The sequence below is a fragment of the Cornus florida genome, unplaced genomic scaffold (genome assembly GCF_030987335.1).
Source record: "Cornus florida cultivar Cherokee Brave unplaced genomic scaffold, ASM3098733v1 CherokeeBrave_3.0.0_Hap2_Chr05, whole genome shotgun sequence".
In the NCBI taxonomy this organism is placed as follows: Eukaryota; Viridiplantae; Streptophyta; class Magnoliopsida; order Cornales; family Cornaceae; genus Cornus; species Cornus florida.
In genome coordinates, this window is record NW_026775575.1 from 105957949 (window position 1) to 106025132 (window position 67184).

Below are 67184 nucleotides of genomic sequence, written 5' to 3' on the forward strand. Positions count from 1 at the left end.
GCTGCTGCATGTTACAAAATCAATAGGAAGGTTTCATTTACAAAGTCATTTCTCACTATATTTATTTTATAATGTGATTGTCTTTATTTTCATCGACAATAGTCATGTAGGCTGAGGCTGTAATGTTTCTTGTTTTCTTTAAATTATTTCAGTTGTATTCTGTTGGCCTAGTTAGACGTCGATGTTTCTTCTAATAAAAATCTTATTTATCAAAAAAAGACAAAGTCATCTTCCAATATATTTTATTTTATGTGAATATCTTTATTTCCTAGGCAAAGTACTTAAGCACATGCTCTGATTCTAAGAGCAGTGATTAGCAACTATGTTTAATTTTGTCTAGACAATCTGATTTTATTTTATTTATTATTTGGCCTTTTATGTGATGGCACTTTCATAGTTACATAATAAAATTGTTGTAATATATAATAATATATATATAGTTATATGGTGTCAATCATTGAAGGAGAAATGTCACCTTACCAAAATGATATTAAATCAAAGCCCATTAAGGGGTTAATCCCACTAAATCTGTCTGTATATATATGCATATTATAGAGGGGGCTCTTTTTTCATTTTTAAATTGTGGAATATTAGGGAATGGTTGTGCAAGTGAAGACTAAAAATGTTGGAACTAGTTGAATGACCTACCCTACAGATTATTATATATATTTAAAAAATTTGTCATGATTCTTTTGTTTTCTGGTAAATTAATATTTTTTTTTCATATTTAAAAGATTGACGTTCGACAGAGTTCTTTTATTGACATATTCAATGAATGGAGAGAGCGAGATGAATTAATTGAATTAATTAGGACTTTGATTATTACATGTTAACCACCAGGGTTATTTATATGTGGGAAATTCTATTTATAATGAAATTCTATATAATATCTTATAATGACCTCATTCGGAATCTATCAATTCAAAAGAAATGACATATTAATATTCCTTGTAATTTAAAAAAAAAAAAATGTATATTCGAATTCTGTTTTAGTTATTGTGTATTACATTTTCCTCCTATTGTAATACTGTAACGAAACCATAACCACCAAAGCCCGTTAAAAAACAACTGAAAATGCTAGTCTCTCCCAATAGGCCCAAAAGTGACGAACATAAGGCCCAATAGAATCATCATAAGCTTCTTATTTGTCAGCTGTATTTTAGCCCATAAATCCTAGACCCGAGGTGTTTTTTTAAGGAGTTTGCCCAAATAAGGCTCAATTTTATTAGTTTGTCTTAGGAACTTTATGGGCTCAACAAAATATATGAACTCCAAAGTCAATTTAGTTCCAAATCAAAGCCGAGTTCAGTACATCCACAAAACTCACAAATTTCAATGTTTGGACATGCAATAGTTGCTGAAACTAGAAGTTTAGTGCATAAAATGTGAATAACTTGCATGATATTAATTTTTTCAAAGGAAATTTGGAAGGAAAATGGCATTGCTATTTTCAAATTGGTATATGAAAACCTTGTTTAGTGCACTGTTTTTTGGTATTTCTTAATTTTTCCATATTCCCCAATCAAAGTTGAGTTTTCAAATCCAACATCTATATATATGTATATATATATAATTAAAATCATGTCCTACGGGACTGGTTTCATCCCCCTCTAGTTTCTAATATGCATCACTAACTGAAAGGATCATGTCTGCTGTTTCGATCTATCTTAAAGGAAGATATCACGAATTAAAATAAAATTGATGATGCAATATGATCCCGCTATCCTTAATTTAAATAATTACTATCCTAAATTTGGATATTCAGATTTTTAATTACCACGAGGCTTAGAAGCTCAAGGACCAAGCAGGATCAATATTTTTACATGTCCAAATTTTTGGTCATATTTACACTATACACATTACCTTACACTTCCTGAAAATTCAATACATTCAATTTATAATTATATAATTTAACTTGGTTAGAAAATACTTTGATGTTATTTTTGAGAGTGTTGAATCAGAACTTTAAATTTGAAATTAAAAGAAATATAATTCAAAATTTAATCAGAAATGCCAAGTAAGAGCACAATAACAATTACACAAGATCATCCATATAATGAAATGAATCTTATACAACACTAATTGCTCGACTACATTAAGACAGGTAGGAGTATATATATATATAAAGTATTCTATTTTTATATTTTAGTATAATGGCTAGACGTGTGTCTATTTATTCAAAAGTTTAAACTGTTAGATAGTGTTGCATACCCTCCTATTTATACTAAGATTCGATATGAGACAAATGACCTTTATTACATATAATCACCAACAGGCAAACCGCATGGTCCCATTAACAGTTCAACGAATTGTGATTTTTACTGAAATTTTTTTTATTTACAAAAATATTTATAAATTTTATATAAATCTTAAAAAAAATTCTTACTTTATTCATAAATATCTCAAAAATATCTTCACTCAATTTCTAATGGCATCCAAACCTTTCGTCGAGATTAATTTTATGACCGATACCAAAGTTTCGACTGATATTCAAGTTTCTTTCTGCTAATGATTCATTATACATTATTGGTGTTTAAGTCACCCCTACTCGTACAACTCTCTAAATTCCTCACCGTCACTGGCCCACCACGAAGACTAAGTAAATATGCACGTGTTTGACGATTAGCCTTTCGGTGTATCTTTTTCCCAAATTTGGAAGGAGATAATATCCCAAAGGGAACAGAATAGCTGATACACATGATGTGGTTGTAATGAAGCAAGGCCGCGTGTCCATGCGTCATTCATATATAAATTGTTAATTAAGAACAAACCAAAAGTGTTTTAATTTTAAAATTTCAAAAGAATTTGTCTGGTTTTAGGGAGTCTTGATTGCCTAAATATGGGAAGATCTTCATAGAAATTTACACTTTTCCAGAGGAAGATTTTGGTGCTTGCTCCAAAGACTTCCAGCGAATAGTGATGCGAAGTCTCAAAGTCCCCACCCACATCACCTGTAAAGCTAGTCTAACATCCAATACGAGGAAGGGGCGTGTTAGAAATGAATTGGAAGTTTCTCATATTCATGCATTTATCAGTGTCATTTTATTGACCACACAATATATATATATATATAGTTTGTTGGATCATCAATATAATAACATCTAAACTAAGGTCTCTAGGTTGGTCGGTGACCAGCAAAAGTGTGGCACCAAACAAATTAAAATGCCCGAGAAAGGACTCAGTTTACCAGTGTGTAAATCTTTTTTACGAGTGTGGGGAACATCTTTATTTTGGGAGTCACACTTAGTTTTTAAAAATGTGCTGTTACATTTATACGGTTAGAAGACCTTCACACATGAAATTGTTAATAACGTATTTCGAGTGCAAAATGATGTAAGTAGTCAGATTGGCAAGATCAGTTCTGTATCACATACACATGTAGGTGCAGACATATGTATATATCTATAGAGAGAGAAAGAGAGAGAGGGAGAGACGTGTTTGAAGAGTATATGACTTGGTGATGTACCGGCCATGGCCCATGGGACATCAAGGTCTTGTTCTTGCAGCTTGATTGAGAAATTCATTCTAGTGTGGGGGCATTCCTTACCACTACATTTATTCGGGTGGTTGAAATATCTTATAGTAGATTGTTCAGTGTGATCGATCTCATGAACTTTAGTAATCATATGTAATAATGAACTTCGAGAGTTGAAAAAGAAAAGAACAAAATTGAACCGTAACACAGCAGTCCCCATCAAGTTGTATAATTCATTATCACGTTGTATATTTCATTAAAATTGAAACATGTCTATATATCTTCAGCATTCATGTTATATTATTGTTCAATTGAAAAGAAAAAAAGAAAAAAAAAAACTGGAACTTCACATGAAATTCAAATCAATTGTGTATTACATATTTTTTTCATAGAATATGAAATAGTGAGTCCATATATTGGCACTCATTATATGGTGGATTTTGATCATTTTTTTTTCTTTCACGAAGGCATATTTACATGACGACCTTTCAATTCAATTAAAATTTGTAATGTACTTGGACAGGGACTGCATTTTATGTTTTGTTTAAACTATTGAAACTACGGACTTAATTATTTTCTTGAATCTTTTTTCTAATAATTAAGAACACAAACCCAAATACCTACTTGATTCTCTTTCTAGAGGAGCACACAGAAAGACAAAAAAAAAAAAAAAAAATCATGGAGACCATCAGTACAAGTGTACATACATACGTGTACGTCTCATCACCATATTTGTCTTCATTGATAACACTAATTTTTGTCTGTAGAATGCGAGGCATGCCTAGTTAGGTAAGGTTCTCTAATAATTTTATACATAAATACAAACAATTCTTAGCCTCACGTGCCACACCATACTGAGAAAATTCACATTAGGTTTAGCACCCAAAATTCTAAGACAGGTCTAACCATCATATATAGCTTATAAATATCCACTCCTTGGATGAGTTTCTTTTTACTTTGAAAAAAAATTTCTAGAGAGAGAGATGATTCTCTTCTTCAAATCTATATCAAATTCAAGAAAAGTTCATGAACAGCATCAAGAGCATGAACACAAGCTTGATGATACTTTCACATCACTAACAGTCTGGAGAAAATCACTTGTTATTAGTTGCAACGGGTTCACGGTGATCGACTCCAATGGTAACTTGGCATTTAGGGTTGACAATTACACTGGACATCCAGAGGAACTCATTCTCATGGACGGCTCAGGCAAGACTGTCCTCACCATGTGTCGTCACAAGGTACATATATATATATATATAATCAATATCAATACAATACATGTTTTATACTAGCTTGTTCTCTATAATTAATATGATATGGCATTTTATGTTACATGATTCTATATAATATATATGATAATGAAGTCGTCTAAGTTTGTTCATGAAAATGATATATCTTTGATGAGCAGAGGCTAGGACTAGTAGATAATTGGCGAGTCTATGAAGGAGAAGTCGGTGAGCAGTCGTCGTCAAAGAAGCCGATTTTCTGTGTGAGGAAACACAAAAACATTTTACAACCGAATATGAATGTACTTGCACGTGTATATGATGACGATGGGACGTCCGGTAAGAGATGTGTGTATGTGATTGAAGGATCCTATACGCAGAGATTTTGCCGAGTGTTGGATGAGTCAAGGAGAGTGGTGGCTGAGATCAAGAGGAAGGAGGCTATGGTTGTAGGGGTTTCTTTTGGGTTAGAGGTTTTTCTTCTGATCGTACGCCCGGAATTCGATCCTGGATTTGCAATGGCTATTGTTTTGCTTCTGGATCAAATGTTTTCCTAAATTTTCTTCTTTCTTCTTTTCCTTTGATTTTTGATGTATAATATGTTCATGTGTGTGTATATATATATATATGTTGGTGAGTTGTGATCAGTTAAAAGCAACTTTGTTTAGCAAAAAGTTGGGGAGAAGATAGAACCCAATCTGAGAGAAAATGCAAGAGAAACAATTGAATTGGATAATATATTAGATAGTATTTGCACATAAAAATTTGGGAGGAAAGAAAAGATGAAACGGAAACTGAAAAGAAGTATATATATATAACTCTAGCTGCTATGAGAAAAAATGGAAAGAATGGAGATGCGGGGTATCGATCCCCGTACCTCTCGCATGCTAAGCGAGCGCTCTACCATCTGAGCTACATCCCCATGACATTTTTATTGTTCAAAATATAGATATTCAAATTATTGAAGAAGATTAAACAGACATTTGTCCTCCTGATACTGGTCTCAAACCTATATGGTGCAATACCTCTGTAGTTACTACTCTTTTTTTGCAATTTCTCATCACAAAACAGCCATTTTACTAGCATTTTGATATGAATTTTCAGATAATAAAATGCATTTTCTCTAATATACATTTAATTGCAAGTCAATAAAAAAATGCACCTCTCAGGAAAATTAAGTAACTAGCTAGTATTACCATGAGTATGGATTTAGAGTCCACTTCTAACTAAGACTACCTTTTTATTTTTAACCATCTAGCATGTGCTCCTTCTTGTAGACAATTTATTAGGGGTCATTTTTTCGTCAACTCGGATCCTTTATGGGGCACTGGACGGTCCGGGAGTCGTGAACTAGGATTCTCTCCGAGACACTGGATGGTCCGGGAGATAGAAAACCCCCCAGTGCATAGAATTTACATTGGGCCTAAGAAGCATAATGTTTTTGAATTGTTTTTTGCTTTAAGGCTGAAGCTGAACTGCTCGGCCCGTAAAAAAAGATTGTGGTTGCCACATTCTATCCAGTAACAGATATATGAACAAAGTGTTGCCAATTGATTAATCTGTTTGGGTGGGTATTTTGAGAGGTGGGAAGGGTTGAGTTGGTTTGGTTCAATGGGTGGATTTGGCCCCAAGTAAACGTGTACCATAGTTAAAAATATGGCCTCAAGGACATAGTGAAATGTTTTAACAAGTCAACCATGAAAAATATTTTAACTTTTAATAATAATAATCGATTTATTTAAGAATGTTAATTACCGTTGCATAGATCAAATTATAAAATTTTTATCTTCAATTAATATATCAATTTCTATTCAAAAATTTCACCGCAAGTCAAAGTAGCATTTTCATCTTCAAACATTTCTTTTAGAAAACCTAGTAGTAGAAGGAGATTGAGATAAAAAAGTGTTCGTGTATCTATTTTTACCCCTTTCCTTTTGATTTGTGATTTGATTAATGTAGGTATTTGGTTTAATTGTTTTATTCCCCTTATCTATGCCAAATCAAACTTTCATTCATTCACAATTTTACACAAGGTTAGTACAATATCCTTGTTCACTCCATCAAATATTATTCTGCAAAGAGTGAATGATATTGATATTTGTAGTAGTTCCTTGTGCATACACGGTCATATGCATTTACCGAGTTTACCTGTTAACTTTCTTTAATTTAATACATGTGTCATTTTTATTTATTAAGATCAGGTTCTTTGATTATGTTACTATGTTCACAACTAATTTCTTTAAAAATTTTATTTATAAACGTGTATGTGATTTACCTAAAATAAAATAAAATAAAATTTTTACAATTTTTACTTTGAGTATTTAAAGTGAAAATGAATTATTTATTTATTATTTTTGGGAAAGGTAAAAGTGGAAATGAAGTTGGTTGGATTATTCAACTATGTTTCAGCTAAATATTTTTTCGAAAAGGTCAAAGTGGAAATGAAATTGGTTGGATTATTCAAATATGTTTTAGCCCGCCCTGCCCCGCCCAGCCCAGCCCATATACCCTTGTCCGAATTTCAAGTCTTAACGAATTGAACCAACGGGTGCGAATCCTCTGAAGTGGATTCTCATGCGATATCTTACAGTGAGCTTTTAAGTGGTCTATATTTGGCCGCTTTCTTTTTCATTTAATAGTTCTTGAAACCGAGTTTGGCAATTACACCACTATTTATAAGTAATATCATAGGAGTCTAAAAAGTAATATCACCATTTATAAGAGGGTAACATCACCACTTAAAAAGTAAAGGTTGTTGACAGCCAAATACTTCATAATCCCTTTCAAAATCTTCTTTAAATAAACATATGACTATTTTTTTAGATGTTCTATTCTTTATGATAAAATTTAACTTAAAAAATATATAAATAATAGGGTAAAGTGCAATAAACCCCCTCCAACTATGCCCCAATTAGCAAAAAACCCCCTTGAAATTCTAAAGTGGCAAAAAAAACCCCCTAAACTTGGGTGTTTGGTTGCAAATTACCCATTCCGGTCACCGGCCTTTCATTTTTAAGTGTGTGCCTGCACGTCGAAGGAAATATTTATTTAAAAGACCATAATGCCCTTGGCTGATGGTTGGACCTAATCCCTACCAAACATGCCCTAACGTCAGTAACAATGGTAAAAATATAACTCATTCTCCATCTTCATCTTCATCTTCATCTTCATACATCAATCTAATGAAGACACCGATTTCTTCTCCACCACCACGCTGATGAAGACGCCAATTTCCTCTCCACCACCACACTGAATTAAAGATCAACTCCAACATCACCTACAGTTTAAGACCCAAAATCACAATTAGGACAAAAATTTAATGACCATCACTTGCAATTTTTAGTGTCGTTCTGCATTTTTACCCAACCAAGCAAGAACACATACAAATCTCCATGAGTCCATGACCGCCACCTGCAACAACCTAACACCATCTCAACAGTAAAATATATCCCTCTCTCACATGCGCATATCTGTAATTCACTACCTTTCCCCTTTTATCACTAGCTAGAGATTCGATTAGTCGGTGATATCATCAGCTGCCAAAGAACAAGAGCACAGAGAAAGAGCATTATATATATATAGCACATTTGATGCTCGTGACCGACCCTCCGACATCATAATTGCAACTATCCGAGTAGTTGAAGGGGTTTCCACCGAGATTGTCATCGCCTACCTAGCAACGGCGACATCATCCAACCGATGAGTGAAGAACAACGATTAAATCGTAAAAGCATTTGTACCTAATTGTCAGCTTCACATTGGCAGAGTAGAGAGAAAGGAATCTGAACCCTAAATTATTCGATTGGGGCTTTGGATGATGTCGGCTGGTGGAGAGGATGAAGATGGCTCGGCGATTTTGGCTTTGGGTGATATCAGTTGTGATGGACGGAGGGTGGTGCAGCGGCGGTGACAGACCGGCCAGGGCATCGACCGACGACATGCTCGGTCTTCTCATCGACTGACGATGTGCCTAGTCGAACCACACACCACAAGTCGTCAAACCCTCCACCACCGTCAATCTCAGATCGGAAATAAAGAAGATGATGTTCGCATCGCCCGATTACGTACTCGGTCAAACCCGATATAACCTTTGGAAATAATTCATACCCAACCTGTGATACCCCTCAGATTCGAGACACGGGTTGATCAGGCCCAGGTCCAAAACCCGAGGGATATCAAACAATTAATATGTAACCGAACACATAATACAAGATAAAATAAGAATTAAAAATAATAAGCTGAAAGAATCTAGAAATAAAATACTTTATAATTAAATACTTAAAATCTGATAATCCAAAACTCCATAAGTTTACAACTCGGGAATCCATCCATTGGACCCCTTATTAAAATTCTCCAAAAGATACTGAAAAACAAATAAAAATAAAATCCAAAACTAACATAGAGAAGATTCCTACATAATCGAAGGAATGAATAGCTGTATCTGCTTTGCACGTCCAAACTCTAACCTTGGAACTGACGAGCACCTGAAAAATAAAGAAGTGGGTCAGGCCCACATGCAAGTCCTGATCTATTACAATCCAAATAGTAATTCGATACGCAAATACATCCTAGGAAGACTCAACAATATCTAGAATAGTCCATATATGTATATAGTACACACTATAGGACGCTCACTAGTCCAAAAAGGATTGTCTCAGCCTGAATAGAGATACCATGCAAATCGTACATACTGTGGTCATGTGTATCTAGACCTACCAGGGAACAACACCTCTGTCCAGCTATCCATCCTAGGCGATATACGCACCCTAACCATGGTCATGAGACTCAAGCTCATACCACGGTACCATATAATATATATATAAAGTCCGTACTCCTCCTAATACAAAATACCATCCATCTGTGTAGTGGTCTGATATCTGTATAACTAAGCCATCCTAAAACCAAAGTAGGTCATTCAATTCTCAATTGATATGACACAAGTAGGTGATGGACTTAACCTATATGATTAATTCATACCTTAATCCATGTTGGATAGGACTTAGTATTTAATCTAGTCCACATCTAGTATGTCACCGTCCCATACCGGTACATACCATCCTCCAGTTAATACAGTTGATAATACAGTATTAAATAGTCATCAACCAATCCCAAAGCAAGCACAAATATAGTTTAACATATATATAACCAATTTATGCATCCAATATAAGAATTTGAATCCCAATTACAGTCCATTAGTATGGCAAAGTAAAACTATACACTTAACTCCTCACTAAGCATGCATATTATTAAACAACAGTATGCTTATAACACAGCTACAAAACATGATTTATAATTCCAAGACATGCAGAGAAACCAACTTACTAAAACAATGAGTAATTACCAATTTATGTTTAACCTTACTCCATACAGGTTTACTTTGAAACCTAGGCTAATTCCATCCCAAATTCCTGGTTATAAGCTTGCTTCTCAATTCATATATAAGTCTTAAGCAGTGTATTACATCATTCAGTAGCCTTGAAACAGTTTCAGAAACTCAGTCTCAGCTAAACAGTCCATTCAAACTCAGTATGCGCAAAAACAAAAGAGAGAGAAGGCTCTGAAACTTGGAGAGCCTTCTCCATTAAAGGGGAGCTGGCTCCCCACCCTTGGGAGCCGGCTTTAGGCTGTTGAGAGCCGACTCTCAACCCTAGAGAGCCGGCTCTAGCTTTGTGGAAGGCGGCTCCCTCCTTTTGGGAGCCGTCTCTCACACCCTTAAGAGCCGTTTCCCCTTGTACTGCTTTTCTTCTCTGACCCCGGTGGTTTCCAGACACTGAATACAGTTTTAATATATGTATTAAGGTTCCATCCTCGTCCCAGATTGATCACAAGGCAGAATTATACAACTTAGAATTGAATTAAACATCAACTTTTAAAGCAACGATAACAAGGTTCAATACTGAACTGTTAAAACAATTGAAACCGGATTTATTCAATGCTTCAATATTCTGATTAAACATGTTTAAAAGATGTAATTACAACTTAGAATTGAATTAAACATCAACTTTTAAAGCAACGATAACAAGATTCAATACTGAACTGTTAAAACAATTGAAACCGGATTTATTTAATGCTTCAATATTCTGATTAAACATGTTTAAAAGATGTAATTACAACTTAGTTTAATCCCTGGAGTCTTCCTAAGCATGCACATAACACAATTTAAAGGGATAGAGAAGAACAGAGACTTGCCTTAAGTTTCAAAGTTGAAACATTGAATCCACGTCTCTGTGTTTTAGTTTTCCTTGCTCTGCCTTCTTAAGCCCTCTCTGTAAATTACTCACTCTCTGTTTCTCTGCCCTCACAACCCTCTGTATCGCTGTATACGTGACTATGGTGAATAGGGTTTACAAACAACCCTTAGCAGATGTAAACATATGTATTTATAGGCTTAAGTTGAAACCTTAACCTTAATCCTAAACCACCTACAGGTCGGCTCAGAATAAAACACGATGAAATTAACAAAACCCTAATAATTTAAAATAGTTAAGTTGCCTCTAAAATAATTAAACTAATTACAAATAAATCAATTAAAAATCAACAAAATTAAATAAAACAATTAAAGCAGTATTAACAGTTAAACAGATAATAAACCCAGTCACAAAAAAAATGCAGCACTTAATGTAAGTTAAATAAGTCTAAGAATTCAACAATTTGTTAAATCAAAGAAAACAAGTAAACCAAATAATTAATTCAAATAATACAAATAAGTCAAATAATTAAAAAGTCAATTAAAACATAAATTAAATAGCAGGACTATCCTTTTGAAATTAGGGGTATTATACAACCTCACCACATGCCATCAAACCCAATTGAAACCACAAACCCACTGCCCACTCCCACCACCACCATCATCGCCTCCTCCTCACATATATATTCTTGAACCCAACAAGCCCGATGCCTTTCCTCCGGTGCTGCCGTTGGTGTACCTTTTCTCTCTCTTTGGTCCCTTCTTTCTCTCTCTCTCTCTCTCTCTATGTCTCTACTTTGTGGTTTGGTGAAAGGTAAAATGGACTTTTTCCAATTTCTGGTGATAGTAGATGACTGTAATAACCTTCTAAGACTACACCAAGACCATAGTTGAAGGGGGTTATTTGTAATTGAGGAGGGTTAGTTGCACTTAGAGTATAGTTGAAGGGGGTTTATTACACTTTACCCTAAATAATATGTTAAATTGAGTTAGATTTATGTGTGATTATTAGTTTTTCAGCACTATGTGAATACATTTTTTTGATGGTGAAGGTGGTGAGTGTAGCAAATTAATATTAAACTTTGTCAAAAAAAATTTCAAAAAAATGTTAAATAATTTATACCTAAGGGTATGTTTTTTTAATATTTGGAAGAAAAAAAAAAAAAAAAAAGAAGAAAGATATAACTCTTTTCAAGTACGTTATCCTCTTTAAGTTTGTTGTCTAAAGTTAATTAAAGTGATTTTAATTTTGGTTTAAATTTTTTAAGTTAACATGTTAAATAAAGAAGGACGTGGCCAAATATAGATCACTTAAAACTCACTATAAGGAACTGCATGTGAATCTCACTTCAGAGGATTCGCCCTTGAACCAATAAGATCAAGCCATTGTTCGCACTTCCTCGGTTGTTCGTTCAGAGAATTAAACCAATACCCACAGACCTTTATTCCCAAAGAAAAAAGAAACAATTTAACCAATACACTGTCGTTCGGTTTCGGCTTGTAAGGCGAATGAGTTCCCATCTCTCTCTAACCGTCGAATCCTGTTTCTCTCTCTAGATTGACGCAGTTGAACCATCATCGATCTCTGGGCTCAACTAGACTTTAGACTGGTTCGTCGATGAAGTGTCAACCCGTGGCATGTATATGGTCAGGCTCTCCACCTGTTCACCGAGTCACCGCCACCGCCGTCCTTAATCAGCCTCCCACTCTCTATACCGGCGGATCCGATGGCTCCATCGTCTCCTGGAACCTCTCCGCCAATGACGACTCCACTCAGGTAACTCACCTCCATGTGCTTTCTTTCACTCATCAACCATTGCTCTCTATCTGTTTGTTAATATTCTTAAACCACAATTGTGGTCTATATATGTGTGTTTGTGTGTGTTCTTATAACGTTTTGGTTTGGGAAGAAGAAGTTTTTTTTTTTTTTTGGGTGATCGAGCTATGTTTTTCACTTTATAAAGGAGTGAAGAGTGTTTATTTGGTTATTGACATTTTCTTTTTGTGGTAGACAAAATTGTTCTGAACAAGAATCTGTTACTTCAAGTAGGTTATTGTTTCTTTCACAATGTCTTTCATGTTTTTACTATTATTTCTGCTGTCTGTTTGGAAGTTGAGAAAATATAGTAAAAGTTAAGAAAATAAGATTTTGAATTGTGTTGTTAGTTGAATATGTGCCTAACGAAGCTATGATGCCAGTTGTAGTCTTGTTGGGCATTATAAACCACATCTGCATCGAGATCTAGGCAAAATTAGTTATGGTACACTAATGAACACAATACTTAATGGGTTTGGCAAACCTTGCCTATATTTACATATGTGAGAGAATGATCTACCATAAGCATAGAGTAATTAAATATGGTAGAGAATAAGCAATACCTAAAATTGACACTAAGCTTATGGTGTTTTTTCCTCTATCCCTCACATCTCTACAAATCTTAAGAAACCTCAAAGACCATGTCTTTATAAGCTTCGTTTAATAATTCCTTATTTATAGATTCCTGAATCCATATCTTATGTATTAGCTTTAAAGTATTTGTTTTTTAGAAATGAAGAAAACTAAGGAAGATTTCTGAGTTGTACTGATATTTTATTCAGCTTATTGTTTATATCAAAATGCTTAACCCCTCACCTTTATGTTGTTTGGTTGCCAAAAATTAAGAGTAAAGAAAACAGAACTCCGAGTCAGAAGTTTTATCTTTAGTTGTCTGTGTAAAAGAGACATGATATTCAAACTCCACTCTCATTCCAATTTACTTTTAATTTATAAAAATACAAGATTACCCCTCAAAACTAGAGTTTATGAGTATTTTTTTGAAAAAACTGTGGAGCGTGAGTGAGTGTGATTTTGAAGGGCAATTTTATTTTTTTATTTAGAAAAATGCAAGTGGTGTGCAAATGGAGAAAATGGAATGTTAATATAATTTCCTTCAGAAAATGAGAAATGAAATGAGTTTATAAATTGTTATGTTATCCGACTTAAGTCTATTCGAGGGGAGTCTCGTGCATTGGACTTGCCCTTTTTAGTTCTTTCTACAATAAAAGAAATGCTTTATGAATCTAAATAATTGTTTCTCAATTTTGTGTCAGTCTAATGATTCATAATATGCCAGGAAATTAAACCAATTGCTATGTTGTGTGGGCATGCTGCACCCATAGCGGACCTCAGCATTTGTGTTCCTGTCGTAGTTACCAGAGATGGAGAGAGAGAAAAGTCAAGTAATGTGGTGCTGAACTCTAAGTCATCTGATTATGGTGCTCTAATAAGTGCATGTACTGATGGTGTGTTGTGCATTTGGAGCAGAGGCACTGGACATTGCAGGCGCAGAAGGAAAATGCCACCTTGGGTGGGGAGTCCATCCATGGTACGGCCACTACCTGAAAACCCTAGATATGTTTGCATTGCCTGTTGTTTCATTGATGCCGTTCATTTGTCTGACAATCAGTCACTTGATTCCTCAGAAGGGAGTGAGGCTTTAATGAATAGAGACTCACAATATAGAAAACCCTCTAATTGTTCAATTGTAATTGTTGATTCATATACCCTTACTATCCTCCAAACTATTTTTCATGGGAATTTATCCCTTGGGCCACTTAAATTTATGGTTGTGGTTCCATCTGTTGAGGATATTGAAAAGCAATCGGTACTTATGGTAGATTCATTTGGTAAGCTACAATGTTTTCCCATATTGAAGGACTCCAACCCAGATGGGAAATATGAGACATCCTTGCAGAAAGATTCTTCTTGTTTGGAAAGGACTGACTGGGAAGATGGGTTAGGTGAGAGGGGACAGGTTGTGACATTTGCAATCTGCAGGCAGATTTTAGTTCTTATATATAAAACCTACTGTATATTTAGGCTAATGAGTAGTGGTACTGCAATTGGAGAGATATCTTTCATTGACAAACACCTTAGTCTTGATGGCTATGTCACTCAATCACAGATTATAGGGGGCATGTTTCTTGATAATGATAATGTTAGGAAGACAGTGAATACCTTGGACTCCCCAGATACATTTGCAGAAGATTTTGCCGTTTGGAATAGTAGTGGTTCTGCGACTGTGTACAGAATATCATATTCAGACAACATATTCAATTTTGAGCCCGTGTGTGTGATACCTGCCGCTGCTCATCCAGTTGATGTGAGGTTATCCATTAGTTTTATTCAATTGAAATCTTTTCTTCTCCGTATTGAATCAATTTGCTTTCAAGTTGAAGAACCTTTGCTGTGGAAACCTCATGTCACAATCTGGTTAGTGCCTCAGCAACATGATAACAACACTAAGTCTTGTCAAGAATGCAGAATGCTTGGGGAAGGCAGTTTTTTGGTTGACTGGATTACGAGCTCAATATCTCGTAGAATTGAGGAACCCAACCACAATGATAACATAGAACCAACTGGCATAACTACTGAGATAACTTCCCTGCAAAAGTCTGTTCCATGTCAAAAAGTGGATAATACATACGCAGACAATGCAAACTATGGTTTTCCTCAAAAGGAACGGCTTGTAACTACTTCAATGGTTATTTCTAGAAACTATGATATTCCTTATGCTGTTGTATATGGCTACTATACTGGCGAAATAGAAGTTGTACAGTTTGATATCTTATTTGGCAGACCGGATTCTCACGGTAGAAGTACACATCACAAAGTGGATTCAAATGTATCCAAACAAATTTTTTCTGGCCACATGGGTGCTGTACTATGTTTGGCAGCACATCAGATGGTGGGTACCGCTAAAGGATGGAGTTTTAAACAGGTTTTAGTGTCAGGGAGCATGGACTGCACAGTCCGTATGTGGGATCTTGATTCCGGCAATCTCATTGCAGTAATGCACCAACATGTAGCTCCCGTCCGCCAAATAATTCTTCCTCCTCCTCAAACTGACCGTCCATGGAGCGATTGCTTTCTATCCGTTGGGCAGGACTTCTGTGTCGCTCTTACCTCTCTCTCGACTTTGCGGGTGGAGAGAATGTTTCCTGGTCACCCATACTATCCTGCAAAAGTTGTATGGGATGGAACAAGGGGCTATGTAGCATGTCTCTGCCAGAACCATTCAAGAACATCTGACGCAATCGATGTTTTGTGCATTTGGGACATAAAGACAGGTGCTCGTGAGCGGATTCTCCGTGGGACAGCTTCTCATTCAATGTTTGATTATTTTTGTAAAGCCATCAATATAAATTCCCTTTCTGGCAATATATTGAATGGAAATACTTCTGCTTCCTCATTACTTCTTTCAATGACTGAAGATGCAAATTTTTCAAAAACTCATTTAAAAAATTCAGAGAAGGGGATCTCTTCGTCAAATATATCCCCAAGTATGACTAAAATGACACAGCCAAATGCTTCTCAAGTTCATGCTAGTAAGCAAGCCTCTGTAACATTCCCTCAAAGCAACAAGCATCCTGTCAAATGCTCTTGCCCATTCACTGGGATTGCAATGCTGAGTTTTGATCTTGCATCACTGATGTCCCCTTGTCAGAAGCATGTGATCTTCAAAGATGCTGGTAATAAGCAAGAGAATGCCCACATGAGACAGGGAGCTGAGACACCCAAAGCTGGTGTTGGTAAGAGAGTGAACAACATTTTAAAGGAACAGGGAGCTGTGACGTCAACATCCCACCACGTTACTGCAGATATGACCTTAGATGATGGTTCTGATTTTCATGGGACCTTAAATGATACTGCAGTAGACGATGACCAGGATCAGTCACTTGAAAGATGTTTACTTCAATTCAGCTTGTCCTTTCTGCACATGTGGAATGTGGACTATGAGCTTGACAAATTGTTAATCACTGACATGAAGCTGAAGATACCGGAAAATTTCATTGTAGCTTCTGGTTTGCAAGGAGACCGAGGATCTCTGACATTGGCATTTCCTAATTTGAGTGCTACTGTTGAGGTAGTATATATTAATTGTATAAGACATTAGAACCTGTTCTCTTGGCTTCTTTCATTATATCCTGAGACATTAAAATTACTATTTCAGCTTTGGAAATCGTCGTCAGAATTCTGTGCATTAAGATCATTAACAATGATTTCACTTGCCCAGCGCATGATTAGTTTATCTCATTCCTGCTCAGCTGCCAGCAGGTAACTAAAAGATTTTGCCTTAAAGAGTACTCTTTGAAAATATTTTATTTTAATTGGTGTCCTTTTACTTGCTTGGTGCAGTGGTAAAAGTTTCACCTAGCAAATGTGTGAATGTGGGATAGAATATGAGGCAGTCACTTTGCAGAAATGATGCCAATAGATAAATTTGTACCCAAGCGAACCCCTCCTACCATCCTCAGTCAATGGAAACCAACACTGGTTAAAAGAAATAAAAAATCTCCATCTAATGAATCCTAGTTGAGACTTTGAGTTCTTATATTGGCATCAGTTTTGAGAAAATATTTCTCCAACTATTTGAAGTTGGCTTGTGGCTCCTCATTAAGATAAATTTGGATGAGTTTTGTCTAGGAAATGTTTTCATGCCTCCAATAATGCAAAATGATTAACAGTCAAAAGAAAATAATCAACACATTTCTTCTCAAAAGTTTTATCAGAATCTTGAACGCTTGTCTTGATTCCCAATGAGTGAGTGTGAGCACATGTACATGATTTTTTTCTTTTTCTTTACTACTATATTCTATATCGTATGTGTATGCAGTCATTTTGTTGACACAATTTATTTTTGTCTCCATTAAACTTATTGAAATAGATACTGACTACTGTTCCATTCAAGGACACTGAGCTCTTCAGCTTGATCCGCTCCTACCATTCAGGATACTGAGCTCTTCAGCTTGATCCACTTCTACCAGGCACCTATTATATGTTTAGTACATGTTTTTTTTTTTTTTTTGACCAGCTCCTATGAGGCACCTATATTATGTATGTTTTCCTAATTCTTCAACATAATATGTTAAATTATAAGATCAGGACCCTTTTATGAAGATGTAGATATTTTCCTGCTTTTTTTTTTTTTTCTTTCATTTTTAAAAGCCATCTGCATTTTTATATTTTAACTCTGCACCTTCTTACGTGATGTGTCCTTTTGCAGTGCTTTAGCAGCATTCTATACTCGCAATTTTGCAGAGAAAATTCCTGACATCAAGCCACCTTCGCTTCAGGTAACATTTTATTTTAATTCTTTTCGTAGTCTGAATCTCTGGTGATAATTTTTTAATTGGGTGCAATTGGTTGGGTTTCAATTTTATGAAATAATATTCTGTTTACAAAGAATTCAAAAAAAAAAAAAAAAACAATATTTGATTTATTGTGCTTAACAATTTTATGAAAACTTTTATTTGAAAATAGAGTTAAAAAAAAAAAACCAATTTCAGATACAGGGAACTTGTGGAGTTTAAGAAAAATGATGCATTTGATGTACATCACCTTGATCACTTTTACAATTATTGTATTATGTGTGACATAAAGATAGGTAATTCTTATCAAAACATACAATATTAACGTATCTTATATGCAACAACTAGTCAAAGAATGAGAAAAGGAAAAGGAAAGATGTACCTCTGGGCTGACCTCATATCTAAAAACTACTCGGATATATTTACCATGCTGAGATAATTGTATAGGAAGTTGAATATTCAGTAACTGTTTCTCCCCATGTCACACAAACACACACATATAACTTACTAGCTTAATTTGATTTTCATATCTTATTCACTGTACTGCCTACATTGTGTTCCACAAAAGGGTAGAAAACTGGCAATATCTTTGAAGCTTTCATAGGTATAAAATTTTATAAAGAAAATTTTCATATGTGGTGGGTGAAAAGTTACTTTAACATGTAATATATTGTACTGAAGCTTCTAAAAGTTAAATGTAATATTTAATAATCTCACCTTTACTTATCAAAAATAATAATAATAATAATAATAATCTCACCTTCAAATAAGGGGTTCTTCTCTATCCCTCTGAGGGAAAGATCTTTTCTTGCCCAAAGCTGCCAGTAATGAAACATGTATTCTTCCCTGTCTATGTATTCTACTGAATCCGTTTGGATGTTGCTTGTTGTTCTTCATTAAGAATTAAAATTACGACCCTGGATTCCTTTTTTGTTATGTTTTTGGCAACTGCCATGGAGTGACAAGCTAACATGCTTACTTAAAACCGTAAGATGTAAAGTATTCTTAAACTAAGTACCATATCAATCAAAATATATGTTTTTAAGAAATACATGCGGTGTACAGGTTGTTTTTTGAAGACTTGGGTCACAATTTTCCCTCTTATCAATAAACATTGTTGACTTCTAAAGATGAGGCTGATTAGAGATGTTAAAGGGTGGTTCATTTTTTCTCATTTTATTTTTCATCTTTCGGGTTCTCAAGTGCAAGGCCTTTTCTTTTCTGGTACAAACATGAGTTCTGAATCAGAAAATAGAGAATGTACTTATAAGTGCCACAAACTTATTTGTTGTTTGGAAAGTACTTAGTTTTATAGTTGAGGAATCTTGTTAACTTATTTGTTTTCTGGTTTATTTTATGTGCTTGGTTGTCTGGTTTTTCTGTTTTGCAGCTACTTGTAAGTCTTTGGCAAGATGAAAGTGAACATGTACGAATGGCTGCACGCTCATTATTCCACTGCGCTGCTTCACGGGCTATTCCACTTCCCTTGTGCAATCATAAACCAAATGACCATGCAAACCTTCTGAACTCTTCAAATGGAATGGTAGAAAATTATCTTGAAAATTCAAACATAGAAGAAACATCCACAAACAAGCTGAAGTCTGACAAAAGGCTAGAAGAAGAAGGAATTTCTCAGGCTGAGGAATCTGAAATACTTGTATGGCTAGAGTCATTTGAAGTACAAGACTGGATTTCTTGTGTTGGAGGAACAAGTCAAGATGCAATGACATCACATATTATTGTTGCTGCCGCACTAGCCATTTGGTACCCTAGCCTTGTGAAACCAAGTCTTGCGATGCTGGCTGTTCATCCATTAATGAAATTGGTTATGGCCATGAATGAAAAATATAGTTCCACAGCAGCAGAACTTCTGGCAGAAGGTATGGAGAGTACATGGAAGGCATGTATTGGTTCTGAAATTCCTCGTCTCATTGGAGATATATTCTTCCAAATAGAGTGTGTTAGTGGTGCATCTGCTAACTCAGCAGCGCAAAGTCCAGCTGTACCTCTTAACATTCTGGAAACTTTGGTTGGGATTCTTCTTCCGAGTTTAGCAATGGCTGATATTCTGGGGTTTCTAAATGTGATTGAAAGTCAAATTTGGTCTACTGCATCTGATTCCCCTGTTCATGTAGTTGCCCTCATGACTCTTATCAGGGTCGTACGTGGTTCTCCGAGAAACTTAGCTCAATACATTGATAAGGTATGTAGAGCCAATATTTTTATAGGCAAGGAGTACTTTCCATCTTCATTTTAAAGAATTAAAAGTAGTAGCACTTGCAATTTAAATTCCTATGCTGTGAACTGTGGGGCCACATGGTTTAGACCATTCAACATTTATTTTATCATATTCATTAATAATGAATGATAGAAGTACTATTGATAGTTTGATACACTGCTTTATCGTATGCCAATTTTCTATTTGCATTACAAATATAGTCATGATAAGTGATTTTTTTATATATTGGGTCAATTGTGTATACCATATATCAGAATCTTTGTTATAATCATGATATATGATTTTTTTAAATTTTAAATTTTATTTTTTATTTTTTGGTAAGCCACGATATGTGAATTTAAATAAGTTTAAAAATTACATTATTTTGTTAGTGTTGGATTCAGATACCGTACACTCGAATTATGGTTTCCAGATTATCATTGCTATCACGATGCTACATATCTACCATACTTGGTACTCAAACAAAATTTTCCTTTAAAAGGTTGGGTCTTATTTTCCAATAATTTAAGAGAGTGAATACAGTCTGAAAATAAATAGAGCGGAGAGAGAGAGAAGTGTACTTTGGGGGTTTTGTTTGAACTTCTAAAACAAAACAAAGTTATTATTATTCATTAAATCTGCAGAAATTGGACTTAAGATAGCTTGTGACATTTTTAGTAATCAACGTTTTCCATCCTCGGTTAGAAAATTTCTAAAGACATAGATGGGTCCTGCTGACTTAAGTATTCATTATATAAAATGTGTAATGTTTTTGCACAAATTTTTTTGTCAGTATTTTTAGTTAGATGGTCATTTTTATTGAGATATATATATATATATATATATATATATATTATATTGGTGACCGTTCACCCCTTTTAAATTATATAAAGTTATATTCTTTTATCATTTTCTTCTTTGATTATTCATCATGCTACGGTTACTTGCTGTTTTTACTAGCCATCTAGGTTTTGTTCCGGCTCACCAAATTTTGACCTTTCCTACTTCTTTATATTCTTAATGAACAATTTTCTGTCAGTAACAGTTAATTATGGTGCTGAATAAATAAATATTTTAAATGCATTCTATTGCTAAGAATTGAAGTGTTTGGGCACTTGAGTGTTAATATCTAACATTTGGACAGATTTGCAGGTAGTTAACTTCATTTTACAGACTATGGACCCTGGCAACTCAGTCATGCGCAAAACATGCCGTCAGAGTTCAATGACAGCATTGAAGGAAATCGTACGTGTATATCCTATGGTAGCCCTGAATGACATGTCAACGCGATTAGCTGTTGGGGATGCCATTGGAGAGATTAACAATGCCAGTATTCGGGTATATGACATGCAAAGGTAATAAAAGATGTTAGACACTTTTTTTTCCCCTGGGAATGAGGGTTGTGCATATCTTTTGTTACTTTGTCTAATCAAATAAATGTGCAAGTATTATTCATCTTGTGGGTTGCCTTTTTCTTTTTTAATATATTCTCAAGAAGACTTGAATCCCACTTTGCCATATCACTCTGTATAGAGCCATAATTTGATACAATTTTTTTTGGTTGTATTTACATTTAATTATGTAATATTTATGTAGTAGCACATTAAGTGAATGGTTACATTATATATGTATAGATTAGGTTCTCTAATAGCTAAAACTCAAGGTATATGCATATTTTATTAATTATTAGGCAATATGAATTATACTTAACTATGACTTTCATTTGGCAAAATAAATTGCCATATTAGGTTTTCCTTTTATTGTATGATATAAGCATATTTGCATTAAAGAACCATAGATTGAAACCCTACAAACTCTTCCACATTCTATACAAACGTTGTTGAAATTTGGTATAGCCAAATTTAGGACGATGCTAAAAGTTTTTGATGTCAAGGCTTATTATCCCAACGAATTCCAGGACCACCTATTTATATCTAAAGTAAGGGAGACAAGCTTTAAAACATATCCCATTGTAATGCTCATACATCCATGCAGTTCTGTTGCTTGAAAACAACTGAAAAAGTTGTAACTGCTTCTAACTCCTTATATGTGTTTCTGCTTTCCAATGTAGTGCGATGAAAATAAAGATTTTGGATGCAAGTGGACCTCCAGGACTTCCAAGTTTGCTAGGAGGAGATCTGGAAATGGCGGTAACTACTGCTATATCAGCTCTAAGCTTTTCACCAGATGGAGAGGTAACTCTCTCGCTCAATAAATCTCATGAGGCATGAACCCAATTTCCATTCTCCTGGTATTTGATGAAATGGCGTCCATTTTCTGTGGCATCATTGGATGTGACAATATGACATGCATTTGGAAAGGCTTTTTCTCAGTGTGGCGTTAATCTAGGAAGCTTAGAGGGGTGAACCGGATACACAACTTTTGGTATTATTTGCATAAAGTGAATGCCCGTAGACTTGATGTATTTTCTCATTGTTGACAGATGAACTTTTACCACTGCACAGCAATGATCCCTTAGAGATTGGCAGATAATTAGGTATAGGATTCTTAGAGCTTGCAAATGACCCAAACCTGTGAATCTATCAGTCTACCCCATCTCATTGGCATGACTTGGATTGCAGACCTGATTGTCCTGCATCCAACTAAATTATTATTTTGACGACTTCTTTTTCCTGAAAAACTGTTATTTTTAGTTTTTCATATATATTAATGTTGTTAGAATATTAGGTATTAGATTTGAAATATAACGAGGCTTGTGGGTTCAGTTCTGTTGAGTGGTTTTTGACCTGACAAATTTAACCCTTTTGGAAACTCCATTGCTAGTGCACATATATCAATCAACTGGGCAATATTCTGTAAGAATAGTAATTAAAGGGGGTCTAGCATGCATGCAGTAGGACATTGGATCCAACTAGGCCTCTCATGCATACCTTGAATTTTTTTTTTTTTTTTTTTTTTTTCCTTTTCTCTGGAAACAAAATGTGGCATACATGCACCTATAGTGCAGTGTTTCCATTACCATATTCTGGTTAATTGTATTTTGAACTAGTTTAAGCAATTTAGTTCATTGTTATTTCAGCTTTCACTATGATATTTATACCAACTGCATTCTGTGTAGCCTATAACATTTCAGGAAAAACCTTTCTCACATCTTTTCTTCAATTACCAGTCAATCTTTTAATGTATTTCCACTTAAAATGAATCCTTGGGGCTTGGACTTTAGAGCTTACCACAAAGTATGTTTTTAGCTTTTATTTCTCAGTTGCATCACACTAGATTTTCTGTTATGTTTGTATTCAAATTATATTATGAAAACATTTGGGGCTTGTATTGTGTTTTTTCTGGCACGATGAATGAGTCAAAACATTTGTAACAATAGAGTATCATTTTGTGATGAGCGATTAGGTTCCATTCTTGTAAAATTTATTACATGTCTTAAATTTCAGGGTCTAGTTGCTTTTTCTGAGCATGGGTTGATGATCAGATGGTGGTCACTGGAATCTGTGTGGTGGGAGAAACTCAGTCGAAACCTTGCTCCAGTCCAGTGCACCAAACTGATCTTTGTTCCCCCGTGGGAGGGATTATCACCTAATTCTACAAGGTTAAGCATAATGGCAAGCATAACGGGACATGATAGACAGTCCAATTCACAGGTAAATTTCTTATATTGAGTGTCTTTAAATTCATAGGTATAGTTTCTGATTTATTTGCTTCCTCCTTTTTCTTAGAAGGCCCCCCTTTTGAGTAATTAGAAGATAATGACAATAATAAACTTAATATGCTGCTATGATATTGCTGCAAGGAGTTGCAATGGCACATACCCATTGTTATAACAATTTGTTTAGATGTTGTTTAATCCAATATATGATGATAGATGGTACACAGGTTACATGACCTATTTTTTCATTTTTCTTTTTATTTTGGTAGACAATAACATGCCTGAACTTTTTTGCCACCATGCTCTGACAGTTTTGACCTGTAGGACTTTTCTTTTTGGTCTCAACAACTAAGATGTGAATCATCTTATGGGAATGAGTTAAAACACGCAAAGAATCATCTATACTTTTTCCTCCTTTGTGCTTTTGATTTGGATATTTCTTACTTTTGACGAGTGAAAATCCTATTTTTCATTTATTGAACTTTTTTGTTTGATAATGTCACATTTATAAGAAATAGGATGCACAACCCGAATCAAAGGGCTTCCTTTTTCTTGACACTAGAATGCTTTAGTTCAAAAGGTATTTGTTGCTTGTTATGACTGATCAATATTTCCTACTTTGGTGGCTGATGGTACTGTATAAAGAAAAAAGACATCCATATGGTTTCTATTGATTTTGAGGAAGATGAGAGATTTTTCAAGATAGGAGTATAAAAAATATGTATTGACATTATTGATAATTAAATGTGGACCATGGGATGGTAGTTGGTGTTAGAAGATCTGTAGAAGTGAATTTACAATCAATATTCAAGAAGTCACATGTTGTAAGTGTTCAACGACTGGATAGTATTAGTAGATGAGCCGATGTCAATGGGTAAATTGAGTTAGAACTACATAATTCTTTTTAGAATGAATTTTTTTAAGGATTAACTGGACTGGGAATTTACAGAATATATTAAGCTTTCTTTCTTAGTAAGACATGAATTTGTGAAGAAAGAAATGCATGGAAAAAAAAAAAAAAAAAAAATTGAGGAAATTCAAGAGAAGATCCAATGAAGCCAACCAGAAAGAACAACAGTAGAAAAAGGTAAATAAAAGTAAAATGTGGAGGAGAGTTATGAGAATAAACAATATAAGCCAAGCTATAAGCTAAACAGCTTGTAGAGGTAAGTTCCCTAAATAAAACAATATATTGTAATACCTTTTGACTAACATCGAGTATTATCTTCTCCATATCCAGTCGACAGAATTCACCAAATAAAGACTGGGTTCCTCACCCTCCTTTGTATCCACAATCTTTGTCTTGGAGAATTTGTAAAAATTCTCTCACATGGGCACTAGTATATTTCTGATGGTAGCGTGGCCCCTGATCTTGCTTGGGTGCCATGTCCATTGGCTTGTGTTTCCATTCTCTGTTTTTTGTGTCATTACATAATGGGTGTATGACTATTAAGCTGCATACACCAACCTCCATGCATAAACGATCTTGTTGGATGTCTCTCAGTTCATTTATCTGGTTTTTTTGACACTGTACAAGAGCTTTAGAGCCTGTTTGGTTTATTTTTTTTGACAACTGTTTTTTGTTTCAGTGAACTGAACAACAGTTTACAGTATGAAAGTTTGTTTGGTTTATTTCTGAAAACTTAGCTGTAAAATATTTGTTTTAAGAGAGATGTCTGTTATAGTTCTTTGAAATTTGCTCTCTGGTTTTGAGTTCTTGAAAACATTTTTCAGAATACTAAATACTAAACCCAAGTGGCCCTTAATCTTTTAGCTTTTTGAGATTTAACAGTTCTCTATCCTTTCTTTGTGTAGGAGAATGCAAAAGATCAGAGTGACACGGACAGGTCAAAACTCTTGACTCATAATCTTGACTTATCTTATCAGCTAGAATGGGTAGGTGAAAGAAAAGTACTACTTACAAGGCATGGCCATGAGTTAGGCACATTCCCTTTATAAGCAAATTGTCATGCAGATTCTCATTCAGGAGACTCTTGGGAGATTCTTCTTGAGAACCCTAGTCTAGAAGTTTCCGATCATTGCACAATTTATCTTGCAAATTGCCTCAATGAGATGATTTAAATACCTAAATAGATATATCCTTCCCATTGTACACTATATTAGGTAAATGATTTTATACGCCTCGGCTTCTTCTCATAGTTTCAAGCTTTTATTCTGCCATCTTCATTTCCTCTAAAAAAGATTAAGATGATTCAAGAGCTGTGGTAACAACTAAGAACTCCTTAATTGTTTGCTTGAAGAATGTGTAAATGTCAGCAGTGATTGATTGATTTATTTATTTTTAAATGGAATAAGAAATAGGGTGTCATTGAAACTATGAGAACAGAGCACAATTCTTTTTATCAACTTGTATTTTCCATTCTTCTGGTGAGAATAGTGAGGGTATTTGCCTTGCAACAGCCTTTGCAGTTTTTATTTTGCCGCCAACCCTAGAAATTTAACAATAAAAAATGAAAAGGATTCTGTTTTGTTAAAAGGAATTAATCAACTATAAGTTTTCAGACTGCTATTTTATTTAACCCAGAGAAATTACTGAGTATCTTTTGTAGAGGTTTAAGAAACTTATGTTAATTTGTTCATCTACCTAATTATTTGTATCCCTACTTGAATATCCAATTGATTCTTTTTATCTTATTGTCTCTAGAATCTTGAAGCTGACAAAAGAACCATTACTATAATATTGCATTTTTTTTTTATTTACCCAAAAAAAAAAAAAAAAAAGTTACCCTCTTTTAAGTATTTTGCCATATGTAATGCCGAGGAGCATGTATAAATTGAGAGAGATATGTACACTATGAGCATTCCATCCTTGTTTACACTCTAGATATATATTTTTTGTTGCATTCCTATACAGCATTAGAGATGTAAAACAGGTAACGGCAGGTCTAACAACATGTGACTTTTGTCCTATGATGATACTGACTGGTTTTAGAATCTGGAGAGAAACTGAAGTTGCTTCAACAGAGGGCTTAAGGTCTCCATGAGTTTCTCACAAGGATGGTTGTGGATGCCTTCATATGTTGTCACGACAACGCTTGTATCTTTTGAGAGCCGTTGGATCTGTTTCTTCACATTGCATGTATGATGCGTGCAACGGTAGTAGCTCCTTTGTTGGTGTTATACATGGTACAAAGAAGCGTGAGGATATTATTTGCAAAACAAGAAGAAAATCAAGGCAAAATTAAATGGAAGAGACCTATTTATCTTGAAATTTTATGGTGAGGGTTTTACTTTCTCGTATTGATTGCGAAAATCAGTGTGGGAAAACTGATTAAGAAAACAATATGGAATGTGATGATTAACAGTGACGACCTAATGTGAAGTGAAAATCTGTTGTTTAAGATATAATAAGTCGGGGTGCCAAATGGGCTGGTTGGATCGGATTTGGGTAGGGTTAAATGTGGGCGGTTTGTAACGGGTTAAATATGAGTTGGATAAAAATGGGCCGAGTCAACCCGTCAACCCGTTTTAAGAAAAAAATATTATTATTTTGGATAATCCATTAATTACCGTAAACAAAAATATCAAAACAAAGAACTTTGAGAGATGATAGAATGTAGAGAGAGAAAACTTTCTTTATTTCCTTTTGCTTTTTCTATACATCTCTGTACACACCAATACCCACATATATATATATATATATATATATATATATATATATATAGCCATAAGCCAAGCTTACAAAGCAAGTTAAGGAAACAACTTGTTTGTATGTATTTAATGTGTTCACACCTACAATATTATATACACGTTGAAACTATACACATAATTCAAACCAGAGTACCAAATTCTCTCAATCCATATATATATATAAATATAACAATTATTATAGTTTTTTATTTTAGATGGATAAAAGCTTGTAAAAATATGTATGGATAATTATAAATCCTCTAATTTATTTTGAAAATTCTTTAAATTTATATTATTTTATTTTGTGACTTAAACATGCACGAATGTAAGATATTATATATATATATATATATATATATATATATATATGAAATTATCTATTAACCTTTTTATAGAATAAATAATTAAATGAATAAATTAGATCATCCTACTTTGAAATACAAATAGGTTTCTTTTGAGCCGCAGTATACATACACGGGAGTCCATGATACAGAGAGAATTTTAGAGATGAACCATTTCGTTTTGTTTAGTGGGGGAGAGAGAGAATTTAGAATCATGTGAGAATTTTAAAAATAAAGAGGTGAATTTGAGTCAAATAGAGTTTGTGAAACTAAGTCTCTTATATAATGGGTGAAATATGGATCAAAATAGGTAACCTATATTCAATCCATATAACCCTCCATAAAAATGAGTTGAATATGAATCACCTATTTTAATTCTTATTTTAAAATAATTCACTAACATTCATTTTAAAACGGGCTAATATAAACGGGTTGGTGAGTCGTGACTCATTTGGCACCCCTAAATTAATAAGCATAGCAAATTCTCGTTCTAGCTAGTTGGAGTTGGGCAATAAAACAAAACCTAATAGTGAACTACTTTTTGGAAACAGTTCCTACTTAGGCAGACTGTTTTCCATGCATTTCCTGGACTGTCAAGGCTCTTTCCTATTCTTGTATATATATGTGTGTTTGTGTGTGTGTGGAATATGATTTCCCATCGGGGATTTGCTTTATATTATTGTGATAGAGTTTCATGAAATATTAGTCATACTGATGATATATACTACCGTAAAAGTGAGGAAGGATGATAATGTTACCTAGGATGGATGTTGTTCTTCACAGCTTTCTGCCCATATTTTCGCCACCTGTAACCGTCGTCAAGAATATCCTCAGGACTCCTCGTATGAAAGGCAATCCTTGGTGGAATGGCTTTCTTGCTCCTACCACCTGTTTTTCCTCTGTTTCTGCCACCATTCTCTCCTTCAACTACATTACTAGATGTTAGTGATGACAAACTCCGCGTCGACAGTGGCTTTTGGCCACCGTTCGCGGTGGAAGCCAATAGGAGGCTAGCCCAGTCGATGTCCAAAGCAACCTGAGAGTTTTGCGTGGATTGGTGTACAAGTGAATGAGAGTTCAACGTGGTTGATGGGAGTGAAGGTGTGAAGAGATGGAGATTGTTGTTATTTGCCATTGGAGGTTGTGAGACTTCACTGGGAATGGAAGTGTAAGAATTAATGTACTTGGAGGATTTATGTGTGAAGCTCAAAGATACATGGTGGTTGGTGAGAAGAGGTTGGACAGTCCCATGCACACACAAACACACACAGTGAGAGAGGGAGAGGGCTTCCTTCTAAATGTAGGGAGACCCTAGCTTGTACTCATGATAAAGCCAACTACACTCCACCTACTTCTGTTCAACTGCCCTGTTAAAAGAGCTAGACGTGCCCAAAATGTTACATATATGCATCGTTACCATCAAGAAGCATGCAATGACTAAGGAATTCTCCTCTCTCTCTCTCTCTCTCACACACACACACATCTCTCTCTCTCTCACACATCTCTCTCTCTCTCACACACACACACATCTCTCTCTCTCACACATCTCTCTCTCTCTCACACACACATACAAGTTGAATCATGTTATGCTCACGCACTACAAAGTATAGAAATTGTAAAGAACAAGGTATGTGGAGAGATATAGACCAGTCAAGTGCTGTTGTGGTGGTTTAGAAAAAAGATAGCCTAGACCATGTCAACTGGCATAATCACGTGGTTGAAAATTCTGGTTGAAATGTTAAACAATTTATTTATATAATGCACTATATATATTTAACAATATTTATATGTGCGAGTATATGTTGTATGTATATATTGCTACAGCCAATACGGATAATTGGCAAATTGAATGAGCAACAGAGCCATCCTATCAATGCTGTCTAATGATCGCATCAATGATAGCAAAAAAACAATAGGAAATAAATAAATAATATTAATTCCATACTACATTAATACTTTATTTAGAAGACAAGAATATTTTTTAGAAGAACATGCAAGTTGTTTAAGATATTTCCTAACCGTATGGATATCATTTTATTCTGTGACAACATTATGCTTTATATTTGATTACTTTTCGGGGAATTCTGCACGCACAAGCAAAAAATTTTCGCAATAATTGAATGTCACTTATTGTCAGGGCGGAGTGTGCACCCTCTGGATGAGTCCCGCCCAAATTTTTTATTATGTATATAAAAATTTATATATAATGACCCCTTAAAATAATTTTAGTTTCTAAAATTCGCTTTAATTTTTTCTTATTATTTTCCTCTTTCTCTCTTTAAATTTATTTAAATAAGTAAAATTTTCCTTCTTCAGTCTGGCTCCAATTCTTCTTCTTTTCAAAGTTATGTCATTCTTTTTTCTTTTTTCTTCTTTCTTCAACCACTTAAAATTCTTCTTCTTATTCTTCTTTTCATTATTTTTTCACTATGCCCTCTTAAATTAAAATTCTGACTCTACCCTACTTCTTGTTGATGGAGATCATTCTCTTCCATTTGATGTGTAATTAGATAACTGATTTTAGTACCCTTTTCATCAATGAGTTTGAATCATGTATACATATTAGCCTAGCAAAAGTGTGTGTGTGTGTGTATATATATATATATATTAAAAAAAGTTTACAAGCATGCATGTAAGTTTTTTTTTAACTCAAATCAACCGAAATATCCTGTTTAATTTGAGTTGGCTGCATAAATTCTGCTTTGTTGTGAAGACTTGTAGTAACATCATCACATGTCAAATCCAGTTCCCCCTCCCTTTGTTACGACATTCCACGAAATTTCCTGGAATCTTCACCTTCTAAATCCAACTTTTTAATCTTTTTGGTTGTTTTATGATTGACATTCCAAGTAATTAATTACTTCAAATCTTCGCCTTCCTTATTCCTTTTTCTTAACCAAATGGCTTATTAGATCAAAATTATTGTAATAAATTTTATCAAGGTTTAAAGGTATATAATTGCTTTTTAAGATAGTTGATTTTTTTTAAACGTGCAAACGAAAAAAAAATGTCAGCACTATTTTCGAAATTCAACTAAATTTAAATTTGGAGCTTCTATGTTTACGAAGGTTGCACTTCTCTTTCGTGAACTCATATATTCGTTTTTGTCCCATCAACTCAAAATCCCACGTATTCATACTTAAACTCAACTGTTTGAAAAAACTTTTTTTTAAAAACTTTTTTCTACTCTTAAAATTTTCACACTTGATTCTTTTCTTTATTTATTTATTAATATTATTTTTTTAGTGTATCACTACTTGTAGGTTTCGAGTGCCTACTATTTATACTTGCATATAGAAGACATGTTTAACTGACCATTTAATGAACTTTAAAATTTTAATGTATAAATGCCATGTTAAATGAACAAGTGTGATTACATCAGTTTTAACTAAGCAAAACTCTCATGTTAAATGAACTAATGTGGATTACATTAGGTTTAAAATATGAAGTTAGAGTTGTAAAGTCAAGCCTTAAATTCTTAATTGAAATTAAATTTGAAACATTTACTCCATCATGACTTTAACATAAAGAATATGGACAGTGAAGAAAGTCTTAAGAGCATTTGAGATTGCTTCTGCTTAGCAATGTCAGCAACTAATGACGTTGAGGGAGTGGGTGGTTCATATCTCACTCCATGGCTTTGTATAATTTCTGTGATCTAACTAATCACTTCCCAACACTTTTTCAGCCCCTCACGCGATGTCCATTCTCCGAATTCATCATCATTCACGTCTAATTTTCCTTTTTCCGAGTCCGGATCCTATGCTGTAACACATTCCTGCTATAGTGGTGTCGTAAAGTTTTTATCGTAAAGTTTTTCCAACACATTTCTTCTAATTTTTAACAAATTTGTTCTGGAGTTGAAACACGATTTAAGTGCGTTGAAACTAGAAATAACGATGTTGAAAAGAGATTTCTTGACACATTTAAATCCTGTTTTAACACATAGAACATTTGTTAAAATATGTATAGACTAAAAATGTTAAAATCTAGAACAAATTCGTTGAAAACTAAAACATATACGTTGAAAAACGCTACAACACCACTATAGCAGGGGCCACTGCAGCAGCAGAGGATCCAGACTCCCCATGTAATTACTTGGCTTCCATTGAAATATTACAGCATTTTGAGAAGAATGTAACAGTTATTTCATTCGAAGGAAGATAAATGCAAGGGCATTTCTAGAAAACTAGCACTATAAATACAAACCAGACTGGAACACACCCCTGCAGCTTAGGAGTCCAACCATGGCCTGTGGTAGAACACTCTGGGGTCTGGTATTGTGCTGCATCTTGGCTGGTCCGAGTGCACGAGCCTTGGAGGATGACCATGAAGTCTGTTCTGCAGATTTTGATTATAAAAATGCACTCGACAAAGCCATCTTGTTCTTTGAAGGACAACGCTCCGGAAAATTGCCAGCAGGCCAAAGAGTGAAGTGGAGGGGAGACTCTGCACTCTCTGATGGCAAGCCTGATAATGTATAGTAACATTTTTAACCGCCCCAATGGTGAAATAATTTTCTGAACATATAAACAGAGGAAAAAAATTGGATCATAGTCCAGATGATATGAAATTGGGACATATGCACCCATATACAATACATGTATGCACATATTAACACTTGAAACATTCAAGTATATATGGAAAATGTCACACTGATATATGCACTTGTATGGTTGGCTGGTTAAATTTTTGAGCCAAAACCTTGTTAGGTGCCCCTAAGCTTAAGGGCCAACGCGACTACACGCCCTCTTAATCAACCAAGTTTGAAGAGTTTTACTAGTGCGCACTGTGCATTTTTTAGAAACATTGCTAGTTTGTAAAGTTTTCATGAATTTTAGGTAGTACTAAATCAGAATAGATCAAGAATGGTATACTGCATAGAGTATCCTAGGCCAGTTTAAATTGGCTTAATTTGAACATGTCTATGGTGTGAATTTGGCAGGTGAACTTAATTGGAGGATACTATGATGCCGGTGACAATGTCAAGTTTGGGTGGCCGATGGCCTTTACTGTTAGCTTGTTGAGTTGGGCTACTGTTGAGTATCAGGAAGATATATCTTCCATCAACCGGCTTGGCTACCTTCGCACAGCAATCCGCTGGGGTGCCGATTTCATTTTGCATTCTCACACTTCACCCACCACGCTCTACACTCAGGTCCTCCTCTTTCCCTTATATTTCCTAACAAATTATTCTGATTGTATTAGGATGATTCTCTCAAGAGTATAATAATCACTTTTGCTTCATCAATCTATATATCTATCTCGGTTTTTTAGGTAGGAGATGGCGACAAAGATCATCAGTGTTGGGAGCGCCCTGAGGACATGGACACTTACAGAACACTTTACAAGATCACTTCTAGTTCACCAGGCACCGAGGCAGCAGCTGAGGCTGCTGCTGCTCTTTCTGCTGCTTCAATTGTCTTTAAAGTGGTTGAGCCTAAATACTCTGCAAGGTTATTAAACCAATCAAAATCGGTGAGAAATATATAATTTTTTTAAGTCTATTTATGCCCAAACAATCTCTTATTGCTTTGTTCATCTAACTAGCTTGAGATGGTTCTTTAGTTGTTCAAATTTGCAGACAATTATAGAGGATCTTACACGGGTTCTTGCCCTTTCTACTGCTCTTACTCAGGATATCAGGTGAAAATCGAGCAGCATATAATCGTTTTACCAAGAATTGTCCTCACTCTAACCCATCATCGGATTATGGTTTGTATGTCTTTTAATAGGATGAGCTGCTATGGGCTGGAACTTGGCTATACAAGGCAAGTGGAGATACCAGCTACTTGAACTATGTCTCGAGCAACGAAGGGTGGAGTCAGGCAGTGTCAGAATTCAGTTGGGATAACAAATTTGCTGGAGCTCAGACACTGCTCGCGAAGGTATCAAACTACTGACTAGTAATTCACATTCAACTTGTTCAGAGAAACCAAAAAAAAAAAAAATGAATTAACTAATGAGATTGTTTTTCAGGAATTCTTTGGTGGGAAGAAAAATTTGGGAAAATTTAAGAGTGATGCTGATTCATTTATATGTGCCTTAATGCCGGGAAGTAGCTCTTCACAATTTCATATAACCCCTGGTAAAAATCCTAATTTTAAGTCCAACAAGTACTCATAGGATGATCAAATATTTGAACTTAAATATATTTTTTTTAGTATCTTTTTTCAAACAGATTTGAGTTACTGATTTCTTTGCAGGTGGCCTTCTGTTTACTAGAGACAGTAGTAATTTACAGTATGTCACCAGTGCTTCCATGGTGCTCTTGATTTACTCTAAGATCCTAAATAGAGCTCACATTTCTGGTGTCCAATGTGGCTCTGAGCATTTCTCCACCTCTCAAGTCAGGGCCTTCGCAAAATCGCAGGTTGGTAACACCCTATGCAGTTATACAATAATTGGCCATAGAATTCCATCATTGAGATCATAAAATGACCATATAGCACATTTGTAAGAGAATCATGTGGCTTAATTCTCCAATATTAGGCCATTCAAGCTATAGAGTGGAGGAAACATTGGATTCATAATTTTTCACTATGTATGGACTTTCAGGTGGACTACATACTAGGAAACAACCCTAAAAATATGTCATACATGGTGGGATTTGGCAGAAAATACCCACTGCAGATACACCACAGAGGCGCGTCCATCCCCTCGATCAAAGCTCACCCGGACAAGGTGGGCTGCAATGCCGGCTATTCAACCTGGTACTCTTCTACCAAACCAAATCCAAATACTCATGTGGGTGCAATCGTTGGAGGTCCCAATTCGAACGACGAGTTCAATGATCAGAGATCGGACTATTCTCACTCCGAACCTACAACTTACATGAATGCAGCTATGGTAGGTGCTGTGGCTGCTTTGCTTGGTGAAAGCAAAGCAGAAGACTGTCTGCAACTGGTGGATACTAATAGAACCAGCAGAGTGTTTGATGATGTTTGATATATATATATATATATATATATATATATATATAAACTAAAGGTTGATGTAACTAGCTAGCATCAACTATATATCCATGAAATCAACAATTACCTAATTCATGGCATTATTGATGTAGAATTATCTATATGATGTGTAATAGTATTTACCAGAAGGGAATGTGACAAGTTCTCATTAAGCAATAAAAAATTTATTAATTCTGAAAAAGATTAGCAGGTAAGAAAGAAGATAATCACATTGGACAATTACTTGAATCCATGTGAATGAATGAACACGAAAAATGCTTCACTCATGAACACGAAAGATGCTTCACTCATGAATGGTATGTGATGTTGGTACAAAGCTTATTTGGACTTCTCTGATTTTCTTAATAATATGATTCTATGAACCCCTCTTGATTTGTGTATAGTTGGAAGTTTTAAGAACTACAAAACATTTGTTTAATTTTACCTTTTAAAAAACTATTTACCAAATGAAATTTTGATTTTTGTTTTTCAATTAAGGTAAGGTGCAAAAAAACATGCAAAAAAAATATCGATACAGTTTACTAAGTGTACTATGTGTATATAAATTAGTAATATTTAAAAATAAGTTTAAATTGTCCTTGACAGTCAATTTTGATTTTTATTATTATTAAAACTCCAAAAAGTGATTCATGAAATCAGTGGTTTTTTTTTTATTATTTTTATTTTTTATCTTAAAGCCATTTTAAGTATTCTAATTTTTAAATTGACAAAATATTCTTATTTACTCAATTTGAAAATGTAAGATTTTTTTATTTTTTATCACTAGGGTATTCCATATGTATCATGTGTTATTTTACCTTTTGAATTACAACAAAATGAAATGTTATTATAGAAAATTGAACAACTAAAATAGACTTTTTGTTAAAGTTAATCCATGGTAGTTCCGTTTTTAAAGTATTGGACTTTATTTTCTCCACAAATTTGAAGTTTATTCTTCATTTATTTACTTTGTTTCAAGATTTATATGCTTTTGCTATCTTGGTTTTTGACTTTTGTGCCTTTGAATGACCCAAAATAAATAAATAAATATAAATAAAAATAAAAAAAAGAATTGAATGAGTCCGCTCGCTCGCTCACTCGCGCGCACTAGTGATCTATTCGCTGCACAGTAACAAGAAAGAAAATGGGAGATCTCTGCAAATCCTCTATGATGTTCTTCTCAGATCAACATCTCTGTTATGCCGATATCCTTCCTCCCTCAGAGGTACCTCTCATACATGTACATATCCTATACACACACACACACACACACATTTATATACACACGTATATACACGTATATGTATTTGTGTGTGTGTATTGTTGTGTCTGAAGTTGAAGTTTTGTGTTAGGTCCGAGCGAGAATTGAAGTAGCAGTGCTTAATTTCCTTAAGATCTTGAGTTCTCCGACTCCTGCAATCTCAGATCTCTCTCTGGTTTGAAATTTCTCACTTTTGTGCCTTTTTTTGTTCACATTACATTGCTTCAATTTCTCATAAAAAACGCCTAAATTGAAATTCTGAAGTTGTTGATGTCTGAATGGGCATGCGCATTTGATTGCTTCAAAATTTAAACTAATGTTGACGAATTCTGAAGCTGTTGATGTCAAATTCTTCTCATTCGCATTTGATTGTTCCAAATTCTTCTCATCAGTTCATAATTTGATTACTGTTTACAAAATTTGAAGTTTTTGATGTCAGAATGGACATTTTCATTTGATTGTTCCAATTCTTCCCAAAAGTGCATAATTTGATTAATTTTGACGATTATTATTAAGCTTTGAAGCGAAAACGAACTCTTCGTTCAAGTTGTTTTAGGTATATGAATGGGCGATTTGAATGAAACAGATTAGTAGAAGGTCGAGTAATAGCCGAGTGAGTCGGGGATTGCTGACTGATGTTTCGTGGATTTTTCTCTCTCATTCCTTTTGCACGAGGTCTTTGATGAGAGAAAACACTGCTAGAGCCTTTATTAGAGGTAGATGTTCTTACTCATTTTGCTTTTTATTCCTCAAAATATTCAGCACAAAAGCATCTATATATTTATATGCATACAAGTGTGTGTGTGTGTGTGGGCGTGTGGGTGTGTGTGTAGAATTATGGCCTCTCCTTTCCTGAGTCCGTGGCCTTCTTACTTCTCTCTCTTCCTTAATATAGTGTGGAAGGTGATGGAGATGTGTTACCAGATTTTGGTTCAGGAAAAGAGACTCACACAGAGAGAGATGTTCTACCAGTTGCTTTGTAAATCGCCAGACTATTTCACATCTCAATTGCAAGTCAATAGCACTATTCAAGGTCACATTCCCTCCTTGTTTCTTTGCCATTTCCATTAAGACTGTTTTTTTATCATCCGTGTACTAATATGTGGCTATATATTAGATCTATTTATGTATTGGATACTAATATTTGAATGCAAAACAGATGTGGTGGCGTTGCTTCGATGCAGCCGTTACAGTCTTGGGATCATGGCATCTAGTAGAGGGGCTGTTGCTGGTCGCCTTTTGCTGCAGGCATACATCTTTACCCTTAAGTATTACACATTCCATAGTTTCCCCCAACTTGTGCAGTTGTGTTTCAGTACTTGCATGTCATAAATAGTCGCTTGAAAACTTGTGATATGGGATTATCTTGTTGATCTAATGCCTTTTTGATAGACCAAATTGATTTATTTGAACCAGCATTTGATACATGCCCTGTATTAGGGTTCACAAGTAGTATTCTTAATAAACTCATTGTGCAGTTCTGACTCCAAATCAGAAAGATAGGGCATAATTCCCAATGATGGTTACTTCTTGATCATTTTCTGTGGATGTGCTATCTCCATCAAATTTGAGGCAATGCTCTTCAATTCTAATGATATTTTTTTTGCTACGTTCCCTTTTCATTTCCTTTTTGATTAAGACACTTGATTCATGAGTAGTTTTCTGAATCTGAAACCTTGTTTGTGTAAATGAGGGTAACTAGTTGATGAAATTTGAATTTCAAATTTCTTAGTCTCAAAATTTCTTTGCTGCTTTTTTGTTCCTTATCTATCATTTACCGGCACCCTTTTTTCAGTGAAACATTGATACTGTGGCTTATGCCTCTTTCTTTTACTTCCATAACTATGAAAAAAAAAAAGGAGCCAAATCAAGAAGTTGTGGACTGTTCTTCATGTGGATCGTCTGGGTATGCTATTTCTGGTGACCTGAATTTGCTGGAGAAATTAGTCATGAAGACAGATGCCCGGTATATTATCATGGTGGAGAAGGTAATTTGGATGGTTGAGTTCTTTAATAAACAACTTATGGAGGCTTTGTCAGTGTTGTTGCAACATATTATTAAAATACCCATATTTGTTTAGCATGCAATATTCCAGCGACTGGCAGAGGATCGTATTTTCAATCAAATTCCATGCATTCTTATCACGGCCAAGGGATATCCAGATGTTGCCACAAGGTAACTTTAAACAGGTCACAATCCTATAACTGAACACTTCTTGTTTACTGAATCAAAGCCTCATAACGGGTTTACTGCTTCTATCTTCCCTGGCTCCCCAGTCATGTTAATGTTTGATTCAAAATGCCAAGCAGGTTTCTTCTTCATCGAATGAGCCGAGCTTTTCCTGAATTGCCAATTTTGGGTTTGGTAGACTGGTATGTGTGACCTTTCTTTCTGTCACTGCATCAGATGTACAATTTGTTCTCACCAACAACTTCCAAATCTAAAATTCTTCAAGGAATCCAGCCGGATTAGCCATACTATGCACCTTCAAGTTTGGAAGCATAGGGATGGGCCTGGAAGCATACAGATATGGTGCTTTCTCCTTTTTGTGACATTGAACTTTATCCTTAATTACTGTGTTAACTGGAACTCAACAATTCTCATTAACTTCTGTGTGTCATACAGCTTGCAATGTGAAGTGGCTTGGACTGCGCAAGGATGATCAACAGTTTATTCCTGAACAGTCCTTTGTCCCATTGAAGCCACGGGATCTTCAGATAGCCAAAAGCTTGATATCGTCAGAGATCTTGCAGGTTGATTTCACCCAATACCATAGGAATCCTAACTCATGTTTCCCTAAAAACTTCGATTCAAAAAGATTTTTATTTTTTTTCCGTGTCCCTTTCTTGCTAAACAAAGATCATAATCTAAATGAGGTCATGCGTTTGACAGGATAGTTACAAGGAAGAATTGGCAGCAATGGTTCAGAGTGGTCACAGAGCAGAAATAGAGGCTCTATACTTTCACGGGTACGATTTCTTAGGGACGTACATTGCAAAGAAAATTGTACAAGCCAATTATATATAATAACATTAACGACCTTGAAACTTTTGTGTAGTGTCTTCTACCATAAGCAGCATGAGTACCAAAAATTCTCCAACAAATTCAACGACTGTTTGATAAAGTAGAGCTGCTCTTAATCTAGTCTCAGCCACAATGTACAGATTGTTTCAAAAATCTAAACTTTATTCATTCAAAACATCAAGCTCTCAATCATTATGAACAACTATATGTTCATGAGTTCCAAAATTTATTATTATGCTCTGTACTGTAGTCTATATATCACATCTTCTAAAAACATCAATGAAAATCAACCTACCCAATCCACCATCATTAACTATTCATAGCAGAACCTCTGCTATTCCCTGCTGTCTCAAATAGGCTCTTGGGCACGATTCAAGTTTCTGACCAGTGAATACAAAACTTCCTCAGCTTTCTCTTTTCATAGATCTCATGATCAAGAGATCACACAAGCATTTGGGTTTTCTTCTACGCTTTGGACATAATAGTATTGTGTCATGTGAGGATTATAAGCTTTGTAGGCCTTGACAAGCTCCGCAATCTGTTCATTTGGATCCTTCTTTTTACCATCATCCTTCTTGGCTTCATCTTTTTTTGGCTCATCCTTCTTCTTCTCGGGTTCTTTTGGCGGCCCAACTGTTAATATCTCTGCGTGAAACAATTTTCGCAGTTTGCTGACCACTTCAACTGGATCAACATGGCCGATTACTGTTAGTTTCTTCTCCTTCATGTCCATAGCAAGGGACTCAACTCCTATATAAATTAGACAAGCAAAACTTATTAATAAATTATTAAATAATATTATGTTAGTACCTACACATAAATTATGATTTTGGTAAACCACTTCAAGACCTACCTTGAAGGCTGGAAACTGCTTTCATGGCCTTTTGCTTTGCTTTGTCATCATGTAAATCCAATTTCAATACAACTTTCTGAAACAAAAGCCAAAACGTAGAAAAAATGTAATTGACCATCAGACTAGACAATAAACAGAACAACAATTAAAAAAAAAATTCAGTAATAGACCAAAATCCCCATCAAAATAGAAAGGATCAGAATAGATTCTGAGTTATTCAAATGACATCAAAGGGGAAAAAGAAAAACTAGGCCAACATAACAAAGTGATGAAGGAAAATCGTATTAATTTGACAGTCTAAAAGTGATTTTGGAAATCATGTTCATCCCCCAAAGATTATGATTTTAAAGCAACATTAGAATAAATAAAAACATTCAATATATATATATATATATTTGAAAAAAAGGGGGGCAAATGCAGAGCAAGTCACAATCGTGCTGTTTCTCGGAAAATGGGGATAGTTTTAGCTTGATTCTCTTTCCAGAACGAAGTCTGAAGTTAAAAAAAGCAAAACCCACTAAGAGTTGGACTTAAAATTGTCAAAATATGAATAATCTGAAGAACATATATGGGGATCATATAAAGGCATAAAGCAATATAAACAATCCAAAATCCAATCAGACTGACAAAGTGAAGGACATGACATAAAATGAAACAACAAAATCGACGCTTTTATTAGTTTATTGATAAAAGAAGAATCGGATGAGAGATACATGACTTTAAGTATGTGTGTGCGCGTGTTAAAAAAAACAGAGCTTTTGGGTTGAGGGAAAAACAGAGCTTTTGGGTTGAGGGAAATTTCACCTTCATTTTCAGAATTCTGACCAGAACTTGAAAAATCAAACGATAAGTATATAGGTAGAAAAGATTATGAAATGTTTATATGTAGTATATGAAGAAGATGATAATGATGATGAAGTTTAAGGTAAACAATTACTTGTTGAAGGAGGAGGATGAACCAATGGACGCATTAAATAATGCTGAAATTGAAGTCAACTGTAGAGAGGGAGACGAACCAAACAACGTTTCTCGTATTTTTTTAATCAATCTTCCTTGAAACTTCTCGAAGACTAGACCAAGTCTTCATTGAATGGCCTTTAGGGTCAGTTTCTTGAACTTGTCCATTTTGTGATTTTTATCAAGACCATGCAATAGTTAGATGGGATAAAACTGGTTCTAGTTTTTTTTGTTTAATTTTTTTTTTTTAGTGGTTTAAGACTATTGGAGTTGACCAAGTCTTCATTGAATGGCCTTTAGGGTCGGTTTCTTGAACTTGTCCATTTTGTGATTTTTATCAAGACCATGCAATAGTTAGATGGGATAAAACTGGTTCTAGTTTTTTTTGTTTAATTTTTTTTTTTAGTGGTTTAAGACTATTGGAGTTTTATGTAACATCACTTTTAATCCAAGTTCAAAATTTGAACTCTTTGCAAAAATTTATAGTATCTATTATATTACGAGTTACAGAAAGGCCCAATATGCACAAAGAACCTGTCAATTCTTTTTATCTTAATCTTGCACAAAATGATACATTTATTAGGAATATGATATGTGCACTCCATTTTTGTCACTTGCGCATTTCACTTGAATTTGTAATATATGAAAATTATATATATATATATATATATATATATATATAATTTTTTAAAAGTGAAGCCTGTAAGGACTTTTTGAAATAATTATGAAGTGAGATTTTATTATTAAAGCCAATTAAATACAAAGGAAAAAAAAAAAAGTGAAATTGGAGGGGACATTAAGCCTGGACTTAGCTTATTGAGTTTTAAATAAATAAACTTGGATTGGAACTGTTTCATTTTCCATTTGAAGTTGTACCTACATGTCTCAAATGTCACACCAAGATGCTAGCATACGCTACTGCAACTTGCTTCCTTGTTGTTGCAGTATGGGAATTATTACACTGGGACCCATAGTTTAATTCTATGGTAATTTGCTTTGTCAAGTGTCTTGTGTGTGTTTGGTCATATATGTTAATTCGAGTAAGTTTTGCCATTGTGGGTTTTGTTGTTTTCGTTGTGGTAGTGTAGTTAGTCAGTGGTTTGTTTTGGTTGTATGTGTGGTCTTCTCCTTTTTTTTCTTTTTTCTTTTTTTTCTTTTTAGATACGGTAGGATTTCTGACCCAAAAAAAAAAAATATGTCATGCAATTACGTCACCATTAAAGTTCAAAAGCTGTACTTTTCAATATCAATTGATTTGTTGCAATTTGCAACTTAACAATCTGTTTATGGCCCCCACAAGCACGTGACGGACAAGGAAATGATCCTTTAATTAAATTTAATTTCACAACTTCATATGGGGCGGACCCATAGTCACTAAAAATGAAACTCAAACCCTAATCAAATTCATCACCTTGTCATTTATCACCTTGTCACCCATGAATTAGAATGGTGCTAGACAATCTAACATACTTTTATTATATAAACCGAATAGAAATTTATATAGGAATAGGTAAATGCAAAAAGAGATTTAAATGAAATCATAGATTAGTTAGTATGGTCATATACAGTATGGATCTGACTGATTAGAACAAGAAGAATTATTTTGAATATAAAATGAGCGGAGGAGGATTAAAATTCACAAGAGATGAAGTAATTTTTTTTAAAAAAAATTTAAATTAAATATTTAAGGAGACATAATATCCATTCATATTGGGAAAAGAGAAAAATCAATATATTTATATTTTTTCCGGTAAATATGTATTTTTTCCATGGGTTGTGTAATCAATTACCTACTTTTGGATCATGATCAGTGTGAATCAGTGACAAAGTAACCTCAGACTTTGCATTGACTAAATTACAGATCATTCATCACAAGTTAAGTGACCCTGAAATTAATTAGTGAAATTTTATACTACAATTTTACTCACTTAAAAAAGGTTCGGTGGTCAATGAAAAATTGTTAAAAGTTTTTATTGAACTGGAAAAATTTACCAATCAAAGGTTATAATAAATAAGTTGTTAAAATTCTTCAAGATTTTCCACTTATTAAAATATTGCCTAGACCAATTTCTCTACTTATAGGTTGAAGAAACACAATCCAATTATGTGATATAATTAATTTGAGCTCATCCATTTTTTGGATAAGAGTGATGATGATATAGAATTTAAAAGATCCACTTTGTGAAAGGCCAGTTGAGCATGAAAAGTCAGCAAGATTTTCTTAAAATTAGAAAAACAGACATTGGGGGCACATTTTTAATTGTTTAAAGTTTGTGTCTTGTGATATATGTTTTGGCACTGGAATATTAGTTGACCATTTTCCTTTTAAATGCAACACACTATATTTATATCTTCAATGGTTGGTTATCTTAATCTCATCCCAAGCAAGGATACATGTTATTTACTTTTAAAATTATAAGCAATAACATTTAGGCATGTTGGAGGGTGTTCAGGATTTAATTGTAATAAAAAATAATTTACACCATTTGATAAATTAAAATTTTAGGAATAACAAGCATTTAGATCTGTTTTAACTAAATAAAAAATAAAATAAAATAAAATATTCACCGGTTCTATTATTTTTTATTTTGAAAATAAAGATTTTATTAGCAAGTTCCTCGTGACTGCAAAAATGAATATTAATATTCTCCATTACGAAGATTCTCTAAACTCTTGTAGAATTGTGTACCTGCGTGTGCAGAATAGCATAGAATGCTCTAAATTATATTGTAACCTTCTGAATATTCTTTTGGAGTATTTTATAACACAATTTTAGAATTGTCGAACCAATGTATACAACTTGTTCCTGCAAATAGGAAAAGACTGGTTTATGTTGAGGATATATCAATTTTATGATTTTTGTCCAATGGATGGACAGCCGCCCAATTTGACGGCTCCATTACCGCACCACCAATCAAATTACAATTTGGTTTCAATTTGGATGATAATTAATCAAAACAATGCTTTTACATATAAGAACTAAAAGCGGAAATTTTACTTCTGGAACAACCATTAATGTATCTCGAAGCAAATTCATTGAACAAATATATTTTTAATAAAAATTAATGTATAATGTCTGATAAAATTAAAAATTTTAAAATATGAATTTTAAGTGATAGAAATTTTTAGATAGTAATTAAAAAACAAATAATTTTTCATAAGTGATATTTCTGTCACTTAAAATTTATCAATTTAAATGACATTCAATATGAGTGATATTCAAATTGCTCTTACCATTTTTGTTGGATACACCAAAATTGAATTATCAAATAGCATATTACATAGAAAATTTAATTTTATCTTATTTTGTGAATACAAAATGCGAAATTTCATTTGAATGAGTAAGAAGTGATGGTAATTTATTCTGAATTCTTCTATCCAAAAAATTCGAGTCATTGCATCCACCATTTTTAGCAAGGAAGGCTTCATACTAAAAAAAATATCCAACTCCAGGCAAAACAATCGAAGTCAATTTGAAGCAATGCAAGCAACTATATATTCACCAGAAATATATTATAATTCATGACAATATGTATATAGTTTTATTATAAGTTGCAATTCCATTAATAAATAGATCGCAAAATATATTTTAATTAAATAATACCAAACGATACAAATCTGCAATGCATATTAACACTGTAAAATTTTATCGACTTATAGTAAGGACCTTAATGCTTTAAACTTTTCCACCATTTTCTATGGCATAAACAAAATGATTAGATGCTTGGACAGGTCTTGGACTTGTTCCACAAATTTCATGTGTACTATTGATATGGTCAGGTCTTTGTATATATCCACACAAGTTTGTTTCACATGAACCTGTTCCGGTCAAAATTGTTTTATAACACCACAATTTTAACAACGAACCGTACTTAAAGTGGTGGAATGCCAACTTTGCAAGAGTTTTTTTCCATGGCTTCTGATTTGACCCTAGCAATCCCTTGACGACATAAAAAGAATATTCATGAAATATTCTATTTATGAAAGTACATATATACATACATACATACATATATATGTAGCCTCATCACAATATGTAAAGTACATACTTTTCATATATATATATATATTTGACCCACAATACTTTTATCTACACACTCGTGAATGATACTCTTCTCACTATTATTGTAGTTTAATTATAAATGTGCATTATGTTTAATTATAAAATCAAAAATTAATACATAAGGAAAATAGAGAAGGCCGGTGGATGCAAAATGTAATTCAAATAAAAAGAGTTATTTTAATTTTATAATTAAAGATAATGTGCGAATTTACGATTTAACCGTATCAGCAGACAACTCACCAAAATAAGTAAGCACTATTTTCTTTGGACAACTTCTCAATGCCCGTGTCAAGGGCTGCCTGGAGACCTTTGATGCAAGCTTAATTAGTATTCTACCATGTTGTTGGTACAATCGAACATGAGCTTAGTCGCAACGGGATTGTGGATATTTGGGTGTTGTGATTCTTGTGAACTAGACTTCTCATGAACCTGTTTAGGTCTTTGTATCTACACAAGTTTGTTTCACATGAACCTGTTCAGGTCAAAATTGGTGGCCCTGTCTAAGTACATTCTCCATTCTGGTGTAGAATGGGTGGAGGACTCTTCTACGGTCATCAGAACTGGTCTCTACCAAAACAGAATGCCTATTACAAGTTACAACACCACCATATTTGCACAAAGAGCTTGTTGAGTTTTTTTTTTTTTTTTTTTTCCTTACACTAAAGAATAAATTTGTCAAGGAATGTGATACGGGCACTCTTATTTTATTTTTATTTTTTATTTACTTATTTATTTATTTTGCTAAGGGCAACCACATTTTTTATCACTGCCATTCTACCCAAATTTATTTATGAAATAATAAAAATTATCCTTAATAAATGGAATGTACAAGAATTTTTAAAAATAATTATAAAGTGTGACTATTATTAAAAGCAATTAAGTAACAAAAAATAAAAATAAAAATAAAGAGGGTAATCGGACAAAAGTGAATAACGCTTAATTGCTTATTTGCACTCGTATCTAAACATGTTTCAAATGTCACGATATTACACGTCAGCATACTTGTTAAAGTTGAAAAGCTTTATTATATTTTCAATATCCTTTGATTGGTTGCACTTACAATCTGTTAATGGTCCCCCAAAAACGTGAGGGACAAGTAAATGATACTTTATTATATTTAATTTCACAACTTGTAGTGGAGTGGTCCCACAATCAGTCTCCTAGCGTCAAATTATTTTAAATAGTGTAAATGGCAATCAATCCGCCTAAACTTTACTCTCACCCAAAAAAATCCCCCCTCCCAACCCTTATTTTTACAATAAACTCTCTAAATTATTTTTTTTAAGAAAAAAAACCAGGTGACACTATTCTGGCGCCTATTCATCAACTGATCCAATACATAATTTTAAAATGACTAAATTACCCTTATTACTATTAAGAAAATAAATAAATTAGAATTCCAAATTAAAATGTCTTTGTTTAACACTAATTTTCTTCACAAGTCGCCATTGCCATCAGCAACGACTAGTCAAGTGCGTGCTCAAGCTCGCTGGCGTTAGCTCAGGTGCCGGCAAAACTCCAATGGAAGAAAGAGACCCCCCAACTCCAACTACACGTACTCCATCTTTCAATTACCACAGCAAGACAACTCACGCCGGTCACGTTCATCTTCTTCACCACTGGTGTCTTCAAGTTGTTTGATAAATCAATCACCGCACTTGTACCATTCGCGCAACAAACAAACCCACCCCAATCTGAACTACTCCTTCTCCACAATTATATTTGTAAAATCCCTTTTATTTGGGTTCTCTTTGTTTCCAAAACCAAGTATGCATTGAAATGGCTAAACATTATTTTATTGGAACTAACAAATCAACAGTATACAAGATCCTTGGCCTCTGTTCAACTATATATATATATATTGCAACGGCGGGCTATGAAAAGTTCCCTCCGTTGACTGGTGGTGAGGGGAGGCGATATTGCGCCGGCAGCGATGAAGATTGCCGAGGGGAGGCGATATTGCGCCTGCGGCGGTTAAGATTGCCAAAGAGAGAAATTTTGGAGGCAATTGAGGAAACAAATTGGCAATTTTGAAAAATCAGGAAAGAAATTCTCAATATTGCGATCGAAGGTGCAGATGAAAGTCGACCATATTTGAATTCGGTGAAGAGATTGACAAGGTGGGTCTGTGCATATCCCTTTCTCACTCTTTCTATATATATATATATATGCGTGTGTGGCTTGTATATAGGTGGGTCTTGTATAAGTACGTGTCGGTGTTTGGCTGCTAAAGTGAGTAGTGTAAATCTGTATGGAATGAGATATGGTTTCCAAATTGAGTTTCAGAGTTAACTTCTTAGATTGGAGTCTGTATGGAAGGTGTTTGGCGCTAAGACGTTGAAGGGGAGGTGAAGCTTGTTGATAAGGTGCTGCGTTGTCGCCATATCATTGGTTTTTAAGATTGCTACTTACAATAAACATTCCAAATGGTGTCGGTTCATTTAAGGCCAATTTGGTAATTTAATATTTCCGGTTAGCCCTAGTGCCGGTGATTTTAAAATTTGTTCTTAAATTACAAATTTTGAATAATTCATGAGACTTTATTTAGTTCAGGGAGTTTGTGTTTTTAACTAAAAGTATAGGGGGGTTTATTGTATTTTACCCTTTTCAATATGATTTGATTTCTCCTAGCCATTTCAAAGACGTCAGGAAGAATCGTGGGCATGGAATGTAAGGATTTCACAGGTTTGCATTCATTAATTTACAGATTCGTAATTACAAGTTAAGCGGACTTGTAATTAATTGGTCATATTAATACTGCAATTTGAGCCACTTAAAAAAGTTTAGTGCTCGATGAAATTTTGTTAAAAGTTTTTATTGAACTACACAATTTTTTTTTTATCCGGAATATTAAGCAACTGAAATATAGTATAAGTATTTACATTGTGGGCTTTGGCCAAACAAGTCCAGCAACCTAGGACATATGAAGCCCATATAGGCAAACAAGGGACAAGCCCAAACATTAATCATAACTCATAGCTGGTTTGTGGTTTTGAGTGCAAACATTATGGTGAACTCTAGTGTTACAAGGATAATTGTTTCAAGGATAATTGTTTCACATCGGATTTGGATGGAAAGGGGTATAAATGGGTGGATATGTAGTACTATTCAATAGCTTAAAATTTTGGATAAATAAATAAGTGCACACCCGTTATAGTTGGTATATCTTAGAACCAAACGCTCGGCTCGGAGGCATCCGGGCGAGCCCACCAGGGTAGGCAGGGGGCCCAACCGCAACAAGTTGTGAATTCGGGCGTTCAGGTGAGGGGAGAATGTTACAAAGAGTACTTCTCCCACATCAAATCTGAATGAAAAATAAAAGGGATATAAATGAATGAGTATGCACTACTACGCTGCAAATGCAATTCCAATTCTCTGATCTCATTCAGGGGTCTAGTGGACAAATTTACTAATCAAAAATTACAAATCAAGTTTTTAAAATTTTTCAAGATTTTCCACTTCTTGAAGTATGGATATCTAGACCATTTTCTCTACTTAAACTTGAAGGTAGAAGAAACACAATCCAATTATGTGATGTTAATTCGAGATCATCCACTTTTTTGGGTAAGAGTGATTAGCAGAAACATCAATAAATGGATGTGATCTACTTAGTAAATATATGATTCTCATTTGAAATGAATTTTCTTGATACTTCTTTTAAGTATTCATGTCTTTATTCAAATCGTATTCATGTCTTTATTCAAATCTCCTAAGTTGAAAATTTCTGTTACACAAATCTTCGAACTTCCTTTTAGTACATCATTTTAGAGTGAACAGCGTTGATAAATATCATAAATTGAAATCTTAGGAATAATAAGTACCCTAGGCCTTCTGCCATTCCTTTTTTTAATTATAAATTAAGATTTTATTAGAAAGCAAGCAAGCAATAAGACCAAAAGGCAGCCGCCAAACGCGCAACATCTTAATGACATGGATAGTCTGCATGGCAAATACATTCTAGAATTCTCTAGGTTTGTGTAGTCAAAGCAAAACAAATCATACCAGGCAAGCAGAAGGAAATGAAGAAAGCAATTTCCTTAGTCACTGAACTAGGATCCAACACAACGGAATGCTGGGCTTGCCGGGCAGTGTAAGAGCAAGCTTGGAAAGCGGTTTGTGTAGCATCGTCTAGAATGCTCTATAATTTTTTAGTAGTCTTATAAATATATATATATTCTTTTAGAGTATTCTATAATATATTATAAAATCATCCAAACCCTAAACCCCCTTGGCCATTCATTGCGTCTCTTCCCTTATAAATAATACGAGTGGAAGTTGATTTGCTACAAAGATATAGTAGGAGTTGAGGTAGAAGAAAAATAAATTTATTGATATACAAGAAAAATAAAATAGTTTTAGGAGACAGTATATACAAGTTTTCATATATATATAAATGAAATTACAAAAATCGCATGCGCCCCTCTAGTCATACATCCACTAGTCATACATCCACCCGAATGGTAAGGAAATGGGGGATGGTTTCACAAACAACAGCAACAAAACAAATACTCTTGGGAATTGAACTGATGGTCAGGAAATGAGGGATGGTTTCACAAACAACAGGAACACAACAAACACTCTTGGAATGGCAAGGAAAACACTCTTGAAGTCTGAAGTTCATTTATCCGCTCATGTCCATCACTATTCCTCGTACATTACAAAATTGTACAAAATTGTAACGTGTCTTTCCTTGTGCATAATTTTACTGCTGACACCTGCATAATTTTCCTGCTGATACCTTAAAAATTATCAAATTTATCTAAGTTTCAAAGCAAATGCCATCTTGGCAAGAGTTTGGCTCTAACAATCGCTTACTAAAGTGCAAAAAAAAAAAAGCATTTACTTAACTAGTTTTGGCTCCAAATCAGACCCACTACCAGGTTGAGTTTAAACAAATAGTAGCAAGTCAAAATGCTTCTGGCCAGCCGCAATAAACAAATTGACGCAAACCAATATTGATCTGTAAACAACTAACACTAACATCTTTACAACAATCTTCTGAGGTGTCTTTATGAAAAATATGAAACAAGTTGACAAACATTAAAATAACTGTTTAACAACAAACACAGGACAAATATTCTTTGCTCAATCTGACTTGAAACAAATGGCATACACAAATGGACTTCCACATGGTCCCTTCAGCGTGTCCAACAAAATTGGAAACATTAGAACATTCATCCAGAAAAACTAAGTGTTTCCCATAACCAACCAAGATAAGAAATCGAACACAGACTAATCACTTCTGTTACCAGTAAACATCCATTTTCCACCAGTTATATATGCCCAAACACCCCCAACATATGTATACGTGCCCAAACAATGTTAGAGGACACATTTTCAAATAATTAATCAAAATATCTAACCACTTCTCATTCTATCCATTTTGAATACAAATTGGAAAACAAATTTGTCATATACATACATTTCTTCTGAAGGAAAACTTCTGCTAATTTGGCAGAATACATTAGATAACAATAAAAAGGGAGTGGTACATTATCACATAAAGCAATGACTGCTTCATCATTACCTTAGTGGCCTATAAGCTAAATCCCTTCAAAAAATACCTAACATGGTATACCCATGTATATATCACCCATAAACATATTATACCTAAAATCATAACATCATCCCCAAAACTTTCAAAAAAACATGACATGACTTGTAGAAAAAAAAAATGTACAATCAATTAGACTGATATTGATTTCAAATCAGTATGGAACCGGTGCAGACAATTTACCAGATTGATCAAGTATATCAAGCACCTCTGTCCTGCTCCTCACCAACCTATGAAATACTTCCCTCACTTGTTGTTGTAATGGAATCAAACCATCCTCCATCTTCCGGCAAACCTCCCCCAGCTCCGCCCCCTGCGCCGCCACCTCCTCCGCCTTCTCCTCCTCCACCGGGTATTGGAAATTGTCGGCGAATTCCACCAAAGACTGGGCCAACTTCTCCATCCTCTGTACCTCCTCTAACAACCCACTAATCCCCTTTTTCTCCTTCTTCTTCCACTCCTCCCCAATCTTATCTTGCAGCCCAATTATGGACTGAGCCCACACCAATTGCCTCGGCAGCGGAAAATGGGTCACCAGCCCAGCCCGTTCCTGACACGGAATCGCCGCCACCAATGTCCACATCACAAACACCAAAACCGTACTCATTATATATACAGGCAGAGCCAGTCCCGTCGACTCCCCTCCACGTGGCGCCACCAGATTCGAAGACATCGCCTGGATCTGCTTCGCCGCCGACCAAGACTTCGCCACGCTCCACGACAGCGGCCGGAAGTTCCCGGCGGTCCTGTCCTTGGTCCCGCCGCCGCCCCTCCGCCCGAAAGACCATGTACGCTCGGTAGATTTGCCGTGATTTCCCTCCTTATCGTCCAAAGCCATGGACGTGAGCAGAGTGTTCAGAGCCTTTTTGGCGCGTCGGACTTGTCCCTCTCCAATGGGTCGGTGTTCAAGGGCGGTGACAGCGATCTGAGCAAGCTTCTGCCAGTGACGCGCCAATTCGAGGCCGTGGGTGATGGCATTGCAGACGTCTAGGGCTTTGACGGCACGGTCCAGGAATTCTGGGATGAGACGATCGAGCGGTGGTTTGGTGAATTGGGAGGCGTCGCGGCCCATCACGAGGACCGCCTTAAATTCGGCCTCGCAGCAGAGGAATGCGTCGAGGATTTTTCTGAACCAGGAAATGGAGAGGAGGGGATCGGCGGAGGAAGGGCTTTCAACGGTAGAGGAATCGGCCGCGGCGGCGGCGGTGGTGGAAGATTGTGGAGGGAGGAGATCAGAGAAGCGATCGGCGACGTGTTTCTGGAAGAGTTCAAGGTCTTCGAGCTCTTGTTCATGGTTGCCCTCCATTGAGACCACCTGGTTCCTGCGAATGCTTATTCGATTCAGGAAGGAACCCTGACTATCTGTTGCCCACATGGTTAGAGTTTAAGAGAGAGAAAAGGAGGAGGAGGAAGAAGAAGTCAGAGAGAGAGAGAGAGTGGTTTGAAAGGAAGGGTCGTTTGGCAGTTATATACGTCCTTATTGGATGGTCATGCCTTATCAGGAACTCAGACTTTTTCTTCTTCCTTTTAGGCTGACTGGGTAGTAGTTTTCTTACATGGTTGTTCCCACAACACCCTTCATTTCTTCTAACAATAACGACTTAACCATCTAAATTTGTTTCTCAGACCATATAACAACCAAATCTTTTTTCCCAAATATTTGGAGTCCCAACAATCTTATATTTCCTTTCTATATTTAAATCTATTTTCTCACTAAATCTTTATTTCATATTCTTCTTACTAATTTTGATCCTTTTTTTTTTCCTCCTATAGTATTATTTTTAACATAAACTGATTTCATTTTTTTTCACTTAAAAATTTTCTTCCCACGTGTTCAAACTATTTTAACTTATTTTCTCTCATTTTATTACTAGTCCTGAATATAATTATAATTTATTATTTTTAGTCCATGTATCTATTTTCATTGTATTTTATAAACTAGATGCACTCCTCCATTTAATCCATCATATCTTGTTTATTTGATTAACAACATCTTCAAATTTTAATAATTGAATCTAAATTAAAATATATATATACTTATTTTACATAACTAGGGCATATCATTTTATTTTCACTAGGGTATATATAATATAGCTCTATCCTGCAAGCGTACAAGAGTGTGTGACGATAAATATCACTTAAAAGAAAAAGAAAAAAGTTTTAAATTGGTTGAAGTTATATGAAGTTATAATTTCATACAATATGAAAATTTGATAAAATAAAATAAAATGAAAAGAGGATGAAGAATAATTTATTTTTCTCTCTCCTCCCGTTTATTAATCTCTCTCTCTCTCTCTCTCTCTCTCTCTCTCTCAGCTTAATTTTTTCTGATGATATTTGATATGTTTCTAAGTTGGTAGTAAAAAAAAACAAAAAAAACTAATGAAGTTGCGTGCACTTCGGCTGCCACTTTAGAAGCATTCGTTGAATAGAAGGCAACCTAGTTGGCACTGTCAAAAATGTTTCAATGACTTTTGAACTTTCTGTTTTAGTGCTCAATAGGTTGCTTTATACCGGAATTAATGCTTAGTTAACCCACCCTTTGGTTTAATGTTCTCAAACTACGTTTTAGGTGGCAATTTTTCTGCACATAAATTATCTCACTTTTAAGGTCATAGAATAAAATAAAAAACATAGGTATCAAAATTTTGTAGTGAATTATTTAATTGAATGATTTTAAATTGATTATTTATACTAAATACAAATAAGTTGATGACTATATTTATTTATTTGTTACATATATGACCAATTAAAATAGGTCTAATAATTTACCGCAATTACACGGTACAAAAATCATATTATCCAAAAAAAAAAAAGAATACATATTTTGGTAAAGGAAGCACCATAAAAAATGATTAGGTATGAACAGGGAGGAGGCTAGGATTTAAAATCAGGGTGACTGAGAAAAAATAAATTTTAAGAATTTTAAGGTGTAGAAGAAAAACCACAAATAAAAAGAAAAATGACACGAATTTGAAAGAAACCAATTAAAGCATGAATGAATAAGGAAATTTTGACAAATTTAAAGAATAAATGAAAAAAAAAAATGTAAGAGAAATTTAGGGAGGAAAATATACAAATGTCTATATATGTGTGTGTGAAAATAATTTTTTTAAAAAAAACATATAAAAAAGGGAAAAAAATAATAATTCCACATTCTGCTTATTAAAAATATAGCGGGTAAATTTTTTTTTTTTTTTTTTTTTTCTTTCTAAAGCCTCTAGAGGAGTAGAGGAGAATAGGGTGAAATTACCTGGTACAATGATGTGATGGTGGGTTTGCATCAAAGCTTGAGTTAGAATCTTAAATAATATAATTTTTTTTATTGGTTAAAAATACACACACTCCGCTTTATTTTTCTGAAAATTTAATTCTCACTATACTTTTTTAAAGGCAAAAAAAAAAAAATCACTAAATCACAATGTCTAAAATTCTTGATAAATTCGAATCTTAATTGAGACTTGAAAGTAACAACTTTGTATAACAATATCAAATGTTATAACCATATCTAATTTGTTCCTCCGAGATCTTTAAGAGGAGGACCACAACAGATGAATAAACTCAACTTTTGTCATGTTATAATGTAATTGGACACAAGGTTGAAAAAATAAATAAATAGATTAATTATGTTAGGCATGCCAGTGTAAATTTTTTTTGTCAGGGTCATAAACATGAATCCTAATAATATTCGAGTGACTATAATGCCACAATGTTAAGATTGGAAAATTTTGAAAAAGATTAGGGTTTAGTTTGTTTGGATGTAAAATACTTTTAAATATATATATATATATATATTGGTGTTTGATTGTTATTTTACAATTCTCGCCATACATTTCGACTTTAATCTCTACTTAACTTTTGTCAAACACTGAAAAAATAAAAATAAAAATAAAATATTTTACCTAGAAAACAAAAAATCTATGCATTGAAAATTATTATTAAGGTCCAAAATGTTCTCCTAACTTTTATGCTGCATTTGGTGTGTACGAATGAAATGAAATGTCCATTCCAACCATTCCTTTGTTTGGTATGCAATATAAAGTGGGAATGGCCATTCCATTGGAATGAAAATCCATTCCTGAGAATGAAAATTTATTACATAACTAAACCTATGAAATGGTCATTCCATTCTCAAGTTAATTTTTTTTAAAAGTTAACTTCCCAAAAAACCCTCATGTTCCAAATTCAAAAACTACCATTACCTTCCACCACAACTACTTCCGACTTTTACCACCACCACCACTACCACCGCCTTCCACCACCATTATCGCCACCAACTTTCACCATTGTCCACCACTTTCCACCACCACTTTTTACCACTGACACCGCTTTCATTTACCACAACCACCACAACCATTGCCACCGTTTTTCACCGCCACTACCGCCATCACCTTCCACCGCCACTGCTGCTGCCTTCCACCGCCACCACTTTCCACCACCACCGCTGCTACCTTCCACCGCCACCACCATCCACCACAACCACCACCGTCGTTGCCTTTCATAATCGCCACCACATTTCACCATAGCCACCGCTTTCTACTACCACTGCCACCACCGCTATCGCCTTTCACCACCATTACCACTTTCCACCACCACTACCGTCTTCTATCGTCACTGCCTTCCGCCGCCACCGCCACTTCCATTGCCTTCCACCACCACTGCCACCACAATCGCTTTCCACCACCTTCCATCACCACCACCGCCATAGCCTTCCACCACTCCAACCGCTGCCGCCTTCCACCACCGCCACCTCCACTGCCTTCCACCACCGCCACCAACAGCACTATCTCCCTCCACCACCACCACTACACTACTGCCACCTCTTTCCACCACCGCTGCCGTTGCCTAACAACACCACCATCTACACCACTACCGTTTTTCACCTCCACCACCATCCACTATCGCCACTGCCACCATTTATTTTTAAAAAATTATTAGAGAATGTCATTTTGTTAATTTTATTTATTTGTTACTAAGAGAGATATTTTGGATAATTCAATTTGAAATTTATTTCATTCTAAATTTTAAATTGGTCCAACCAAACACTAGAATGGTTATTATCATTCCATTCCTACACATTTCATATTTACAACCAAATAATAGAATGAAAATGGTCATTCCATTCCATTCCATTCCATTCCCATTCTCATTCCATTCCTACTTGCATTTCATTCCATTCCTGCATACCAAATGCAATATTATAACAATTGAGGTTTTTCTGTCTACTATTCACCCCCCAACATCGGCTTTGATTTAGTTAGATTATGCTACTATTATATATAGATCCACCCATTGAAAATTAACTACAGAACAACCATTGTCTTTGAGGTGTTTGGTGCAAGCCTGATTTGCAAGATTTAGGGTCAGTTTGGTGCAATGGAAAAGGGAAGAAAGGGAAAGGAAGGTGATGGAGGGGGATTAAAAATTTGTGTTTGGCAAAAATTGTTGAAAGCAAAGGGAAGGGTTTGGAGGTTTTGTTGGAAATAAGGGCATTAAAAACATAAACTTTGAAAGAGATTTTGAATAGATTCCGCTAATAATTTTTTGTGGATCTATAGACGAGCGCGTTCCTCTCTGCAAGGAGATGAACGTGGTATATTTCCTTTTTCAAATCCGTTTCCAGGTGAATGAGAATTAGTTCCAAAGTAAGGTGTTTGATAAAGCCTAAATAGGTTTGCAAAATGTGGGAAATGTTTGTCCCACGTGGGAAAATTATTAAAATCAATTTAAGTTTAAATAAGCTTAGTATGATATTTGGGTTGGAACCCAAGGACACCCAAGTTTTTAAGAGGGGGAGGACCTAGGCAAGCTTGGGTCTGAACCAATTACCACACACGTGCTCGCCGCCCAACCAGACCTGACCCGGTCCGGGCTTGGGCGGGGCTTGATTGTGAAATATGTTTAATTTTTTATTAAACGAAATTGGGCTTGTGTGATTGGATTTTAATTTTATTTTGCTAGGCTTGTTAAGATGGCCGAATTGGGCCTGTTTGCTGGGCTTCATAATGGATTAAAATAGTTTTTTATGAACCATTATGAACCAATGGCTGCACCTTTTTGCAAAATAAACCACCTGCAGTTTTTCCTGAACCATTGTAAACCAATGGTTGCAGCCATTCAAAAAAGGCACCATCTAGCCTATAAATACCCCTCATTGGGTTCATTCCAAATCACACCAAAATTCAGAGAATTCTTCTCTTCTTCTGAATTTTCTTCTTCCTCCTTCTCTCTTTAGTCTGTGGGTTCGAGCCTTAGTATTTGGGTTCGAGCCTTAGTCAGTCAATCCGAGTCCGAGTTCGAGTCAGAGAGTACTACACCGACCCGGTTCGCCTATTCCTTTCGTTTGCAGTGCTATTACCGAAGAAACACAAGTCGTTGTATCCTGAGAGATAGACGCCACTGAGTTTGTTAGCTCCATAGCAGGGCAAATCTGTCTTAAGGACAAAGAATTAAATTCTAGCCTCGACTTTTAATCAGGTTCATTTATTTTATAGTTTTATTTGATTATATTAAACTATATATTATAAGAAATTATATATTTATAGATTATTATTTTATATTTACAGATAATATTTAAATAAATAATACTATAGTATATAATATAATTAGACCATATTTTGGATGACAATTATAAGACAGAATCAAATTATACTATAGTTTAATTATTTAAATATTGTTGTTGTTTTATTTCTGTAAATTTGACTGTGGTCTATATATTTAATATATATTAGAAAGATGGCAAGTACAAGTACAACTATGCCCAATGTTCTCGTCAGTCATGAGGAGAAGCCCGAAAAATTCAATAGGGTGGAGTTTAAAAGGTGGCAACCGAAAGTGATGTTCGATCTTACAACTCCGAATCTAAGCAAGTATCTAACTGAGACTACCCCAGTGCTAGATAAGAGTGAGACTGACATTACCAAGCTTGGAGCTGTTGATACATGGAAGCATAGAGACTTCCTATGCAAGAACTACATCCTTAATGGATTGGACAACACTTTATATAATATGTACAATCCAATAAATACTGCTAAAGAGCTCTGGGAGTCACTAGACAAAAAGTATAAAACAGAGGATGCAGGATTAAAGAAGTTCGTGGTCGGACGATTTCTGGACTTCAAAATGATAGACTCCAAGACAGTTATGAGCCAAGTGCAGGAGCTCCAGCTGATCCTACATGAGATACATGCTGAGATGATGGCATTGAGTGAATCCTTTCAAGTAGCTTCAATCATTGAGAAGCTGCCACCTACTTGGAAAGATTTCAAAAATTACTTGAAGCATAAGCGCAAGGAAATGTGGCTCGAAGGCCTGATTGTCAGGCTAAGAATTGAAGAAGATAACCGGACATCTGAAAAGAAAGTCGAGAATTCTTCAATGGTGTCAAAGGCAAATGTAGTGGAAGCTGGATAGAAGAATAAGAAGAAGAAGTACTCTGGCGAAGGTCCCATTTAAGGAAACTATAAGAGGTGGCTGAAACTACAAGAGGTTCACTGAGAAGTGCTTCATATACAGTAAGCTAGGACACCGAGCTAAAGATTGTCGTAGCCGCAAAGCACAACATAAATCCAAGAAAAATACCACTGAGGTGCATATTACTGAGGAAGATAAGTTGATAAATAATGTGTCTGAGCTAAAACTTTCAACTGTGGTTTCTGAAATCAACCTGGTGATCAGCAATAGAGAATGATGGGTGGACACAGGAGCTACTCGTCATGTTTGGTCTGAAAAGAGAATGTTCACTACCTATGAAGCTATAGATAATGAAGAACAACTCTACATGGGGAACTCTTCTACTGCAAAGGTTGAAGGACAAAGAAAGATCAAGTTACTAATGACCTCAGGGAAAGAGCTCACTCTTAATAATGTGCTGCATGTACCAGACATCTGGAAGAACTTGGTCTCTAGGTCACTTCTAAGCAAGAATGGGTTCAAGCTGGTCTTTGTATCTGACAAGTTTGTGCTGACTAAGAATGGGGTGTATGTGGGCAAAGGGTATCTAAGTAATGGACTATTTAAGTTCAATATAATGACTGTTGTACCCAAAATTATTAATAATAATAATAAAGCTAATGCTTTTTCTGCTTATATGATTGAATCATCTAATGTGTGGTATGGTAGGTTAGGACATGTTAATTATGATATGATTCGTAGATTAATTAACATGGAGTCTATACCTAAATTTAGTATTGATTTAAATTAAAAAAATGTCAAACATGTGTAGAAGCAAAATTGACTAGAACCTCATTTCACTCTATAAAGCGAAGTACTGAACCTCTAGCATTAATTCACAGTGATATCTGTGACTTTAAATATATGTCAACTAGAGGTGGGAAAAAGTATTTTATTACTTTTATTGATGATTGCACAATATACTGTTATGTATACTTGTTACGAAGTAAAGATGAAGCTTTGGAAATGTTTAAACATTACAAGAATGAGATTGAGAATCAACTTGGCAAAAAGATAAAGGTGTCTAGAAATGATAGAGGTGGTGAATACGAAACACCATTCGCTGACATTTGCTTAGAACATGGTATTATTCACCAAACTATCGCTCCTTATTCACCTCAACAGAACGATGTTGCTGAACGTAAAAACTGTACCTTAAAAGAAATGATGAATGCTATGTTGATAAGTTCTGATTTAACCTAGAATTTGGGGGGGGGGGGGGGGAAGCTTTGCTCTCTGCTAACTATGTTCTCAACAAAATACCTCAAAAGAAAACAAATGTGACACCTTATAAATTATGGAAAGGTCAAAAACCTTCCTATAAATTCTTAAAAGTGTGGGGGTATTTAGCTAAGGTTGCGATTCCTACACCTAAGAAAGTTAAGATAGGACCAAAAACCTTTGATGGTATTTTCATAGGCTATGCACAGAATAGTAATGCATATCGTTTCCTTGTGCATAAATCAGACATTCCTAATATCCATGTCAATACAATTATCGAGTCAAGGAATGCTTGCTTCTTTAAGGATATATTTCCTTATAAAAATCCTCTTAAAAGAAATCATGATATTGCTAATAGCAATACACAAGAGAATATAGACCAAGAGTCTATAGATGATGAAATTAAGAAAGAACCTAGACGTAGCAAAAGAGCTAGAACGTTTATGTCATTTGGTCCTAATTTTCTGACATATATATTAGAGAATGAGCCACAAAGTTATAAGGAAGCTATGTCTTTTCCTGAAGCTCCTTTATGGAAATAAGCCATAAATAGTGAAATTGAATCCATCATGCAAAATCATACTTGGGAGCTGGTGGATCTTCCTCCTAGTACTAAACCTTTAGGGTATAAGTGGATTTTCAATAGGAAGATAAAGCCTGATGGTTCAATTGATAAATATAAAGTCTGACTTGTTGCTAAGGGATATAGGCAAAAGGAAGGCTTGGACTATTTTGATACATATTCACCAGTCACAAGAATAACATTCATTAGATTGTTACTAGCTATTGCAGTATTGCAAAATTTAGAAATACATCAAATAGATGTTAAGACTGCCTTCTTGAATAGTGAATTAGAGGAGGAATTCTATATGGAACAACCTGAAGGTTTTATAGTTCCAGGAAAAGAAAAGAAGGTGTGCAAACTTGTAAAATCCTTATATGAATTGAAACAAGCACCTAACAATGGCATAAAAAATTTGACAAAGTGATGTTGTCAAATGGTTTTAAAATTAATGAGTGTGATAAATGTGTTTATGTGAAAAACACTCAAAATGGATATGTCATTGTGTGCCTATATGTGGATGATATGTTAATAATGGGTAGTAATGATGTTATAATCAAAACTACTAAAAAGATTTTGACCAAAAATTTTGATATGAAAGATTTAGGCATAGCCGATGTCATACTAGGAATCAAGATTTCTAGAATATCAGATGGTCTAGTATTATCTCAATCTCATTATATTGAGAAAATATTAGAAAAGTTTAATAAGGAAGATAGTAGTCTTGTAAATACTCGTGTTGATGTAAATCTTCATTTATCGAAAAATACTGGTCCTAGTATATCACAACTTGAGTATTCTCGCATTATAGGAAGCTTAATGTATTTGATGAATTACACACGACAAGATATAGCATACTCAGTTAATAAATTGAGTAGATATACAAGTAATCCAGGAAAGAACCATTGGACTGCAATAATCAGGGTTCTAAGGTATTTAAAATATACCATAAGTTTTGGATAACATTATTCTAGATATCCAGCAGTACTTGAAAGATACAGTGATGCTAATTGGATATCAAATACGAAGGATTCTAAATCCACAAGTGGCTATGTCTTTACTATTAGAGGAGGTGTCATATCTTGGAAATCTTCAAAACAAACTTGTATTGCCAGATCCACTATAGAATCTAAATTTATTACTTTGGATAAAGCTGGTGAAGAAGCCGAGTGGCTTCGTAATTTCTTAGAAGATATTCCAAATTGGCCTAAACATGTGTCCGCTATATGTATACATTGCGATAGTCAATCAGCAATTGGAAGGGTACAAAGTAATATTTATAACGGTAAGTTTTGACATATACGTCGACGATATAATACCGTTAGACAATTGCTCTCAAGTGGGATAATCTCAATAGATTATATCAGGTCAAAAGATAATTTAGCGGATCCATTTATGAAAGGTTTAACAAGAGAGCAAGTGTATAGTTCATCGAGGGGAATGGGATTAAAGCTGAAAGTTAACGAGTCATCTTAATTGAAACCCAACCTAGTTGACTGGAGATCCCAAGATCTAGGTTCAAAGGGATAACAGAAATTCTGAATGACTCACCAGAAGCACTAGGAAGATTTAATCTTTTACTCATTACTAAGATGAGACAGTGTTATCTACAGCGATGAGTAGGATAAGCTATGCTTTTAATGACTCTTATAACCTTGAAAATTCAAGTGGTATATAGTAGGATACTCTTAATAAGAAGTCACCTATATGAGTGTGAAGTGGGGCCACTTTTATGAGAACTTCTAAGGCTAAGTTTTCTAGAGCACTTATGAAATACCAGGAGTTGTTTAGGGCCATATGAACACAACCGTAAGAACCGACTTTGTGTGGGAAGGAACTGCGTGTTTACTATTGTCTTGGTTTACATCAACGGCTGAACAGTTCAAGACATCATATTCACTGGTTAGCCAGTAAATCCGATAGTAATACATTAGGGAAGGTTCAAGGCGAAAAGCTACCTAGCCCGATGCATTTATTTTCCAATAGTACTCTCTCTAATGCCTGTATTTTCTTCATTTGCAATTTACGCAAATTTTCATTCATGTGGGGGATTGTTGGAAATAGGGGTATTAAAAACATAAACTTTTGAAGAGATTTTGAATAGAATCTGTTAAGAATTTTTTGCGGATTTATAGATGAGCGCGTTCTTCTCTGCAAGGAGATGAACGTGGTATATTTACTTTCTCAAATCCGTTTCCGGGTGAATGAGAAATTAGTTCCAAAGTAAGGTGTTTGATAAAGCCTAAATGGGTTTCCAAAATGTGGGAAATGTTTGTCCCACATCAGAAAATTATTAAAAGCCAATTTAAGTTTAAATAAACCTAGTATGGGATTTGGGTTTGAGCCCAAGGGCACCCAAGTTTTTAAGAGGGGAAGGACCTAGGCAAGCTTGGGTCAGAACCAACTACCACACAAGCGCGCGCCGCCCGCCTGGTCAAGTCCGGGCTTGGGGTGGGGCATGGCTTGATTGTGAAATATGTTTAATTTTTTACTAAACGAAATTGGGCTTGTGTGGTTGGATTTTAATTTTATTTTGCTGGGCTTGTTAAGATAACCGAATTGGCCCTGTTTGCTGGGCTTCATAATGGATTAAAACAGTTTTGGTATTTAATTTAAATTAAAACCATAAAACAGTTTTTTATGAACCAATGGTTGCACCATTTTGCAAAATAAACCACCTGCAGTTTTTCCTGAACCATTGTGAACCAATGGTTGCACCCATTCGAAAAAGGCACCATCTAGCCTATAAATACCCCTCATTGGGTTCATTCCAAATCACACCAAAATTCAGAGAATTCTTCTATTCTTCTGAATTTTCTTCTTCCTCCTTCCTCTTTAGTCTATGGGTTCGAGCCTTAGTATTTGGGTTCGAGCCTTAGTCAATTACTCCGAGTCCGAGTTCAAGTCAGAGAGTACTACACCGAGCCGGTTCGCCTATTCCTTTGGTTTGCAGTGCTACTATCGAAGGAAGACAAGTCGTTGTATCTTGAGAGATAGACGCCGCTGAGTCTGTTAGCACCATAGTGGGGCGAATATGTCTTAAGGATATAAAATTAAATTCTAACCTCGACTTTTAATCAGGTTCATTTATTTTATAGTTTTATTTGATTATATTAAACTATATATTATAAGAAATTATATATTTATAGATTATTATTTTATATTTACAGATAATAGTTAAATAAATAATACTATAGTATATAATATAATTAGACCATATTTTGGATGACAGGGTTAACATAAGGCTTCAACAGAAAATTTCTTAACCTCCTAAAAATGGGAGGAAATGAAAAGAAAGGGAATGAGAGGCTTGGCGTGTGATTTCTGATGCCTAGTTTGTCCTTGATTACATGTTAATTTAGTTTGCAAAACAAGAATTACAGACATTGGTTAGTTGATTTAGCAGTTGCAGAGAGAGACGGGGGGCAAGCTTGAGAGTTGAGAGAAAGAGGGCCAGCGGCTGAAGCTTACGAACGGCGAACCCGAATTGGAACAGCGGGCGATGGAAACTGAAAGATCGATATGGGTTTTGATTTTTTGATTTTTTGAACAATTTGAAATTGGGTTTTGATATTTTGAACAATCTGAAATGATGCCAATATGGGTTTTGAACTTTTGATTCTTGTAGACAAATATATAAACTGAAATATATGGGTTTTGAACTTCTGATTCTTGTAGTAGTTTACAGTTGCAGAAAGAGAGAGAGAAAAGGCAAGTTCAGAGTTGAGAACGAGAATAGAGATGGTGGCTAAAATGATTTGCCCTGCCGATCCATGGGCCTTTATATAGGAGACAAATATATATATATATATATATATATATATATATAAATATAAAAGGGCATAATAGTAAATTTATTAAAATAATTCTCCTTCCTATTCTTCCATTTTTCCCCCAAACATGATTATTATCATTCCTTTTCTTTTCTATTCAATAATCAATCAAACACGATAGGAGATTAAAATTATATTTCAATTTCCTTCACTTTCCCTCATAACTAATGTTATCCTCTCCCTTCAAACCCACCGTACCAAACATTGCCCTTAAGGTATAAAACAACAGGCTACTTGAAAATTTTCATTTTCTAAGATCCTATTATTTCAGGAAAAAACTAACAAATGGAATAATCATCTTTTTTGTCACTGAATACATCCCATGTCATCAAATTAAATTTTCAAATACAAAACCATTAGTATATCATGCATACCTCCTCCTTTTTTCTTTTTCTTTTTCTTTTCTTTTCTTTCTTCTTTTTTTTTTTTTTTTTTTTTTTTTTTTTGTCAAGATAAATCACGTATCATGCATTACTTTGCACACGATTTGATTTGACAATTGTAGTTATTACGGTGGACGGAGCCTATGTAGGCCTAAGGGCATCCGGCGTGACCTACAATTTTTTTACCACAAATATTATAAAAAAATTTATATCGTGATCTTCTTAAAATTTTTATATTTTAAAATTATTTTTTTAACTTTTCCTTTATTTTCTCTTTTACTCTTTAAATTCTTTTATAGAAAAGTCAAATTTTTCTTATTCAATCAAATTCTAACTTTTTCTGTTCAAAGTTCTTTCTTTTTCCTTTTATTTTTTTTATTTTATACTTTTTAAAATTGTTCTTTTTAAAGTGAATATTTAAATATTTTTTTATTCTTCTTTTATATTTTATGTTTGTAACGTTATATATATATATATATATATATATATATATATATATATATATATATATATATATTATTCTAAAAGTGTAGCTAATTTCTTAACATTTTTTATTTTTATTTTTTCACAAAAAAAGTCACATTAAAATCGCACAATCATTCACAAATTATGGTAATTAATATTATTACCTATTCCTAAACGTTTCTTTTTCATGGAAGGTGTTAATTAAGAGTTATTCCCTTCTAAATTAAATTATCTATATATATACTACGTATAAAAGTGCAAGACTTTTTTTTTTTACTGTTTCTATACATTTTTCACTTTTTTTATAATAAAATATATTAAATTTGAAGAATGTATCTGATATTTTATATATTTTTTGCGTTAATTAAGAGTTATTACCTTCTAAATTAAATTATCTATTATTACCTATTTCTAAACGTTTCTTTTTCATGGAAGGCGTTAATTAAGAGTTATTACCTTCTAAATTAAATTATCTATATATATACTACGTATAAAAGTGCAAGACTTTTTTTTTTTTTACTGTTTCTATACATTTTTCACTTTTTTTATAATAAAATATATGAAATTTGAGGAATGTATCTGATCTTTTATATATTTTTGGCATTAATTAAGAGTTATTACCTTCTAAATTAAATTATCTATATATATACTACGTATAAAAGTGCAAGACTTTTTTTTTTATTGTTTGTATACATTTTTCACTTTTTTTATAATAAAATATATGAAATTTGAAAAATGTATCTGATATTTTATATATTTTTTCTTTTTTTGAGAATATGAAATTTGAAGAGACCACACCAAAGTGACCTTCCTAATGTGTGCAATATTTCAATTTTTATGACACACTATTTAATTAATACTTCCCATCTAAGTAATTAATTATTGATTGCCCAAATAATTCAAATTATATTTAAAAAAATTAGTTAGTTTAATATATAAATTCATATCCCGATATTGGTTTCTCCATCGTATCAAGAATTACCTTCTAAATAAATTATCTATACACACACATATATATATATATACATACTACATATAAAAGTGCAAGACTTTGTGTCTCTTTTTGTATATTTGAGTTTTGATGATTTATTTATTTTGTGATACCATGATTGAAACTATGTTGCAAGAACCCAATTGATGGCGAAAAAGGATAATCATTCAACACAAAGAGAGCATGTGTTTGTGTGTGTGTGTTTTATTTATTTTTATTTTTATTTTTTATTTATTTAAATTTACTTTCTCAAAACGTTCCATATTTGTAATGAAAATTTCAAAATTGTTAAATGTTACTTCAATGCAAATTGAATTTAGATTGTGTTAATTTCGGGATTTTCATTAGATTACAGTACAATATAAGGTAAGTACTTAATTGTGCCTCAATGTTTGAAAAAAATACGTAGTTATGCCTCTTTATGTAATCTTTGAGTTTTGATGATTTAATTTTAATTTAATTTAAATTTTTATTTTTATTTTTTTGCAATACAAGGATTGAGAACTCGAAACTTACCAAATTGGATATCGGTTGAATTATGTTGCAACGTAAGGACCCTTGATTGATGGCAAAAAAAGGATAATCATTCAACACAAAGAGGTGCATCACATGTTATTTTGTTTTCTTTTTTCACATGTAAACGAAAATGGGTTTGTATAACAGAGATTAGAAATTAAAAGAAAATGAAACTGTTTTTAAAAAACTTTAACTAAAACATTGGTCTCTAAACAGAACCATTTGCAAATTGACCGTATGTAAACGAAAATGGGTTTGTATAACGGAGATTAGAAATTAAAAGAAAATGAAACTGTTTTTAAAAAATTTAAAAAAATTTAACGAAAACATTGGTCTCTAAACAGAACCATTTGCAAATTGACCGAATCTACATCTCTAAACAACATATATATATATAGTATGAGAGAATGATTTACCGTCTTTAACTTTTGTTCAAGTAGGTGATAGTTCAATAGAGTTTTGTGCAATTTATCCTAAAATTTAAATTAATAAAATATATTTTATTAATTCTTTTTATAGAATAGAATTATTTTTAATTAAAGTCGTCCAATCTTTTTTTAAATTGAATCAATATTATTAAGTAACTAAATATTTCATAAATACATATAAAAAAATAGATTGCTAATATTCTATTTAGCAAGGGCATAATTTCTATTGGAAAGTAAAACTTATTTCATTGTTTCACTTTTATTTTTAATAATTTTTTCATAATATATTCACATTGTCACTAAAATAAGTTTGGTGAAAATAGATTTATTTAGAATGTTTTGTGAAGTGCTTGATGTCTTTCGTTTAGCTCATAGTTAGTGAGTGATCTTGTATAAGTCATTCTTTCTCTACATCATCGTTTCACTCAATGGAGTTCTTCTCTAACATGGGTAGTCTTCTATTGTTTATCTTTCTTCTTGGTGTGAAAACAGTTTGGTACATCAATAAAATATATGCAGTTCAGAATTCTCATTCTACTAAAATTTGAATTTTAATAAATCTACAAAAATAATAATAATCCCATTCTAAATCTCCTTCTACTTCTACTACTATATTAATGTCAATAAAATTACATTTTTATATATTTGTTTTGAATTTATAAATTCATTTTTTTTTCTCTCAATTATATCCATTGTGAAGTATACGAATTAAATTAGTTTATGAATTATCTTTAAATATATTTCATTTAATTTAGTTTTACTTTTGTTAAAAATATGTCTGGTGAAACTAAAATTCATTCTCATTGAGTTTTTCAT

The 67184-nt window shown here is 34.2% G+C and overlaps 7 protein-coding genes and 1 non-coding gene across 12 annotated transcripts; 4 read left to right on the forward strand and 4 right to left on the reverse strand.

Moving 5' to 3' along the window:
* The first annotated feature begins 4458 nt into the window (after positions 1-4458).
* On the forward strand, positions 4459-5306 carry LOC132310456 (protein LURP-one-related 17-like). The gene is made up of 2 exons (XM_059808627.1): positions 4459-4716; positions 4887-5306. The coding sequence occupies exons 1-2, from the start codon at positions 4459-4461 to the stop codon at positions 5259-5261; spliced, it is 633 nt and encodes a 210-aa protein (XP_059664610.1). The 3' UTR covers positions 5262-5306.
* A 247-nt stretch (positions 5307-5553) lies between these two features.
* TRNAA-AGC (transfer RNA alanine (anticodon AGC)) lies at positions 5554-5626 on the reverse strand. The gene has a single exon. It is a non-coding gene; the product is annotated as a tRNA-Ala (tRNA).
* Positions 5627-12272: 6646 nt separating this feature from the next.
* LOC132308262 (uncharacterized) lies at positions 12273-26160 on the forward strand. 2 transcript variants are annotated; one of them, XM_059806289.1, is made up of 9 exons: positions 12284-12668; positions 14005-16797; positions 16885-16988; positions 17938-18007; positions 19413-20225; positions 21393-21595; positions 22312-22435; positions 23648-23854; positions 25675-26160. In XM_059806289.1, exons 1-9 carry the CDS (start codon positions 12510-12512, stop codon positions 25816-25818), a joined length of 4617 nt encoding a protein of 1538 aa, XP_059662272.1. In that variant the 5' UTR covers positions 12284-12509; the 3' UTR covers positions 25819-26160. The 2 variants fall into 2 exon arrangements, with proteins under 2 accessions (XP_059662273.1, XP_059662272.1); XM_059806290.1 differs by lacking the exons at positions 22312-22435; positions 23648-23854; positions 25675-26160 and having other exon boundaries at positions 12273-12668; positions 21385-21520.
* A 488-nt stretch (positions 26161-26648) lies between these two features.
* On the reverse strand, positions 26649-29298 carry LOC132308263 (probable WRKY transcription factor 43). The gene is made up of 2 exons (XM_059806291.1): positions 28610-29298; positions 26649-26986 (listed from the first exon to the last, which is right to left on the reverse strand). Exons 1-2 carry the CDS (start codon positions 28984-28986, stop codon positions 26809-26811), a joined length of 555 nt encoding a protein of 184 aa, XP_059662274.1. The 5' UTR covers positions 28987-29298; the 3' UTR covers positions 26649-26808.
* A 2774-nt stretch (positions 29299-32072) lies between these two features.
* LOC132308264 (endoglucanase-like) lies at positions 32073-35001 on the forward strand. The gene is made up of 8 exons (XM_059806292.1): positions 32073-32329; positions 32797-33009; positions 33129-33329; positions 33420-33497; positions 33587-33739; positions 33831-33939; positions 34058-34224; positions 34410-35001. The coding sequence occupies exons 1-8, from the start codon at positions 32099-32101 to the stop codon at positions 34797-34799; spliced, it is 1542 nt and encodes a 513-aa protein (XP_059662275.1). The 5' UTR covers positions 32073-32098; the 3' UTR covers positions 34800-35001.
* An 840-nt stretch (positions 35002-35841) lies between these two features.
* On the forward strand, positions 35842-39295 carry LOC132308265 (meiotic recombination protein SPO11-2). Of its 3 annotated transcripts, none has more exons than XM_059806295.1 (12): positions 35842-36029; positions 36157-36240; positions 36652-36781; positions 36961-37098; positions 37225-37313; positions 37925-38053; positions 38147-38241; positions 38376-38438; positions 38522-38598; positions 38692-38819; positions 38964-39035; positions 39125-39295. In XM_059806295.1, exons 1-12 carry the CDS (start codon positions 35949-35951, stop codon positions 39137-39139), a joined length of 1101 nt encoding a protein of 366 aa, XP_059662278.1. In that variant the 5' UTR covers positions 35842-35948; the 3' UTR covers positions 39140-39295. The 3 variants fall into 3 exon arrangements, with proteins under 3 accessions (XP_059662278.1, XP_059662276.1, XP_059662277.1); XM_059806294.1 differs by having other exon boundaries at positions 35845-36029; positions 38959-39035; XM_059806293.1 differs by having other exon boundaries at positions 38964-39295.
* LOC132308267 (heavy metal-associated isoprenylated plant protein 39-like) lies at positions 39232-41070 on the reverse strand. Of its 2 annotated transcripts, none has more exons than XM_059806297.1 (3): positions 40881-41070; positions 39944-40019; positions 39232-39840 (listed from the first exon to the last, which is right to left on the reverse strand). In XM_059806297.1, exons 2-3 carry the CDS (start codon positions 39966-39968, stop codon positions 39524-39526), a joined length of 342 nt encoding a protein of 113 aa, XP_059662280.1. In that variant the 5' UTR covers positions 39969-40019; positions 40881-41070; the 3' UTR covers positions 39232-39523. The 2 variants fall into 2 exon arrangements, with proteins under 2 accessions (XP_059662280.1, XP_059662279.1); XM_059806296.1 differs by lacking the exon at positions 40881-41070 and adding an exon at positions 40748-40874.
* Positions 41071-50357: 9287 nt separating this feature from the next.
* On the reverse strand, positions 50358-51989 carry LOC132308268 (protein ROH1A). Its single transcript, XM_059806299.1, has one exon. The coding sequence runs from the start codon at positions 51890-51892 to the stop codon at positions 50672-50674; it is 1221 nt and encodes a 406-aa protein (XP_059662282.1). The 5' UTR covers positions 51893-51989; the 3' UTR covers positions 50358-50671.
* Positions 51990-67184: the final 15195 nt, after the last annotated feature.

Excerpts from the sequence above, each read along its gene's own strand:
- LOC132310456 (XM_059808627.1), top strand. The coding sequence starts at position 4,459 with ATGATTCTCTTCTTCAAATCTATATCAAATTCAAGAAAAGTTCATGAA. Across the intron at positions 4,717-4,886 it reads TCACCATGTGTCGTCACAAG|AGGCTAGGACTAGTAGATAA; the intron begins GTACATATATAT and ends TTTGATGAGCAG.
- LOC132308262 (XM_059806289.1), top strand. The coding sequence starts at position 12,510 with ATGAAGTGTCAACCCGTGGCATGTATATGGTCAGGCTCTCCACCTGTT. Across the intron at positions 12,669-14,004 it reads CCAATGACGACTCCACTCAG|GAAATTAAACCAATTGCTAT; the intron begins GTAACTCACCTC and ends ATAATATGCCAG. Across the intron at positions 21,596-22,311 it reads CGGGTATATGACATGCAAAG|TGCGATGAAAATAAAGATTT; the intron begins GTAATAAAAGAT and ends TTTCCAATGTAG.
- LOC132308263 (XM_059806291.1), bottom strand. The coding sequence starts at position 28,986 with ATGGCAAATAACAACAATCTCCATCTCTTCACACCTTCACTCCCATCA. Across the intron at positions 26,987-28,609 it reads AAGAACAACATCCATCCTAG|GAGCTACTACCGTTGCACGC; the intron begins GTAACATTATCA and ends ACACCAACAAAG.
- LOC132308264 (XM_059806292.1), top strand. The coding sequence starts at position 32,099 with ATGGCCTGTGGTAGAACACTCTGGGGTCTGGTATTGTGCTGCATCTTG. Across the intron at positions 33,740-33,830 it reads CTCAGACACTGCTCGCGAAG|GAATTCTTTGGTGGGAAGAA; the intron begins GTATCAAACTAC and ends ATTGTTTTTCAG. Across the intron at positions 33,940-34,057 it reads ACAATTTCATATAACCCCTG|GTGGCCTTCTGTTTACTAGA; the intron begins GTAAAAATCCTA and ends ATTTCTTTGCAG.
- LOC132308265 (XM_059806293.1), top strand. The coding sequence starts at position 35,949 with ATGGGAGATCTCTGCAAATCCTCTATGATGTTCTTCTCAGATCAACAT. Across the intron at positions 37,099-37,224 it reads AGTCAATAGCACTATTCAAG|ATGTGGTGGCGTTGCTTCGA; the intron begins GTCACATTCCCT and ends AATGCAAAACAG. Across the intron at positions 38,820-38,963 it reads TATCGTCAGAGATCTTGCAG|TTACAAGGAAGAATTGGCAG; the intron begins GTTGATTTCACC and ends TTGACAGGATAG.
- LOC132308267 (XM_059806296.1), bottom strand. Across the intron at positions 39,841-39,943 it reads AGCAGTTTCCAGCCTTCAAG|GAGTTGAGTCCCTTGCTATG; the intron begins GTAGGTCTTGAA and ends TAATTTATATAG.
- LOC132308268 (XM_059806299.1), bottom strand. The coding sequence starts at position 51,892 with ATGTGGGCAACAGATAGTCAGGGTTCCTTCCTGAATCGAATAAGCATT.